The sequence below is a fragment of the Phragmites australis genome, chromosome 22 (genome assembly GCF_958298935.1).
Source record: "Phragmites australis chromosome 22, lpPhrAust1.1, whole genome shotgun sequence".
NCBI lineage: Eukaryota > Viridiplantae > Streptophyta > Magnoliopsida > Poales > Poaceae > Phragmites > Phragmites australis.
Window position 1 is genome coordinate 4,929,662 of NC_084942.1, and position 72,089 is coordinate 5,001,750.

Genomic DNA, 72,089 nt, shown 5'->3' on the forward strand with positions numbered 1-72,089 from the left:
GAGGCTGTATGGTTGTACAGTGAGCCAGCCATACATACAGTTACAGAAGAGAGAGAGAAGAGAGAGAGAGGGGGGGGTCCATGTTGGTTGGGCTGGTGTGCTGCTGGGGGATGAGCTGTCGGCAGCATTAGATGCTCCCCGGTCTGACACCCTCCACCTGCAGTGTCTCCTCCTTCAATTCCCTCCGCTCAATCATGCACGCACAGTTTCATGGCTCGTGTACTCCATCCACACTTTCAAATCTCACTCCCCTTTACACGATTCAAATTCACATGATCAAAAAGCCAGCGAATTCTACTTTGGCACGAAAATACCAATTCATTTCACAGCACAAAGGTTTTCATGGCAAAATCTTAGAGTAAAAAAAGGGGAGTAGAGGTAGCAGCAACAACTACCACAAGAAAATGCCGTGCCAAAAATCTAATATGCAAGTTACTCCAATGTGAAAAACATGCCAAACTACGAATCACGCTGCTCGCTTTCAAATCGCTACCGTTTAAATCTCGGAATTAGCACGCTAATATACAAAGAAGATTTCATAATTTCTTGGAAAGGTAGGGTGCCTGGCGCAAAGTCAAAAGGGTGGCTGTTCAGTTCTTGACATTTCTTTCATCATTCCGAGGCCCCACGGGTAACATACTTCCCTCCAAAACAAATGAAAAAGGACCCTGCGAAAAGAAAAAAAGAATAAAAAGAGAGGGAAAGGTGCCTCCAAAGCCCTAATAAGACATTCATATTTTATTTCCGAAACTGCTCCTCTCTTTTTCCTTTGTGTGGGTAGAGGATTACCTGGAGATAGGCTAAGCTGGAGTAAGTAACACTTGCCCTAAAAATTATATATAATCGCCATAGCATTTTGAGAAACCACTAGAAATTCAAATAAGCTAGGCAATCAAACGTGACCAACCTGTGTGTCAGGATGGTGGACATGGGAATTGAGATGGTATTAGTTAAATACTCGTGTGTTTTAATGGAAGTTAAAAATTTATAGACAGTAACATAATTAAAAATAAAAAGTACAAATTATTTGACAAAATGGCCGCTGCACCACCCTCATAGAAAAAAATCAAGTTTTTTTTTCTAAGCTGATGTTTAGAAAACTGACTCTCAGTCAAAGTAGCTTAGAGGAAATAAGGCAGCTTTTTGATAAACAAGGCAGCTCATTTGTCTACTCTTCGGGAGCACTTACATAGCTAAATGATGGACGGTTTTGCTTGACCTTGTTCCGAACTTAAGTTTGAAACCATTACCTAGGCTCTTATACACATTGGGCTGTCGAACAAAAAATTCAAAAGTAATAAACATATCAGATATCAGTATCAACCTCTCAGTTAAGCTCAGCTCATCTTTTTTTTTTCCAATTCTTTCCTTTTTTTTTTCTAGGAGAGCTCAACTTATCTGAGCAATGTAAAACTCGTGAAAATGATCCCCCACACCAAAGAGAGATGCAAAAAAATTATTTAACATCCTTGGCAGTTGCGAATTTTACTTAGTACGGATATCTGGCATGACACTTTGTGAGTTAATCTCTACTACCATCGTGAAGTTGTAGTAGTAGGGAAAGACACTTGCCAAGAATTTGTAGCATATATAAATAACCCATCATCTAGACATCCGATAAAATTTAAGTGTCCATCTCGCGAAACCGGAACGAAAAGGAAATCCACATATTCTTACGCACATTTGATCTAGCTCCATGTATGCAAATACTGATGAAACGGGAGTCAGTGAACCTGGGAGATCCAGCGAGTAGGGCAGCATCAGGTGTAGACAACGGCGCTGCTACTGCAACCTCGGCAACATCGAACGTGTATGTTGGCGCAGCTGCCGAACGGCATCAGGCTACAACAAGTTATGCCGCAGCTCCAAAACTAACAAAATTCACCTGTTGTACAGGCCACGATTTCAAATCAATCGGCAAGGTAACATATGATATAAAAAAAATTAGGAGATGTGTCTCGATGCGTACCTCGATTCCCCATCGCTGCCAACCAAACCTGCAGGTCATTCGGAAACTAACAAGATTCACTTGGATTTTGAAACCTTTCTCAAAATTTTTAAAATTAAGTATAGTATGTCGTAAGGGATATATATATACATATACATATACATATACATATATATATATATATATATATATATATATATATAGTTTTAAAGATGTCTCAGTGCTCAAATTACACTTTTAGTTTAAAAATGAGAGATAAATAAAACTCTACGAACATCGGGTTTCCTAAGTTGTTCTGTGTACCTAGATGTTTCGGGTGCAACCTAGAAGTTCCGGGTAACTAGAATCTCCAGATAGGGTTCCCAACAAGGTATACAAAATCGTTCATGGCACGAAAATAGAGACCTAGCGGTAATTGAAAAATCACAGTTATCGCGATAACCTCTCAAAATTCGGCGAGAATTCACTAAAAATTCACTCGATCAAATTTAAAATTTGACGAGAATTCTTACTGAACCGAGAATCAACTAAACAGGAACCGGCCGGTTTGCACTAGTAACTGACCAAATTTAGCGATTTATCGAGCATATTTATTGAATTTTTCGTATTGTTGTTAACCGTTCGGTTTTAGCGATTTATCGAGCGGTTTTCTCCAATTTTGTGAAGTTCAACAAAAAAAAAACAAAAAAGCCTCAATCTTGTAGTATCAATAACTAATTCATCTGAGCTTCAAATCAAGTGAAGCAAATTTTATTGATTTTTTTTAACATGATCTACATGATAAAAGTATTTATACTCATAAAATATTGACTATTTTCTGTGAGAAAATATATTTGCTAAACCAAGTTAAATGCATAGTTTACTCTTTGCTAATCCAAAAATCATGAAACCAATTTTGTTAATATTCTTATATGATTCTATGTCTTTTAAAAATACATGAACTCATGAAATAGTTATTGTTATAAGCAGGATTGGATAAATATGTTGCAAATAGATTAATTCATAACTATGCTTTATGTAGAAAAATTAGTGAAACTACTTTTATTAGTTTACTTATACTATGATTTATATAGAAAAAATAATGATAGACATGAAAAAGTTACTTATCGTACTATTTCTTAACATATTCACTTTATGCTTGTAAATTTTGTAAAAATTATGGAGAAATTAATAAAACTTTAAATGAAGTAAAATCAATTTTAAAGATCCTCTTAAGATACGTCATATACAATAAAAATATGTGTTTGTATGTTAAGCTTTTTCTTAACATAAACTAATAAATGAGTTGCGTGCTTCAATTTTTTTTTAACTTTGTGCCCATACAATATGATGCAAACGATATTATTTTTGAAATTTTTTTCACAAAAGGTCTTAGAATTATCTCTAGTTTTTTAGGATTTATTTTTTTATTTTTTTATTTTTTAATTCAAATTCGATTACCAAACATTTTGTATTACCAGTATGGCTCAGTAAGGTCGGTAACCACGAATTTCGCTAAGTAATCGTCGATAAGTTGAACCCTACTCCGAGCAGGGTGCTCAATTTGGTTTTTCAAATCAACCCAGAAGTTCCAGGTTGATCCGGAAGTTCCTGGTAGCCGAAACCTCCAAATTTTTTCCAACCTAAGTCATCAGTTGCTAAATCTCGTACCAACCCGAAAGTTCCGAGTTAAACTAGAAAGGTGCATAATGGCTAATTTTTAGGGTTAGGCATAAATACGCCCTAACCCCCTTTCTTCACTTGCTACTGACCTACCACGAGATAAAAATTTCCAAAACCATTCAATAGCTCTCCTCACTCTCTTTGGTTTTAATTCTCGAAAGAATTTGAGAGTTGGGTTAGAGAGATTGAGTGCTATTGACCTACATTTCTATTTTTTTAGCACTTAAATTTGTTGTCAAGCCGATCGTTCAGCATTGTTACTTTTGTAGCTTGGAGTTTATAGACTTTTAGACGTCACTTGTGAGCACCTAAGTGTGTGGTGTGCCGCAAGAACGTTTGTGAAGGTTTATCCTCGTCTCTATAAAGGAAGAGGATACTTGAGTAAGACTAACCTCGATTTTAAGTGGTCGCTTGGTGAGAAAAAAGATTAAAAGAGACTCGACTTGTTGAAGCTCCTCAATGGAGGTGTAGAAATCTCATTAGAGGGGTCTGAACTTCAGAAGATAAATTATTGTCTCTTTGTTTACTTGTGTTTATTCTTGTTCTAGTTGATTCTTGAACGATTTACCCCAATTTACATATTTATGTGATTGTGACTGTAGATGACTCGTGAAAAGGTTCTACTACATCTCCAATAATATATGGTAACATTTAGAATCAACCAGATTTGTTTAGACGTACTTATATTTCATTTTTATTCTCTGCATTCGAAAAGTCTGAATTAAATTTGAAATTTTCGAAATCCAAAAGTTTCAAATTTTATTAATTCGGTGTGAAATTTTAATTCTTAAGGAACATCCATTCACCTACTCTAAGTGACGTCTCGAACATTTAACATGATAGGAACTACGTGGCGGTGATAGACAATTTGTACGTGCCAAGTGTTTGGTTCTTAAGCGAAGAATACGATTGCAAGGTTGTTCCGAATAAAACATCAAGAACCTGTAGGAAAACCATAGCTATAACTAAAGTCCGATTATAACTGTTGCTATATGTACTATTTTATAAATCGGACTAGTGTTGCTAAGTGACATGTTACCACTTCATTGAGAAGAAAATGAATTATTCTTCTTAGTTCTTGCCCACTCACCTGAGGATCATGTTAATATGTTATTTTAATTCACAGATGACAATTTATTCGTGAAGAGATTCTCGTTTCTTTCAGTGTTTTAACGGTTTCCCTTCACAGTTCCCTTTACGAAGAGATTTTTAAGGTCATTCTCTCAAAGACGAGATTCTCTCTCCTTTCCTTTCATGAATTCCTTCGAAGAGAAACTGTTGAAGATGAGAGAAAATAAAAGGAATGAGAACAGAGAGAAGAATCAGACAAAGAATAAAATGAAAAGAATATAGTTGAAAATAATATGTATGTGACCTTTCTGAAATAATATGATGAGCAATATAACTCTATGTATCCCTACATTATGCATATCCCACATTTTTCTTCCCAAAAGCAGGCTTCACCTCACCAATCAAAATGCAGCAAAAGTGGAATGTGAAAATGAGAGGAGGCGCCACCCAATATATCTTCTCTAGGGTTTTATAGAATTGCAGAAAAGCCACCATGAACATGAACAATAACCAAAGAGAGCCAGCAGCAACCCCACACGGCCACCCTTCCCTGTCTGTCCCTCTCTCTGCCCCCTCCGGCTGCGCTCCTCACCCATCCCTCCCAACCCCACCCCCGCCCCACCCCGCCACCTTCCCCCACCGTGCGTGCCCGGCACGTGTTCCCTCCCCCGCCCAACCTCCGGCCGCCGCCAGGCCTCGCGGCGCAAGTCCGGGAGGCGAAAGGAGCGGCCTTTCTTTCCATTGAAAGGAAGGTTCTTTGCCGATAAGTGGTCGACGCGGAGTCGGAGCATGGACCATGGCGGCGGCGGCGGAGGGGGAGGCGCGCCGTCGAGCAGCAACAGCGGCGGCGCGAGTGCTGGTGGGGCAAGCGGTGGCCGTGGGGGCGCGGGGGGTGACCACCACCCGCACCACCCGTTTTACTACGCCGGCCCGGCGGCGTCCAACTCCGGAGTGCCCCAGCAGCAGTCGCCGTTCGTGGGCGCGCTCGCCATCAACCCCGTCGCCGCCGACCAGGCCCAGCCGTCGTCGGCCGCGGGCGACAAGAAGGCGGCCCCCGCGGCGGGGACTGTGGCGAAGAGGCCGTCCAAGGACCGGCACACGAAGGTGGACGGCCGGGGCCGGAGGATTCGGATGCCGGCGCTGTGCGCGGCACGGGTGTTCCAGCTCACGCGGGAGCTCGGGCACAAGTCAGATGGCGAGACCATCGAGTGGCTGCTGCAGCAGGCGGAGCCGGCCATCCTAGCGGCCACCGGCACCGGCACCATCCCGGCCAACTACTCCTCCCTCAACATCTCCATCCGATCGGGCGCCGCCGCCGCGGTCGCCAACCCCAGCCGCGCCGCGCCGTTCCCGGCCCTCGCTCTCCACCCGCACCACCAACAGCCGACCCCCACTCAGCACGACATGTCCGCCATGCTGGGGTACCACCACCACCTCCTCCCGCCGCAGCAGGAGCAGCCGCAGGATCCTAACGCCGGCGCCTACATGAGGAAGCGGTACAGGGAGGACCTCTTCAAGGAGGACGACGACCGCCAAGATCCGAACGCGCCCAAGGCCCGCGAGCAGCAAGCGACGCCGCCACCGTCTGCCGCAATGTGGGCCGTGGCGCCGAACAGCGCGGCACCCGCCGGCGGGTTCTGGATGCTACCCGTGTCCGCGAGCTCAGCCGCCGCGGCCCGGCCGGCCGAGCAGCCGATGTGGTCCTTCAGCGGAGGCGGCGGGAGCGGCACCGTGCAGGCGCCTCTGCAGTTCATGTCCAGGGCCGGCTACCCCAGCAGCGCCGGCGGTGGTGGAGGCGGGGGCATGTCGGACACCAATCTGGGCATGCTCGCCGCGCTCAATGCGTACAACCGCGGCGGCAGCGAGGACCAGCAGCAGCAGCACCACCAGCAGCCCGAGGTGGACCAGCAGCATGGCGGCGACGGCGGCAACGACGACGAGGACGGCGACGACAGCGGGGAAGAGAACCATGGCAACAACAGCTCACAGTAAGCTCGCCAGAACATGACGAACTCTGGATCCGCCGCCATGATCGCATCGTTCTGGTAGCATCAAATAGGTGTTAGAACTTAGAATTTTGCTGTCTTCTTCGGGGGGAGGATCAGTTTGAGCTGTCACTGGATTGGGTTAGGAGGATGGGATGGAGGAAAGGATGGAATCAACCATGGAGGATCGCTATTGTTTGTGCAAGGAGCAACCAAAGCAACTGAAGCAAAGCCGAACCAAGCCAGTGCATTTGCAAGAACAACACTTCTTGCTAGTTTGATTAGCCTTGTTATTTTTTGGATTTTTGTTTCTGTTTTTATTTGGATTGATCAATGAATGATTGCGTTGTTGAGACGGGTGTGATGATGATTAGTGGGTCCAAATTAGTAGGGCCGAGGAAAGGAGTTTGAGAGGGATCTGTATATACAGCTGATCATCTTGATTTTTGCTGCAATGTTAATTCTAGTTTTTCTCGCGAAAATAATGATAATTGGCTGTTTTTTTTTCATTGTTACCATTTACTAGCTTTTTAGGACACAATGTGTTGTTTTATTCTGGTATTTTCTGCGCTCGTGTCTTTGCTGTTCTGTTGCTGGGTTTGTAGTAGCCATGATCTTGTGGTCATCTCATTGGGATCTAACTCTTGTTCTCTGCTAGTACTCTACCTGTACTGTGAAGTTACTAAAAATAAGGACGTGTTTGGTAGAGTAGGTTTTTTTTTACTGAAATAAGTAGATATTTGTCAAACAGTAGCTTTTAGTTTATTGAGTAAAATTACTCAATAAACTCGTGAGAGTGATTCTCTGAAACGAGTTAGAAGTTAGGGAGCTGAAAAAAGTAGTTTCTTTTTATTCACTTTCTACATAGTATTCTATAAAATTATTTTCAGCTATAGAATCACTTCTTCAGAGAATCACTCCCGTAGAGAATTTAAATTAGGGAAAGTTCTACCAAACAGATCCTAAGTACGGAACAGCTAAATATCATTCGTATGATTTTCATCCCCAAAATCATGCAACATGCAAATTCCTAGCCATGCTAAATTCGCGATCTTCGTCGACACTTCTTTGTTGAGCCGTCCAACGAGCACGGCTCGTGTTAATCATTCTTCTCTGTTCAGCCATCCAACGAGCATGGTTCGAGTTTTGTATTCATTGTGCCCCCTAGGTATAGAGGAATGGTCGGGGTGGTTGATCAGTCAGGCTGTGGGTAGGATGGTGAGAGCGCCGTTGGCTGTGGTGGCAGATGACGGCCGATGGACAGGACAAGCGACGCAGGTGATCATTGGATACAGGTTGGTGAGGGAGTGGACAACTAGTGCGGATTTGGCGGCAAGAGTCGTCAGAGACAGAGGAAGGTCGTTGGAGCTGATGAAGATGATTTGTATGGAGGTCGGGCATAGGCGGTCACTTGTGAGCCGCGGTGGCGCCGAGGATTGTGATGGGGAGGCGACAGGGAGATGATGCGCTGGGTGGGAGTGATGCTTGTGGGCGGCGGTGGGGATCGATGGGGTCATGGGTTAGGGTCGGAACGAGGGTATCTAGATCATTAGAATCTTAATCTGAATGATATTTAGCAAGAAAATCTTGTGAATGACAATTAGACAGACCCAAATAAATAGATAGTGCTTGTCATAGCAAACAACAGCTACATTTGTGTCCTTCTAAGGCAGTACATGAAGCAATGCCGAAACTATTTTCTCTTGAAGATAGATCAAAATGAGTTTGGAAAGTACATTTTCAATAGAATCCTCCCCTTCCAAACAAGAGTCCCCGGCTGGATTTCATTTTGCTACATGTGTTGAGTGTTACACACGTTCATAGATTTCAATTTGCCCTATACCCATCCACTCATTATATAGTGATTTTAGAGTGTACCTTCACAAGAGACAGGTTTTCTAGGACTGGCTATTTCTAGTAGAATGGAAAGAACACACGAGGCCAAAAGAGTGTGAACCCACATGACGAAGACCTCAGTTGGTCAAGTGTAGCTAGGTTGTAGCTAGTTAAATATTGGGGTCATCTTTGCTGTGCTTTAGATCAAATTTAATTAGGTATTTTGCTAACTATATTGAATAGTTTTTGCTCGATTTTCTATCAATTAATCAAACAATTTAGTATATCGGTTTTTTATTTAATATAATCATCAACTCTCCTATCAGTTCGTTTATGAAAAAACGAAGAGCTCAGCAGATCTGTGAGGATAATTCGATCGTGCTACCAAAAAAAATTCAGGCAGGGCGAGAAACGGGTTGGGATTATCCCTTTAATAATCGCCCGAGGCCCAGATATTTGTCCGGTCGATGCCTGTTTTGCGTACGTCCACAACCAACTACCTGCTCATCAGCGCAAGAGAAATGTTCAAGAGAAATGGGAAATGTCTCTTTCGTAGATGATTTTTTTCGCTGCCTTTTCAGATGAACTTGTGAAGGTGTGTACAAATGTACACATTGTCCTTTTTTTGCATGGAAAAAGGAACGCATTATCCATTCTACTACTATATTTTAGCATGTATGTAGACATCAGCAAAAGGAACCGAGAAAGTGACGGCAGCGTCCATCGGTAGTTTCTCACCCTACTTCTGCTATCACCGTGGGAGCAAATGTGGTAATCACTCTAGGCTCGCTTGGACCTGAGCAATTTCATATGAACTAACCACCAATGCAAGCGCTTCGCTACGAGTGATGTAAATGACAAAGCACCAAACTTTAGATCAAATGTATTCTCCAATCAAATCTGATCAATATTAGCGAGGATTATGATTAGACTATTCTAAACAAAATGATCGAGTGCTACTGGTTGGATGGTTGTCGGCCTTGTTTCCAATGTTCTAGAATAAAATTGAATGATTTAAAGTGCAAGGCTTAAAAATGTATTTTTTTAAACATGAAGTTTGAATATTGTTATTAAATTAGAGTGTCAATCTCAATGCAAAAAGTATGATTCAATTTTTTTATTAAATGTAAGAAACATAGTCTTATTTTTCTTAAAATTCTGGATATGTTGGATCATATTAAAGTCAATGTACTTCATAAAATATATTAGAGATTATTTACATCCGTTCCTTGTTTTGTGTAACATTGTTTATATATGGATTCTAAATAGTTTTGCCTTATTTAAATATGGGAACATAAAATTGTTGTGATTTGGTTCCTACGTTTAGCAAATAATAATTTTCTGGATGCTCTTATTTGCATGTCAATCCTTTGTAGTTGTTATAAAGTAGGCATGATCAAGTTTGCTAAGAATAATGTGGACCTTATTCATAATATATGACTTAATGTAATTAGTAAGCGTATAATATAATCATGACGGTAATAAATGTACTGAAAATTCTACTTGATCATTAAAAAAGACCTAAATATATTTACCTTTTTTAGGAAACAAATGTTTGACCCAAAAGGCTCAAAATAGACCACATCTACAAGCACCATGTTTGTTAGTGTATTATATAATCGTACATGGATAAGTGGGCCTGCAAGTGATAAGTCCAAATATATACCTAGTGTATGAGAACTCTAGATGCACTTTCTCCTTCCTCATACTTATGGCCTATCTTAAAGCATATTTTTGTCCCTCATTTGTTCTCCACCGATTCCTCATTCATTATTTTCCCTAAATGTTGGCGAATAGGTTGGTAGTGATCATGGGTGCCATAGGCATAGAAAAGACGAAGCTATCAATCGATGTGGCTAAGGTTATTGGCGATGAGGTGTTGAATGTTGATAAGATGCAAGCTTATGCTGGCTTTGATATCGCCACCAACAAGGTGAGTTTTCTTTCTCGATGTGGTATTCCTCATCACCTTCTTGTGGTTATTCCTTTTACTGTTGATGATTTTCCTATATCCCTTTTTTTATCTCTTGCAACCATGGCCGTAAATTGTATTGTAAGGCGTGGTCGCATGCCTATTGTTGTAGGTGGATCAAACTCGCTCATACATGGACTTCTTGTTGACTATTTTGATTCCTCCCTTGTTAAACCCTTTGTGATAGCCGATTATTGCATGTCCTTAAGTTTTCAAAGTTGCATCATTTGGATTCATCCTAATGAGGTGATTCTCAATGAATATCTCAATTGCCATGTAATTGAAATTGGCTTGGTCGAGGAGGTTAAGGAATACTTTGATGCACACAATAACTATGTTGGGGGACACTGGTCTAGCAAAGGCAATCGACGTATTAGAGCTAGGTGAGTTTTTAATGGGACATAAGAGTTGTTATGATGCCATAGCTGAGATTAAGATCAATACACAAGTCCTTTGTGAGGAACGGTGATGTCCTAAGAGGGGGGGTGAATCAGGACACTTAAAAACTAATGGCTTTAAAAACTTTACAAGATAAACCTATATCAATTTCTATCTAAATGTACTCTAGGTTTATCTAGTTGTCTACTCTACTGTTCAAAAAGATTTCCAACCTACTCTAGAAAGGTAAATTGCAACTATGTAAACGCGGAAATGTAAATAAGTTAGAGAGAGCAAACTCGGCACAAGAGATTTTTATCCCATGTTATCAGTGGCACAGAAGCTACCCCTAATCCACGTTGGAGCTCCACAAAGGATATGCTCCCGGTCACCAAGACTCTTTCGGTTATCTTGAGTCACCAAGCCACAAAGGTAAGGCTCACACCAAGCCTCTCTTCTGGTCACTTGCCGTCATCTTCACTTTGGAGTTTGAGCCACTAAGGCAAGATTCTCCGCGTCCTCATACAAACTTCTTGACACTGCTCCACACAAGTCAGAGGGTTAGCAAGCTTAAGCCACCAAGACCCAAGGTGCCAATAAGTCACCAAGACTTCAAGGTGCCGGTGTACCTCTTGGTACAAGGTTTGGATCACTCCTTGATCCACCTCTAGGTTGTAGCAACTAGCAACACTTCTCTCTAGGCCTATAAGCACTAATCACTCTCTAATCTTGTGCTTAATCATCTTGGATGATCACTTTTAGTACTTTAATGGTTTTATGTCTTCTCAAGTGTATATGGGCTTCTCTAGAATCCAGCATCTTCAAATGACTGAGTGGAGAGCTATTTATAGCCTTAACCCCGCAGACTAGCCGTTGCCCCAACGGCTCAAATTTTCTATAAACGCTAGATAATCCGGTGTAAAAAAATTGTACTCACTGGACCATCTGGCGTGTACATCATCCACGAACTAGCCGTTGAAAACCCACTCAGACTCAATGTGAATGCCAGAAGGTCTGGCGTGATGTCCTGATATGAATGCTGGAACATCCGACATGCATCCGATGACAACCGAGTCATTTGCAACCTTTCTGCAAAAAATTATCTGGCGTGTTCATTTTGTGAATACCGGAACATCCGACGTATATTATTCTTCACTGTAATTTTTTTTTGAACATCGGAGTATTTTCTTTGTGAACGCCGGAGTATTTTTGTGAACACTGGAGTATTTTCTTTATGAACGCCAGAATATCTGGCGTGCATATTTTCAGCCGACTAGCAATCATATTTTGGGCATGCCTTTCCACTCCGAACTCCAATTTTGATGAACTTGGAATCTATAGAAAGCTTGTGAAGAGCTCTACAAGATTATACAGAAATCTATCCCATTTGATCACATCAAAATTCATAGAACAAGTCTAATTCATTCATCTATTTGTCTTGGCTTCGGTGACTTCTCTTTTGTTGCATCCATGAGACCTACTAAAGCATATACTTGATAAACATGTTAGTCCTATTGACTATGTTGTCATTAATCACTAAAATCACATACATACTCTAAGAGAGCCACATTCGCTACAATCTCCTTCTTTTTGATAATTGATGACAATACAACCAAAGCAAGTGGTAAATAATAAATGATATTAATTTTAAAATGCACAAAGCATTACAACTTTGCTTGGATGCATGTTCTTACCACTTAGTTCTCCTTTTGTTGTGGCTTCCACTTTCTCCACTGTCACTATCTCCCTTGATCTACCCATGCAAGAGTTGTCCTTTTGTCACTCTTGGCATCCCTATGCATCTTGCTTCCTTACTTGTTCTCCCCTAGATATACCATATTGCAACTTGCATCTCACTTTGATTATCAAAATTCTCCCCTTTTGTCAACAATCTTCAAAAAGACTATAAACAGATGTTGAACTCAAGAGAAAACATTAGAGGACATGGGAGAGAGCTTCATGAACTATGATACAATAAAATGATACTAACTGTAGGGATTCAATTCAAAGATATGGTACCACCGTACCAATTCAGTTGAGATGAGCTATGTGGATACCATTTGAAATGAAAACACATAGATCACAATTCATAAAAATCACATAATATAGTATAAATTCTCCCTATATGTGTGCATACATATGATAAGGATAAAACATATGCATAACTTAGACAATATGAAGAGATATAAAGTTTAAGTCATATTATGTATGGAGGTAGCTTAAATATACGAATGAATTGACAATAATATCAATTGATGAATAAGCATATCATACCTCTGGGGATTTGTAGATTACTCTATAAGACTACAAAAGATATTACTTGCAACATATGTTAGTCTCGAAATCACAACCTATCGGATATACTCCCCCTAAATGAGTGCATACAAGTGTTGAATACTTGTGAGAGATACACACTTATCATTGATAACAATGAGGAATTTATCCTATAGATTGGACTAATGACACATAAAGAATATCAATTGAAAAAATATATCATGTAAAGAGCCTACAACTAATAAACCATGTAGGTAGATCATAGATTAGAGAGAAACACAAGTAACCTACAATACGAAAAACCTACATTAGGCATTGCAATAAATTAAAATTATGCATATATGATCATAGACATTGTAAAGGTATACATCAATTGAAAGGATTTTGCATCTAGTACCATTACTTCTTTTACATTTGGATGGTGATTTGGGCATATGATGTTCATGATCAACACGCTTAATCTTGTATACTTGATTTCTTTGCTTGAATCTTCACTTTATCTTGTGAGCAAACTCTTCAAATCCCCGAGTCCACCCGTGGATTTCAAGTCTTCTTTGGAATCAAAATCGATTGGGGTCTCTTCATATTGGTGATGACTTCCTTGGATACTCAAATGGTTTGGTTCCATCTTTGATCCTTTCTCCTAACCATGTGTGTAACCACCTTGCCATCTTTGTTTCTTGAGCTTGTAGTGATTGGTCTTGATCTTGATCTTGTAGTTAGATTTGGTGTAGAGGTTAGAGGTCTTGTTGGAGAGATTCATCGCCTTCTTATTCTCATTGGTCTCCTTCTTGCATTCGAATGACTTGTGCCATTCTTGACGGCATTTGAAGCACTTCACGGTGGACCCCTCCGCAAGCTTGTTCACCATGCTATCACGGTTATCTTGAGGAGGTTGAACATGTCTTTTTCCCTTTAATCTTGCTAAGTCATTCTTGAGCTTCTCCACTTCTTGCTTGAGCTTATCATTCTCTTATGCAATGAGGTTGTTAGGTGGTTCTACGGTAGCATTCTCAACATAAATCTCATTGTAAAGGGATGAGCTAGATAAATCAATCAAATCATCACAAGAAATTACCTTAAGATTAAAATTAAATAAAGAGGTATATTGCTTCAAAGGGACCTTAGTTTGAGATTCAATGCACCAAAATTTAGCCTTAAGTTCTTCATGCTCCTTGTTTAGAAAATTGAATTTTTTCAATAATTATTTATAATTAGAAATAAAGGTAGCATGAATGTCATTAAGTGCATTGAATTTCTTAAACTCTTTTGATTGTTTTTAAGGCCCTTTGTTGCTCATAGATCAATTCAAGAAGTTCTTCATGAGAGGGGGAATCCTCATCAGATTCATCATCACTTATATTGATATCCACGCCTTTGGTCATAAGGTACTTGTGAGATAGTTTGCGTGATGACTTGTGTGATGATGAACTTGAGGAAGAGCTTTTCTTGAAGGAGTGGATGGTGAGGTTTTCATCACTTGAGTTTGACTCTTCATCTTCACTCATCCATCTTCCTATGCTTGCAAATGCTTTGACTCTTCCCCTTATCTCCCTCTTATTCTTGGTCTTCTTTTCCTTTTTGATATGATCAATTATGTTGACTAAGTCTTCAATGAAGATTAGATAATAAATCTTTGTATTTGATCCGCTTCATATCCTTCTCTATTTTTGAGAAGAGTTTGATGATCTTGGGATCAATTTCTTTATCATTTGATGTGCTTTGGTTATCCTCTTCATTGCTCTCTTTATCTTGATCACCATCATCTTCACTTGAGCTTGACTCTTGCTCTTGTCTTATCATCCTTGCCTTCATATGTTGGTATTAATCTTTCTTGCTTGTGAGGGCAAGGTTCTTGGTGTCGAATGAGAAAGAAACTTTCATGTTCATGGTCATCTCATGGGCGGTGATCTTGTCAATTACTTGGCTTGGAGTCATCTTCCTAATATCGTTGATGTTATATATGATAGAGAATATCAATTTGTACTTTGGATAAAGAGTTTGAAGTATTTTTCTTACCACTTGATCGTCTTCAATTGGCGTCAAACCTAGCCTATTGATCTCATTAACAAGAATATTCAAACGAGAATACATATCATTAGCACTTTCATAGGGTAGTTGTTTGATGTCATTGAGTTTAGTAACTAGCACATGATATTTTTTATTGCGCACATCCTTTGTGCATTCATGTATTTCAATGACACTATTCCAAATATTACGTGCATTGGTGAAAGAATAAACTCTATTGAATGCATTGGAGCATAGAGATGATAAAAGAATACGCTTCGCTATTGCATCGAATTGTCTCTCTTTGTTGGTGATGCACGGTATCATCCTCACCTCAGTGACTCTCCAAATATCTAAACTTTTGGATTAACAAAAATAGGTCATTAGAATTTTCCAACAAGGACAATTTGAGCCATTGATAAGTGGAGTGCTATGGGTACTCATCCCAACTCTGGATGACACAACTCTAAGCGGTTAAACCTATCAAGAGCACGAGGCTCTGATAACAATTGTGAGGAACAATAACGTCCTAAGAGGGAGTGTGAATTATGACACTTAAAAAATAATGCTCTAAAATTTTACAAGATAAACTTATATCAATTTCTACCTAAATGTGCTCTAGGTTTATCTAGTGTGTCTACTATACCGTTCAAAAAGGTTTGCAACCTACTCTAGGAAGATAAATTGCAAATATGTAAATGCGAAAATATAAATAAGGTAGAGAGAAAAAACTCGACACAAGGGATTTTTATCCCGTGGTATCGGTTGCACACAAGCCATCCCTAGTCCAAGTTGGAGCTCCATAAAGATATGCTCCCGGTCGCCAAGACTCTTCCGGTTATGACTCTTGAGCCAGTAAGCCACAAAGGCAAGGCTCAAGCCAAGCCTCTCTTTCAGCCACTTGTTGCCATCTTCACTTCGAAGCTTGAGTCACTAAGGCAAAAGTCTCTGCGTTCCTACACAAACTTCTTAACGCTGCTCCACACCAAGTCGGAGGGTCAACAAGCTTGAGCCACCAAGATCCAAGGTACCAGTGAGTCACAAAGACTCTAAGGTACTAGTGTACCTCTTGGTACAAGGTTTGAATCAGTCCTTGATCCACTCTCTAGGTTGTAGCACCTAGCAATACTTCTCTCTAGGCCTATAAACACTAATCACTCTCTAATCTTGTACTTAATCACCTTGGATGATCACTTTTAGCTTTGATGGCTTGGATGTCTTCTCAAGTGTATATGAGTTTCTCTGTACTCCAGAACCTTCAAATTACTGAGTGGAGGGGTATTTATATCCTCAACCCTACGGACTAGCCATTGCCCCCAATGACTCAAATTTTCTGTAAACACCGAATGATCTGATGTAAATAGATTGTACTCATCGGACCATCCAACGTGTACATGATATACAACTAGCCATTGGAAACCCATTCAGACTCATTGTGAACGCCGGAAGATCCAACATGATGCCCTCATATGAACATCGGACCATCCGACGTGTACATGATATACAACTAGCCATTGGAAACCCATTCAGACTCATTGTGAACGCCGGAAGGTCCAACATGATGCCCTCATATGAACATCGGAACATCCGGCGTGCATCCGATGCCAATCGAGCCATTTATGACCTCTTTGCAAAAAGTAGTCCGACGTGTTCATTTTGTGAACGCGGAACATCCGGTGCGTATTAGACTTCGTTGTAATTTTTTTATGAATTTCGGAGTATTTTCTTTGTGAACGCCAAAGCATTTTTATGAACATCAGAGTATTTTCTTTGTGAACGCCGGAATATCTGGCGTGTATATTTTCAGCCGACTAGCAATTAGGATTTTAGGCATAACTTTCTGCTCTGAACTCCGATTTTGATGAAGTTGGACTCTATGGAAAGATTGCGAAGAACTCTACAAGATTGTACAGAAATCCATCCTATTTTATCACGTCAAAATTCATAGAGCAAGTCCAATTCATTCATCTCTTCATCCCCGCTTCAATGACTTCTTTTTTTAATCATCCATGAGACCTACTAAAACATATACTTGACAAATATGTTAGTCACATTGACTATGTTATCATTAATCACAAAAATCACATACATACCCTAAGAGGGCCATGTTCGCTACACCTTTGCAAAATTACAGACTGCAAAGATTCACCATATGGTTTATGCTTGGAAGTGGCCCTTTTGTTCTCTTGATGCCACATAGACCCTGCAGGCACATCTTAGAGGAACATACCATACCATTGAAGTTGTGGCATGGGAACACAATGTGAGTGGCTCTAGATTAATCGCTATAAAAGAGTTTTTTGAATCACAACTAAACTGGTTTCTCATATGTAAAGTTTAAATTGTTCATGAAATATTAATTAGGAAATGTATTAATCCTAGTTGTGTTATTTATTATGATTAGTATGTTACAATATTTCTTTTCAGATTTCATATTTGGAGGACATTTGATGTTATGAATGGTATTTACTTAGCATGAAATACTTATATGTTGTTTTATGTATGTCGTACTTGAGCCATAATATCCTTACATCCATTAGATGGCATGGAGGCACATTTAGATAGTTAAAAGGTGGGATGCCAATAACGGATGACATATTTTTTACGTTGTTCAATTCATTAGTCATAACTTGTTTGCTAGAACCACCTAATGGGTACAATCATATTTTTGTTTATAATATATCTAGCATGGATCTTCCACTTTAAATGTCCAATGATCCTACGATTGTGGATGTGCTTTTTGTTTATACACACACGCGCACGTAATATAATTTATGATTCTTATTATACCTTTTTTTGGGCCATATCATTGGACTAAAGTGCTAGATTGATTATAAACAAAAATATGATTGTACCCATTAGGTAGTCACTATCCCCACATGGCATGTGGATCAGTTGATGGCTATTTTTCAATTTGTAGTGTTGTTTCCTTCTGTTTTTCGGAGAACTTCTTCCATAATGGGATAAAATACACACGTCATGATCATTATATTGGTTGAAAAACATTACAACTGAGTAGTCTATCTAATACGTTTAATAAGTTGACAGATCATACAACTACACTAGCTAAATCACATTCACAGTCGTAGCTAGTAAGGTGCTCAGAACTGTCTTACCGCCGGTCTGAAGCCAACTTATTGTTATACTAAACCTAACACTAAGCTAGCCTGAATAGAACGCCTCAGCTGGTCTCTTGGGCTGTGAATTCTCAAGAAGTATCAACACAACAAGTTGAACACTACCTGTAATTGCCCATACACATAGCGTTGTTTGCCGCGTAGCATGCACTTGCACCTCAAAGCCTAGAAGCAACACAAGGATGAGCGAAGTACACCATGTAGCTCGTGTGTTGAATTCTACTCGGCTGAGGGTGAAGGCACCGCCATGGCTCGTTAGGTGTAAAAGATGAGCAAGTATAGACTAGAAACGGAAGCAACGACTACAACCATAGCCTTGGTGCTAGTCGCACTATCTAACAAGATCAGAATGCAAGTTATGAGGAGAAGTGATACAACAAGGCATGCCATGAAGTATCGTCAATATAAAACCATTCCAAAAACTGGTGCCTTTCCTAGAGCGTCTATCGTGTTTGGGAGGAGGAAGATATACATACACCAATAAGGTAAAACAAGAACTTGAACAGATTTGCTTTCCATTGGAACAAAAATTTTGGGACTAGGCAAAGATCTTGTTTTGTTACTGGTGTTGCCTATAATAGCACCTGCTACAAATTTGCCCTATATGCTGTTTTCCTAGCAACATTATCTACTAGATTCTTACAACATCTAGATCTAATCAAAAGGAAATCAATGTGGGTGAGAAAGGGGGTAGGAAAATATTTTCTTAGTTAAATGTACGTGGTTATACATACATATTTTAAGATCTAGCTAAAATTAAAAATAGGGTGCTATTGTGTTATGTACAACTTGTAGAAAGTATCTGATGATGGAATTAATTTTTTTTTAAACCATCAATTAGGTTCGACATTATGTAGCCCAAATAATTCTATTGTGCTACTTTATTATTTTGACATTATATAGTCCAAATGTTACTATTCTGGACCTCTAAGAGAATCTAGTGGTGCAAGGGTGGGTCTATATGTTGATGAAACATGCTTAGCGTGGTACATGTTTTTAGGTAACTCGTTGCCCTCTGAAGCAAGTCCCTTAAGAATATTAATAACTCATTGAAGCCTTTATCAGACCAACCATTGCTAGACTTCATTTGCAGCAATGTCAGCACAACATGCAGCTTGTTGTGCTCTTTCTTATAGCCCAGGAACACCAGTGTTTTATAGGCCTCCATCAAGCGCTGGAACTTTTCGTGTTGCCTATCTCTAGTGAAGTCCCCTCTGTATTGCGCAACATTTCAGCTAGGTCATCATCATCGTTGCCAACAAAAGTATCTTCGAATATCGACATATCGATGTCTTCGTTAGTTATCATATCATTACATCTATCTTCCTCGATTGTGGGCTACTCTTCATGCACAATCTCCTTATGTTCATCATGCTCAGTCTAGCGGATATAGTGAGGCTTGAAACCCTTACGAAACAAATGTGCACGAATCTGCTATATGCCCGAGAACTGATTCTCATTCTTACAATCAACGCAAGGCCAACAGTTTACTAAAATATATTTATAAAATCTAGTAAATATACAATATTATGAAAGTATTCATCATGTTTCCAAACTTAATATTTTAAAAGTTAGTAATGGTCAAAGTTTTAATAGTTTGATCAAATCTTATATAAAACGTAAGTATTCGTGACTTTGACCAACAATAACTTTTAAAATATTAGTTTCAATACATGAAATTTATATGCATGGATTTTTCTTTAAAAATATTTTTATAATCTTATAAATTTATTAACCTTTTATAAATATATTCTAGTCAGAAGTATGGCCAAATGTACAAATGGAAGACCGTGCCATAACCAAAACGTAAGTATTTTTAACCAGATGGGATATAATATCTTTTTAAGGATAAAGACACAAAACTTTTAGACCGTGTGAAACTGCGACCGGAAAGTGATTCGATTCCGGGAGGCCCGGCTCGCAGGAGGTGGATTTCACGCCACTTGCCACCGGCTGGCTCTCTTCTTCTTCTTCTTCGATTGATTGACTTGAGGTCCACATGAACACGGCACGCCAAAGTTTTCAGATGGCAAGATTCCTCCTCGTCTACTCACTCGATTGACCACGGCCGGCAGCCATGCATCAAATGCATGTGCTGGCTTCAGAGCTTATCAGCGTAGCATATCTGTTGGCCACGTGGACTAATTAGCTCGGCATTCAAGCTTCAAGTCGGGGTTTGCAGTTGAAGAAGATTTATGAATTCTGATACGATTTATGAGGAAATTTTACGGATTCATGCAAACTTGATGTTTCGAATCTTGCCCCAAGCCCAATCTAAGTGTTACCTGACACCAATCCTTGGCAGGATCCAGCCCATGCCCAATCAAAGCCCACTATGGGCCCAACTCAGGCGCATGCCACCCATCCCGATCTCGAGCTTGGCCCAACTCAAGAAATCCGTGCAATGGTTGGATGGGTATGGCATATTGGCATGTTCAATCCATGAATTTTTTTTAATATAAATATATAGGTTCATTTTGAAAAAATTGTAGTTGACTTATGTCGTCCGAAGTAAATATTTTTATGTTTTAGTTGAAGTTTTTTGAGAGCGAGATGATAGCGATTTTTTTAAAATAATATTATGTTATTAGATATTGTAAAATATTATTTAAAATGAGAAATTTTAAAAAAAAGGTGTCAGTCGGTACTCCAATTACCGACTAGCCACCTATAAGCAACCAGAGTGCCGACATCCCATTTGGCATACACGTGGAGGCCTATTGGCAGTCCAATTGCGGATAGATCCTATGTCCCGCAGGCGATATTCAAAGAAAATTTATAACTTTTTCATACGATCGAGTATGGAGATGATCTTCATATGAAAATTGTATCTATCTATAGGGGTTGCATGGTTTCTAAGCTTAAAGGAATGGTTGGGGAGCAGGCTGGCCGTTGGTGGTGAAGGGTTGCCAATTGGGCAATGCTGGGGTGGGTTCGTCACGACAACAATTCGACGAAGCTAGATTAGCAAGGCTGCGGGCGATGATCTAGTGGCGAGAATGCATCAAAGATGCAGGAGAGCAGTGCGGGGGCAAGTACAATAAGAACGAAGGAGGCACGAGGCTTACTGGCGTCGAAGACGACACAAGCAAAAAAAAGGAGGCAGTGGAGAAGAAGAAAGAGGTGGTGGTGGGCTGGGTCATGAGGTTTGCGAATGTTGTTTTGGGCTCGTCCATGGCGACCTATAACAGACCCCATGAGAACGCCTCTATATGTAGTAAGTGGCTAATAGGCTGGCCCCTTCCAATTTTCGGTTTGCACTTTAGCAAAAAAAAAAAAATCGTTGTTATATAATAGGAAAAATTGTAAAAACCCACATGCAAGTTAGGGGTGTTTTTAAATACCCAACTACATTTTATCTTCTTACGGTCTAACACCTGCATGTTCTATGCGTTTTCGGATTCCCTCGTGCTTGTTGATTGACCAATATTGATGCGTGTTTGCCCGATCTTCCGAAAGGTAATATGATAAGTCGATTGGTGGAGATTCGACGTTGATGATCCAAAGGCTCTAAACAGAACAGATCGAGAACTCTCGCAACCACTACACCACTACTCCGTATTTATCAACCATGTCAAGACGCGGTTGACCTCGCCAAGAAGGCTTTTCCTGCAAGCAAATCGAGAACACAAGTAAGAACATGTAGATGCAATCTGAATATTGCTAATTACCAATGAAGTGCTCGAGTTGGGGTTCAACAAGCTGATAAATGGCGAAACTGTCTAAAACAGAATAATCTAAGCTAAACCCGAGCCTAAACTATGACGGCTACTGTGTATATATAGGAGGGACATGAGGAGGTCGACCTAGGGTTGTGCAGCCGTGGAAAGAGGCGTGTACAACCTGGACTCCGACCCCGACACAATTACAAGACCCAACAGGGTTCGATACGGTGACACAGCATCTTATTTCTTTGACTCTAACTAAACTATAAGGAATATTTGGTCGAGCTCATATCCATTGAAAATGGCTCGTCATAAACTTTCCAGAATGTCCAAGTTTGCCTAAAACAGACTTTGTATGAGAGAGTTATACCCGTTTTACTGACATGATATCTTAAGACTCGACCACGACTACGACCTCGAGCTCAGCCTCGAGTCCTAGTAGACTTGGCCTTCGAGGGGTGACGTCCGGGTAAGGTTGTGGTGCTTCTTCCATGTTCTTAAGCAATAAAACATCACAAGAATTTAGTAGAAATCCATCCAAGGAAGCATAAACAGCGAGCGAGAAATGAGTTCACTTGGTGGTCTAATTGTCGTGCACGTGCTCTTGTAATTGGAACTTCTATGATTTGAGGATTATTAGCAGTATTAATCATATCTGAATAAGCTATGGGCTCATCATCCTCACCCTTTTGAATTGGAGTCATCCTCGACTCAAACTCATCTTCTTCTCCCAAATATGGCTTCATTGATTTTTTTCAATTATCTTAAATGGTCAATCTGCTCTAGACATCAACTTTGACTTTCTTAGTTCAGGAAACCTATTTTTCCTCAAATGCAATAAAACTAAATCACTCGGTTCAAATTTTATCTCCTTCATACCTTTACTTTCATCAATCCTATACTTTTCAGTCATGCTCTCTATATTCTCTTTAGTGGTTTCATGCAACTTAAGAATAAATTTATCACGTTTCTTAGCATCTAAATTAAGTTTTTCAAAAGTAAACAAATGTAGTAAATCAATAGGAGCACGGGGATTAAATCCATATATTACCTGGAACGGACTTACCTTGGTGGTGAAGTGTACCGACCTATTGTAAGCAAATTTAATATGTGGTAAACACTCTTTCCATATCCTCAAATTATTCTTTAGAATTGCCCGTAACATGGTCGATAATATACGGTTGATAACCTCTATTTGACCATCGGTTTGGGGATGATACGTAGTAGAAAATAGCTGCTTCGTTCCCAATTTATTCCAAAATGATCTCCAAAAGTGACTCAAAAACTTTGCATCATGATCCGAGATAACAGTATTAGAAACTCCATGTAGTCGAACGATTTCACTGAAAAACAAATCAGCTATGTTTGTAGCATTATTGCTCTTGTGACAAGGTATAAAATGTGCCATTTTGGAAAATCTATCCACAACTACAAATATTCTATCTCTCCCCCTCTTTGTCCTAGACAATCCTAAAACAAAATCCATAGAAATATCCTCTCAAGATGCACTAGGAATAGGAAGAGGCATGTAAAGATCATATGGATTTATATGAGACTTAGCTTTATTGCAAGTGGTGCAACGTGACACATAGCGCTCGATATCACATCTCATCTTTGGCCAAAAGAAATGAGTAGCCAGCACATTTTTAATCTTCTTTGCTCTAAAATGTGCCATCAATCCTCCTCCATACGCCTCCTGCAACAACAAAAGACGAACAAAGCTAGTTGGAATACATAGCTTGTTAGCACAATAGAGCAATTTGTCATTCAGCACATATTTAATCCATGTTTTTCCTTCTTTACAATGTTAAAGCACTTCTTTAAAGTCTAAATGAGCAGCATATAAGTTCTTAATAGTCTCTAAACTAAAAATCTTATGATCAAGTTGAGATAACATGGTATAACGCCTAGAAAGCGCATCAAAAATCACATTGTCCTTTCCTTTCTTATGTTTTATGATATATGGAAACAACTTAATATGTTCTACCCATTTAGCATGTCATTTATTCAATTTAGTTTGACTTCTAATATGTTTCAGCGATTCATAACAAATTCTTTAGGCTATAGATAATGTTGCCACGTTTCAAGAACATGAACTAAAGCATACAATTCTTTCTCATGAGTGGAATAATTCAGACTTGGCCCACTTAGTTTCTCGCTAAAATAAGCAACATGTTTACATTCTTGAATTAGCACACCTCTAATTTCAATCACATTAACATCACATTCCAGTTCAAAGGTCTTACCAAAATCAGGTAGTTCGAGCAAAGGAGCATGGGTAAGTTTCTCCTTCAACAACTTGAATGTTTAATCTTGTGCAAGTCCCTATTTGAAAACTACTTGTAGGAACGAGAATGGCGACTAGAGGGGGGTGAATAGGCGTATCAACAAATTTCTTTCGAAATAGATGGCCTTTTTCTATTTCTCACCCAACGCACCTCAAAACGCTCAAGCGGAAGTAAAAGAATTAAAGAGACAAAGCAAGAAGACTACTTCCATGGCAACATGACTCCACATATGGAATATGAACCATAGGTTCCATTCAGGACCATTCCATGTGTCTTTGTGCACAAAAACTCACAACTTCCAAAGAAACTAGATAAGATGGACATCGGACAAGGTTATCCTCCAAGATTATAGTCTAGTGGCAAGGGGACTCAAGACCCGCCCAAATACATGAGTATGTGAGTGTTTAAACCACTAGCATCAAGAAAAACCAACCCTGCAAAGGTGAGATATTACAGCTCAAAGAAAAAGATCACCGGGCAAGAAACCTCTCCAAGTTGATGATCTAGAGGCAAGGGTACTCAAGACCCATGAGCATACACTCGTATGTGAGTTTTTAAGCCTCTAGCAACAAGAAGAATGATCTCACAAGGTGCTGAAATTTCAGTCCAAAAACCAAAACGAAAATCAAAACCGAATATCAAAAAATTTGCAAACTTGCAAGGGAACCAATAGAGGGAAACTAGAAGGAGGGGAATTCAAGCATATGCAAAAACATATACTAAATTACTCAAAGAGGTCAGCCCTATTTCAGACGGATTACAAAGATTTATCTCTCAAAACTCTCACATATTATATAGGCTAAGCACTCATCCTTCTCTCCTCTAAAAACTAGCTCTAAGGCTCTCAAATGAGTGGCACAAGGGGGCTCAAGTGGCTGGTTCAAAGCTCTCTCTAGCCCCACCCCTCTATTTATAGCCCTAGGAAACTTGGCCCTTAAGTTTCCTAGCTTTTCCCCAAAATACCCCTCTCTTGTAATGCACTCCTACCTACCACCGAAGGCATTTTAGTCCATTTTCTTCTCCATTCATCGGACGGCCGCGGTGACTTCACGACTTAGCTTCGCCTCGACGCAAGCTTCGCGATGGTGCCACATACTCATACAGTCCTCCCACGGTTTTGAGGCCAAACCATGAAACCACATGCACGCTTCTCAAAGCGTGACTCGTCACCTTGCTTACACCTTAAGCAAGCGCTTCGATGTCGACGCGTGTACTCCGTCATGCGATCCTGACCGCCGGTAAGTCTCTCCCGCTCCCGATCCCTCAGGCCGTCTTGTCACTTGCACCGGCATCCCCTTCGCTTGACTTTGTCAACACGCCGTCTCCATCCGCCTTCAATGCTTTGCTTGACCTCCACGTGTTCAGCTAGGATCACCCTTGACTCCGCCCGGCCTCCTTGATCGTCTGCCACCAAGCACTCCGTTTGGCCCCGATCATTCCGCCGTCGACCGCCAAGTTGCATCCATCACCCGCACACCATGAGACAAGCAAACACGTATCTCCAACTTCAATTCCAATTAGTCCATAATCATTATGCTCAAATGAAATCTCAAATCAATTCAAATCACATCAAAGCTCATGCAAAACCGAAGATCATCAAACCAAATAAATGACAATGTCAATCGCTCATCACAAGAAAACCAAGACACATTTGATCTTGGTTTCTCACTACTCATTTCTTTGTCAACTCGTTTAATAGAGCAATAATGGTGCTGAAATCTCATACAAATCATCGATAGAAACCCGCAAGACCATGAAAGTTTCTCACTTGAGTAACATTCTTAGGGGTTGGTCAGCTCTTTTTAGCTTCGATTTTTGCTTCATCCACCTCTATTCCCTGTGGAGTAATAACATAGCCAAGAAAAGAGACTCGATCCGTGCAAAAGGTGCATTTTTCGAGGCTACCAAACAAACGTGCATCTCTCAAAGTGTTAAAAATAGCACGTAAGTGATCAAAGTGTAGTTCATATGACTTGTTGTAAATCAAGATGTTATCAAAATAAACCACCATAAATCTCCCAATGAAAACACATAAAACTTCGTTTATCAATCGTATGAAAGTACTAGGTGCATTAGTTAATCAAAAGGCATTACTAACCAATCATACAAGCCAAACTTAGTTTTAAAAGCAGTTTTTCATTCATCTACAAGTTTCATCCTAATTTGATGGCATCCACTTCGCAAGTCGATTTTAGTGAAAATTATAGAACCACTCAACTCATCAAGCATATCATCTAACCTAAGGATAGGGTGATAATATTTTATAGTAATATTATTGATGGTTCTACAATCAACACACATACGCCAACTACCGTCTTTCTTAGAAACCAAAAGAACAGGAACAACACCAGGGCTAAGACTTTCTCGTACATACCTACGGTCCAAAAGGTCTTAGACTTATCGCTAAATTTCCTTAGTCAATTCTAGGTTGGTCCTATATGTAGCACGATTTGGCAAAGTTACTCCCGGAATCAAATTAATTTGATGTTCAATCCCTCGAATAGTTGGTAATCCCGAGGGTACCTCTGCTGGAAATACATCCACAAACTGCTGCAAAAGATTAGCAACAACAGGAGGCAAAAAACTAGATATATTCTCGAGTGAAACTAAAGTATCTTTGCATATCAAGGCATAGCATGGCAGCTCATTATCACAAATTTCAGCAAGGTCAGATTTAGTAGCGAGCATAACACACCCTTTTAATCTAATTCTATCGGACTTAGAAGTTGTTATTGCTTTCTACTTTTTGGGTGGAAAAACTTTTCCGCTACTTGCTGATTTTCAGATTCATTCTCAAACTCTTTTCTCTTATTTTCAGCTATCTCTTGTTCATATTTTACAATTTTAGCAAGGGTTAAAGGTACGAAAGTTATTTTCTTTCCTTTATGCATAAGAGTGTACTTATTACTTCTACCATGATATGTTGCATTAGTATCAAACTCCCATGATCGTCCTAACAAAAGAGAGCATGCTTGCATGGGAACTACATCGAAATCAGCACAATCATAGTATGAACCAATAGAAAATGCATCCTAGCTGTTTGTATTATCTTCAACTTACCACTGTTATTGAAAAATTGAATATGATATGAGTGGGGATGGTTTCTTGTCGGCAAGGTAAGCTTCTTGATCATATCTGAACTTACCAAGTTGTTGTAGCTTCCTCCATTAATAATGACTCGAACACGATAATCATCGACTATGAGGAACATCTGAAACAAATTGTGGCGTTGTAGCTGTTCCGCTTGCTCCATTTGAGTGCTTAACACTTGCTGCACAATGAGTGTTCTATAATTCTCCGTGGCAGTGGCATCGAACACTTCCTCATGGTCGATATTCGTCTCACGACCATCCTCATCACCTGCACGATTAACTGCAAGAGCATATTCATCCTCAATATCACTAGCACTTATATATCCACTGTCTTCTATTATAATGTACGCTCGCTGGCTTAGGTAATCCTTCATGACGTGGCTCATTCCTTTGCATCGGTGGCATACAATCCCGGTCGATCGACCTGTAGAAGTAACCGAAGAAGAGCTCTTGGTTGGACCCTACACACTTACGGATTTGCTTAACTTGGGAGCATGCGACGGTGTCGAAGGTATTGCTAAACGCGCCCTACTCGAAAAGGGGGCAGCAGACCGTATAGCTGAACATGGGGCTATTTTGACTTGTCCCGGTACTGATTTTGAAGTGGTCGTGCTTCCAAAATTGCTCCTTGGCCGTTGTTGTCGTCTCTGCAATTCTTTTTCTGCTAGACATGCAAGTTGGAACAATCTAGGAACACTATTGTATTATTTGTAATCAACCATGTCTTGAATTTCACGCCTTAACCCTCCATAAAAACGTGTCATTGCAGCATCTTCATCCTCAATAATATCACAATGCAACATACTAATTTGTAGCTCCTGATAATATTCTTCTACGGATCTATCATCTTGGTTTAAGCGCTGTAATTTCTTACGCAAATCACGTTTAAAAATGGGTGGAACAAATCTGTTACGCATAGTAACCTTTAAAGCATTCCAAGTAGTAGGAGCTAATCCGTCGATGCATACCCTATTCCACCAGATGATTACAAAATTTTTAAATTCACTAGTGACTTGCCTAATTCTATGCACTTCAGGAACTAAATGAGCATTAAACTTCTGTTCTACCGTCATCTCTCAATCTAAATATATTTTAGTATCATAAGCACCCTCAAAAGATGGTATAGTAAACTTAACCTTAGCAAATGGATCATCATTAATATGTGGGTTATGTTGCTGAAAATTATAACCTCTCATACCTTGACGGTTGAAGTTCAATTGGTTCATTTATCGTTCATCAAAGGTGTCGCGTTCTTGTCTCTAAATTTTATCATCCGCGATGGACTCCTCCTGTTCATATGCTACACCATGAGGATCCACTCGACCATTGTTCGGTGGTGGATTAATCAATCGATCAAAGTGTGTATTGAGCATTGCAATGCTTTTATTGAGTCGTTGCAATGCGGTATTGGTTCCCTTAAGCTTCTTGTCAATGTCGTCATTAATAGTTTGTCGATGATCATCCAACAACATTGTGAGTTCTTCTCTCAAAACACACTCTTTCGCATCCGATGCTTCTCCTACCATGGTTAGTTGAAGATAGAAAATAACGAAAGATAAATTATCCCTATCGGCTACTAGGTGGTGGAGGTGGAGTCACACACTCTCAAGCATCTTACCACGCTCTTGCAAGTGTTCTTACCAATCACCGCAGTGGTACAACCAGTGGTTGGTTCGTGATACCTTATCGGGTATGAGTGAGGTAGTTGCAAGGGGAGAAATCATTCTGATCGAGAGAAGATGTAGCTTAGATAGGCAATATTTAGTAGCAAAGAATGTCAATAATTGAAATTAGATTAGCAAAAATGAATAAAAAGTCCACAATACTTGTCACAATTGCTAGCCTGAACACGTTCCTAGAACTAGCTCAAGCAAACTGAAAACTATAACAGACACAAGCATAATGGAACAAAATTCACAATGCAAACTGATTCTCCATTTTTTTTGAATTATCTCTCTTTTTTTTGCACTCTTCGCTTTTTTTTTGCACTCTTTGCTTTTTCTTTTTGCGAATATGACATAAACTCAAAAACTCTTCTACTGTCTTTTCTAAGACCAGTGAGATATGTGGGTCACAAACTTTTTTCGGAGAGCAGGGGTATAAAGGTAATAAAAAATACTCTCTCTCTGAAATTTGGCTACCTCTGTTTGGACTATCGAGTGATACTCGAACTTTGTCGGATAATGCTCGATATGATGAGTACATAGGGTGTCCGAGAGCAACTAGAATAGATAGACTCCGACTAGGTTGTGGAGGCAAAAATGAGTGGATAGTTGAATCTGACTAGGTGGTCAATCCCTGAAAGGATGGCTGAAATGACTAGTCAGAACCCCGAGTGGGTGATCGGAGCGACTAGTGATCGAACCTGAGTAGATGGTCGACTCGACTAGTGGTCGAACACGAGTTGATGGTCGACTCGGCCAGTGGTCGAACTCGAATAGATGGTTAAACCGGACTAGTGGTCGAACACAACTTGATGGTCGACTCGACTAGTGGTCGAACTCGAGTAGATGGTTAAAGCGACTAGTGGTCGAACATGACTTGATGGTCGACTCGACTAGTGGTCGAACTCGAGTAGATACACAATCTCGGCTATAGCAAACAAGGGCTGACCGAGATATACGACGACTAAACAGCAAGACTCGACACTAGAAACTAGATCACGATAACTCGACCAACAACAAAGACACCGACGATGAACTCAAACTCAATAACGCGAATATTGAAAGCAAAATTGCGAAGACACAAAGTAGTTTGGATAGCAGAAAAACTAAGATCTAAATATTTTTATGGGGTAATTTTCTGGACTCTAGATAATGGAAAACGACGAAACAAAGTGATAACTGAGATTACCTAACGGGTAACTGAGGCTCTGATACCACTTGATGTGCGTTTACCTGATCTTCCGAAAGGTAATATGATAAGTTGATTGGTGGAGCTTCGACATTGATGATCCAAAGGCTCCAAACAGAATAGATCGAGAACCCTCGCAACCACTACACCACTACTCCGTGGTTATCAACCGTGCCAAGACGCGGTTGACCTCGCAAAGAAGGATTTTTCTGCAAGCGAATCAAGAGCACAAGCAAGAACAGGTAGATGCAATCTGAATGTTGCTAATTACTAATGAAGTACTCAAGTTAGGGTTCAACAAATCGATAAATGACGAATCTGTCTAAAACAGAATAATCTAAGCTAAATCCGAGCCTAAACTACGATGGCTACTGTGTATATATAGGAGGGACGTAAGGAGATCGACTTAGGGTTATACAGTCGTGGAAAGAGGTGTGCACAACCTGGACTCTGACCCCGACACGATTACAAGACCCAACAGGGTTCGATACGGTGACGCAACACTTTATTTCTTTGACTTTGACTAAACTATAAGGAATATTTGGTCGAGCTCATATGCATTGGAAAGGACCCGTCGTAAGCTTTTCAGAATGTCTAAGTTTGATTAAAACGGACTTCGTATGAGAGAGTTATGCTCGTTTTACTAATGTGCTGTCCTGGGACTCGACTACGACTACGACCTCGAGCTCAGCCTCGAGTTCAAGTAGACTTGGGCTTCGAGAGGTGATGTACGGGTAAATTTATGATGCTTCTTCCACGTTCCTAAGAAATAAAATATCACAATAATTTAGTAGGAATCCATCCAAGAAAGCATGAACAACGAGAAACTAGTTTACCCGGTAGTCTAATTGTCGTGCACGTGCTCTTATAATTGGACTTTGTATGATTTAAGAATTATTGACGATATTGATCGTATTCGAAGGAACCATGAACTCATCAAATATAGTTATCATTTGGTATCCAGCGTCACTCGACTCATCCTACATACCATGATGAGGTGCGAGAGATGCTCATACATGAATAATTGTGCCAAAACTCGCCTGAGTAGGAGAATCACGTAGTACAACGATGATACCCAAACTCGAGGAAAATGGGTTCGGTTTGGATGGTGAACTTCACAAACTATGAGAAAACTTGACAAACTTATTAGAGACAAATCAAATCACTTGCGAGGCTATGCGATAACTCTATCGATTGGTCAACAAGTATAAGGGGTATTTGAAAACACATAAAACTTGTAGGTATTAGACTGTAAGAAAGTGAGATATATGTGGGTATTTGAAAATCCCTTAGCTTGTGGGTGAGTTTTTGTAATTTTTTCTATATAATAACTACTTATTGACTATTAAAAAGTGATACAAGATTGTAGAATAAAGGAAAGGAAGAGATAAAATTAGATATTCCCATTCTTATTTTCCAATACGTATAAGGTCCTCTGTATATATAGCCATACGAGGGAGAAAGTGAATTACACAAAAGGGTTCAGCTTTGATTGTACAAGTGTTGTGGTCATCCATGTAAATAAAGATTTCGTAACAATCGCTGCTTTTTTAATTATTTTTTTCCTCTCCCAAATTACACAAAGCCACATTTCTTCTCTTCGTCTCCGTCGTCTCGGACTCTTCTCCCAAATCGAGCAAGCCAGCCACAGCTCCTCGTCTCCTCCTCCCCGCCTGGATCCTTCTCCGCCTCCGCGACTCCCTTCTCCACGGACCAGCAACCGGCGGCCGCAGCGGCGGCCGTATGAATGAGCGGCGGAGGTAGCGGTGGTAGCCTGGTAGGGTTGCGTTGCGGGAGCCGATCGCCGGGTGGGTGGAAGTAAAGCGGGCGGAGGTGGCGCCTGGTATGGCGGGTGCTCCGCCAGCGGCGCCTGGGCCGGGGGGCGGCGCCGCGGCGGGGCTGAAGACCTACTTCAAGACGCCCGAGGGGAGGTACAAGCTGCAGTACGAGAAGACGCACTCCGCCTTGCTGCACTACAGCCACGGCGGGAAGACCGTCTCGCAGGTACGGATGCCGCCGCCGCCGCTTCTAGGGGATCTAGGTGGCTCTGGTGGGTGGCCGATAGTATGGTAAATTGGGTCATTCTAGTGGATACTTTCGGATAATTTGTAGTGCTAATGGGATTTCGATTGGATTCAGGATGTGCGTAGAGCAAATTTTAGGTAAACACCGTGTCCTTCGATATCTGTGCTGAATGCTCCAGAGTAGGATTTGCGTTGGCGTTAGCTTGCTTATTAGGCAGTTTAGCTTAGCTGTTAGTTTTGTAGGATGCTCAGTAAAATTTGAATTTTGCTTGGTTTTAGTGTTAGTTCAAGTTAACTATTTAGTGACGAAGTATGGATAACTTAGGGTGGTTTTTTTTCTCAATTCTGTCATAAATTGAGGATTTTTATGATTTGGATGATAAGCGTGTGTGTTGATCTGGTCCATTGTGTGACTTATCTTTTTAGTTCTGAAAACAAATTTGTAATGATAGTTGGTTTTCATTGCCACAGTTGACAGTGGCGTGCCTGAAGGCGAAGCCTACTGAACAGGGCTCCACGCCGTCAACACCAAGCTCCAGCAGTGGGATGCGATCTGCAGCAGCAAGGCTGCTGGGCACTGGGAATGGTAGCAGGGCACTTAGCTTTGCTGGGGGCAATGGAGTAAGCCGGGCTGTTTCTGGAAGCAGCCGTATAGGAGGTGGCCTTGGTACATCTATAGGCCTTGGTGGATCTCAAGGGGTGGCAAATTATGATGGCAAGGGTTCATACATCATCTTCAATGCTGCTGATACACTATTCATCAGTGACCTCAATTCCCATGATAAGGTCTTCGTTTTTTTATTGTATGCAAGCTAAACATAATTTTTTGGTTTCTTGCATTTTTCTGATCAGCTGGTTACTTGCACTAGGATCCAATAAAGTCCATCCATTTCAGCAACTCAAACCCATTATGCCACGCATTTGACCCAGAAGCCAAAGAGGGGCATGACCTGATCATTGGGATGGGATCAGGGGATGGTTAGTGGAGTCGTTAGCTTGTATCGTTTTATGCTTCAAAGGGGCAAAGGGCTATGTATAAAGATGAAACCTCTTTATTTTGGTTTGTGTGTCTGTCGTGCAGTCTATTCAATGTCACTGAGGCAACAGTTACAAGATCCTGGGAGGAAGCCTGTTGCAGCCCAACATTACAATAAGGGTGATAAAGATGTAACACCCAATGGCAGGCATGTTTTAAATCCAAATGACATATATGATATTTTGAGTTTATTTGCTCTAGTCTGATTTGTATTGACATAGTCCATAAATATTTAAGATTGCTTATTTGTCTATATCACTATCTTGCAATTTAGCATATAAAATCTCTAATCGAGGTTGTTATGGAAAGAGTCAAGTTAGCTTAGGCAAGTCTAGTTTTTTAGAGTTTGATCAGTTTCCAATTCAGCTAGAGATAAATTAAGTAAGTTAGGATTTGGAGTTGTATTGGATTGTAATTTCCCCTCTCTATATAAAGGGGCAGCCGCACATCATTGGAAGGAAGCAAGAAAAATTCGGTGAAGGGCTTTTGCCCAGATGGTTAGATCAGAACCTCTTCTCGGCTGGAGAAGCCTGGTGATTAGAGGGCGATCTGCCCTTGGCATCGATCAGAGCCTCAAGTCTACGGGAGAAGCCTGGGATTAGAGGGAGATCTTCCCTATCCTACCCTTGTATCCACTGTTCCTCTCGTTACCATAATAGAGGTAGCACAAATACTGAGGTACATGTCGGATCATATAGAAACAAGAACCCATCACTTTCCTTAATGTAGTCACATGGCTTTAAGTTGCAGACAGAAGGCAAAATTTAGCAGCTAGCAAAGTTACTTGCCCTCAACAGGTTTCTCCAAGCATTCTATTTTTTCAAACACTATTAGAGTTTTCTACTCCAAACATTCACATAAATATGTGCTCCAGCAATGCTTGGAATCTAATGCTTGCTTTTGTGAGTTTGTCATCTAAAAGTCGTCATATTTTAGAGATGGAAGAGCGATCTAATTCTTTGTGTGCTCGTCATATGGTTTCAAATGGTGCCTGGCTTTGATCCTTAAATGTCTATACAAGTGAAATAAAAGAGAAGTGAAGTAGCAGACTTTTTACTGGCTTCTCTGGAACTGTGTTTCTTTTTATGAGCTTTATTTTCGAGGCTGCCAGTGAAATAGCTGTATTAATTTTAGCATTGCTGCAATGTAAGCAAAGCTCTTTTTTTGTGATCCATGTAGATGCCTATCTTACTCTGTTTATTTAACTTAGTTCTTCAATTAACAACATTAATATCTTGCAGCCGGTGCACATCTGTTGCATGGGTGCCTGAGCGTGAAGGCATTTTTGCTGTTAGCCATTCTGATGGAAATCTGTATGTGTATGATAAAGTGAGCAGCTGATTGTCATAAAATTTGATAATAATTACTCTGACTTTGTTTTGGTTGTTTTCTGAAGTGATGGTCTATATTTCTTTGTATTCAGAACAAGGATGGGAGCACAGATTGTATGTTTCCAGCTTTGAAGGATCAATCCCAGTTCACGGTTTCTCATGCAAAGTCAAGTAAGGTATTTTAAGTGCTTCTGTTTCTGCTTGCCTAGACTGCATTACTTTGGTGAGCTAGATGCTTTAATATGAGGTAACATTGTACACTTGTTCTTTTGACTATCGGCATGAATTTGTGGGCTGGCCAATGTTTTAGCTATTCTTCTGTGCATCATTGTAACTTGAAAATGACCTTCGACCAATGAACACTCTTACACTTCCTCTTACTTAAAGCATGCAAATAGCAATGTAAGTTGCTAAATAGTGGTAGCTACCACATAATATTTTCCTATCATTTAGAAGTCACTGACATGAATCCCAAGTGTTTAAAAGATCACAGATGCTTAAGTGTCTGATCAGGAATGCTAAATAGTCTTTAAGAACCACTAGTTTTTTATTGATTGATTAATTTGATTTACATGCATTTCAGAGTTTTCTTTGGTATCATGTTATTGGCTCCAATACTATGCACTTATACTACCTTCCACCTGCATAGATTTTTGTTTGGAGTAGTGTTTTTTTTTATCACTAGATGTTGAGGTTCTTTTGCTACAAGGACTTCACTGGCATATACCAGCCACCACTGAGGCTCTGATAGTCATCCTATAGAAGCCGAGTACACCATGTATGATGAATCCTGGAAGTAGTTTTATTAGTATATTTTCTAATATATTAAAAATAGTCCTTGCTCATAACATTTGATTATATGAGTTTAGATCATCTAGAATATGAAATATGATGGTACTTGATAATTGGGTACTATAATTAATTTGGGTTATATGTCACCAACAACATTACAGAGCAACCCAATTGCCAGATGGCATATATCTCAAGGTTCGATCAATGCCATTTCCTTTTCACCAGATGGCGTGTACTTGGCGACTGTTGGGAGAGATGGTACTTGCTTTACCCTAAATGAATTGATAGTTTTATTTACTCATCATATGATTCAACAGTTATCTTTTTTTATCTTATTGAACTAACATTAGCCAACAATATGTAGGTTATTTGAGAGTTTTTGATTTTTTAAAGGAACAACTAATATTTGGGGGGAGAAGTTATTATGGTGCTCTGCTTTGTTGCACGTGGAGGTAGGCATAAATGACATGTACATTTTGAATGGTTTGACATTCTATCCCTATGTATGCATTTGCCATGTTATTTCAGTTCTTTCATTTATCTATCCATACTCTTTGGTTCCCTTTGGTTTTAGTAGCCCCATTTATTCTTGGAACTCTTTATTCTGAGGTCTTCCTGAATCATGTTGCTTAGCAAATAATCAGCCTGTATTGACTATAGCATGCAAAAATGGTGTTAGTGTTCTATACTTCTATATCTGCTTCTTTGGTTTGTTGTGGTACTGGCCAGTATGGCTGTTCTGCTTGGCAACCCCTTCGCTGAGTGCGCCTCAGCCTCAACTTTCTTATGTTGCTACTGAAACATCAAACAATTTACTGGTTGACTCCAATCTGCCATAGTCCTTTTGTGCGTGTAGGGAGAATTTTTGTCTTTTTGTATAGCCTCACATTCAGTGTCTGGATCTCTATTTAACTGTGTTTAGTTGTAATTACATAAAGGTTATCCTATGAGTTGTGGCATTATCTTTTTATATCATGGTCTTCTTTCTTTAACTTGGTACCATGTAAAAGTAACCTAGTTTTAAAGGTAAAATAGCATATAGGTCTATCTGGTTTATCTATAAGTTAATGCATTTCTGTGCTATACTTTTAGTTCTCTGATCTCTGGTTTTTCATATGCAAATTATTTCTCACTTTATATGGACTTGTCAAATATGAGTGTACGGTGCACAATGAGCATTTCAGCTTCTGGCCTAATATAATGTGATCTGTATTTACAGCTCGGATGGCAAATATCTATTAACAGGTGGTGAAGATGATCTTGTGCAGGTATGGAGCATGGATGATAGAAAGATAGTTGCATGGGGCGAAGGGCATAATTCCTGGGTAATAGCTTAACCTACCTTGAATTTTGTTAATATTCCTCGTCAAAAACTTGTAAGTTGACGGCAAGTCTATTTTTCTGTTGGCAGGTTAGTGGAGTTGCTTTTGATTCATATTGGTCCCCACCGAATTCTGATGGAACAGGAGAAAATGTCTATCGCTTTGGTTCTGTTGGTCAGGTATGGGAAGTTTGTCTAACTGGAACTATAGTTTGAACTTCTACAGTACATACTATATGTTGAAATCATGCATTAATTGTAACTAAGCAGTACCGGTGCTGTGCGTGCTTGATTTCTCAACTTCTAACTGTAAATAAATGTACAGACTACAGAGCATAGTGATATGTCCTCCTGATAATTAAAATACCTCTTTCCATTTCTTCCTTTCTTGCTGGATTCTTGGTAGACCTAATTTTAAACAGCTGTGGCCATGTTCCTGCACTCTACTGTTATACTTGTTTAAAGGCATTGAACTATTCAACATGCTTTTATTTTTCAAGAGCACACGTAAGAGCTGCTTATATGTTAGTAAACTTAAGTATTGAAGGTTACTTTTCCTGTCATATTTTTGTTTTGAACATGAAGAGTTGTTATAGACATTAGATAAATTTTGCCGTTTTGCTTGCTCAACATGATTTATTGCTGCCATATATTTTCACTGTTACATACTCTTAGGACACCCAACTGCTTCTGTGGGACCTTGCACTGGATGAGATTGTTGTCCCGCTACGTCATCCTTCAAGTGGCTCGCCGACATTTAGCAGTGGAAGCCCTTCTGCACATTGGGACAACGCATGCCTTCCAATAGGTGTTCTTCAACCTTCTCCAAGGATGCGAGATGTGCCGAAGCTCTCACCCCTTGTTTCCCACCGAGTACATGCCGATCCCCTCTCTGGTCTGGTGTTCACCAATGAATCGATTCTCACCATCTGCCGCGAGGGCCTCATAAAAATCTGGGTCAGATCAGACCAGAGTGAAAATAATCAACAATCAAATTCTTCAGAATTTGTTTTAGGCACTGCTGTTTCAAGGGATAGGGCGACCACATCTTTGAATAAAGCAAGTGGCTCCAGCTTCAAGAAACCGTCGTCTGTTCTTATCACATGACAGGTTGACTGAATGTTTTCCTTCTGGGCCTTTTACTCTGCGTACCCTGGTCATCGGTGGTCATGTATCTTACCGACACCGTGATTAATGGAGTTAAATTCTCAAAAGGAGGCTGCCGGTGATGGAAACGTGCATTGGTTCGCAGATGTTCCTGGGGTTACAGCAATGGCAGTGTTGCCATTTGTGTGGCGTGAAAGAATAATGGAATATGCTCCTGTACAGATACATATGCTCCAAGATAAAATTTTAAAATTCACTGTTTGTGTTTCATATTATTCAATTAGCCACCAACAGGTGATGGGTGGATAATGGATGCCATTTAGTTTCCTCAAAAAAAAAAAAAAAGGGATGCCATTAGCTGGTGAACTAGTGGTACCTTTCTTAAGCATTGTTAGTTTCTAGAAGGCCTGAAAATTATAAACCATGTTATTTTAAAGAATACATCATACTCTTTACTGGTATCTTGTCTTCCCATTTGCATTTGATTCAAAGCAATCATTGTATTTTGAGCATGTTTTTCTGTTCAAAATCTACATTTGATTTAGTCATGTGACATACAAAGCAACTAAATTTACGTATGCATAGAATGTATGGTTTAAATTATGCAAGCATATGAAGTTGTTTTTCCAGTATGGATTATAAGCTAGCTGACTCTTTAGGAAACGAATGAATTGTTCCAGATTTGAGATTAGAACCAGTGATCATCATCGGTCACGATCAGTAGACGGCATAACGGGATGCACGCTCAATTGAAATACTCATGCAATTGTATTAGATCTAGATATTCGTTAGCTTTGTAGTGGGCTAGTGGCAAGATATTAGTGGTACCTTGACCCATACACCTACTGATTCAAACCAAGAAAACAAGAATTCATTCTAAAATAAGAGTTTTCCAGCTAATTAGCATAAACGACGAATATGTATTTTCTGTTATCGAGCTGAAATAAGAAAGCTTCGACAAAGTAACATTTGGATGGAGAAACCAAACTATATTAATTTTATGTTATCTTTATTGCGAATTCAGTAAGGACTAGAATTTGAGGAAGACACTAGATCATATTCGCACCATGGAGAACTTTATTATGAGGTCAATATAAATTTAAATATAGAGGAAAAATATTCGATGGGAAAATCTAAACCACACCTACACCTTGCCAAGTGAGGTAGTCGAGTAATACGCCTAACTCATGAAATATTAAATAGTGAAAGGAGAAGAGCTAAACGGAGAAAGGAGAAACTCAACAAAAAGGGTGGTAAAAAGCAAAAAATCGACTGCCATAAGCAAAGGCAAGGGAATTTGTTCCGACTGGATCCTCGACCTATACTTTTAAGCCTAGATAGAATATTTTTAAAAATATCTAGAAAATAATCTATGAGAGTTGATGTATATTTAATTGGACTTAGATTAAATAAATCAAGTGCGAACACGCTCAGTTCGCTAGTTCACCACGTCTCTTGTGTCAAATATACACTAGTTCTACAAACTTACATTCATGTACATTTGTTCATCTATTTTTTTCCAATTCAAGACACTTGCTCTCTTTTTATTTTTCACCTCCAAGTAGGTCTCTTCCTTCCTTTACTGCCCCCTACTTTTCTTTCTTTTTTGATCGGGTCCCCAGCCTTTTCTTTTCTCTTGATTAAATTTCTTTTTCCTCACCCTTTTTCTCCCAAAGATTAGCCAGGCACAAAAATCCTTCACTTCCCACAGGAAAAAAAGGGATCCTTCCCTTTTTAAAAAAGGATCCCTTCCCTTCAAAAACAAAAGAAAAAAAGGAATCCTTCCCTTAAAAATGGATTCTTCCCTTCAAAAAATAAATACATAGGCCCAACCAAAGAAAACAATAAATAGGCACAAAAATCCTTCACTTTCCACAAGAAAAAAGGGATCCTTCCCTTAAAAAAAGAAAAACGAAAAAGGGAATCCTTCCCTTAAAAAAAAAGGGATCCTTCCCTTAAAAAAAAACAAAAATTAGGCCCAATCAAACTGCTCAGGCCCACACCAGCCCAACCGCACACCTCGATCCACCAAACCCAACCGCCGCCGCCCAAATCTCCCAAACCCAACCGCCGCCCTTCGCCTCGAACTCATCCCCACCACGGCGACGATCGCCGTCGCCTCGACGCATCTGAGATTCTGAGTATGGGAGTGTGGATCTGAAACCCCTCTCGACCCCCCACCTTGGCAGTCACCTGCCACCACGGTAGCGACCCGTGCACCGCGCTGCCTTCTCTGGTAACCCTAACCTAACCGGCGCCATGCGACGCGGAGGCGGAGGTAGGGGAAGAGGAGGAGGACGAGGAGGCTACGGCCACAGGGACACGCGACCGGGCGGCGGTGCCTCCCGGGACGACCGGGACAGGCGCGACCGCCGCCCCGACTACCGCCCCCGCCGCAGCCTGTCCCCGGACTGACGCCCACGACGCCCAAGGACTGAGGACGACCACCGAGACGTGCCCAGCAGCGGTCGCATGGACTACGGCGGCGATCGCGACAAGACCCGTGGCGGTCGCATGGACTACGGAGGCGACCGCGACCGACCCCGCGGTAGTCGTATGGACTATGGCGGTGACCGCGATCCCGCCCCGGCCCGCGGCGGACGCATGGACTACGGTGACCGCGACGCCGCCCCACCCCGCGGCGGTCGCATGGACTACGGCGGCCACCATGACCCGCTCGGCCGAGGGCACATGGACTACGACGACCTACGCGACGTGCCCGGCCACGGGCGCAGGGACTATGGAGACGACCGCGATGGGTCGCGCCGCCGTCCCAGGGACTACGGAAGGGTGCCCTATCGCGACGAGCGTGACCGTGGGTATCGCAACGCGAGCGGGAGCTACGACGCTCCGCCAGAGTACATGCTCCCTGACCACCCGTCAGACCTGGGCCGCCCATCCCTGCGAGCTGGGAAGAAGGAAAGTGACTACTTTGGAGGCCCCAGCGACCAGAGCGTTAACAGAGACAGGGAGTACTTTGGACGCCCTGGTCGCCGGAGCATTGACAAGGAAAGAGAGTTGTTTGGGGACGATGGTGTGACACTCAGAATCAGTGCTACGGATTTGGGAAGGACCAGCGCACTGTACCCGGACTGCAGGTCGCCACCGCCGCCGCCATGGGCGGTGCTGTCACCGCCACCTCTATACCCCTCTGTTCTGCCTACAGAGACTGGATTCTTGACGGGGGCATCTGCCTTGAAGGCCGGTGATGGTTTGGGCGCTGGAAGCACCCGGTTGCTGCTTGATGATGGTGAGTTTAAGTACCTCGAGCACTTGCGTGACCTGTATGTTGAGAGTAGAGAAATTGAGAGGGATTGCCTTGGTAGTAGGGATGTGCTTGTCGAGAAAGATGGAGGAACCGGTAGGCTTTTCTCTGATGAGGGTGTACCAGGGTTCAAAAAACCGACCGGAGGTTGGTAACTGACCTCCGGCGGTAACCGAAAAACCGTGATAACCGCGGTTACCGGTCAAAAATTCAAAAAAATTCGGAGAAAATTCATTCGGCAAAATTTGAATTTTTGCGAAAAAATCGTGTTTTTGCCCTCTCGGTAACCGCTCGGTTTTGGTCGGTTACCGAGCGGTTTGGGTCGGTTACCGAGCGATTTTCTCGCATTTTTGATTTGGTCGGTTACCGAGCGGTTTGGGTCGGTAACCGCTCGGCTTTCTCGATTTATCGAGCGGTTTTATTGAATTTCAGCGTAGTTCAACAAAAAACCTAAAAAAGGGCTCAATCTTGTAAAATTAATAACTAATTCATCTGAGCTTCAAATCAAGTGAAACAAATTTTGTTGGCTTCCTTGTAACATGATCTACATGATAAAAGTATTTATACTCATAAAAAAGTTCAAAATTTTCTGTGAGAAATTTTATTTGTTAAACCAAGTTAAATGCATAGTTTACTCTTTGCTAATCCAAAAATCATGAAACTAATTTTGTTAGTCTTATTACATGATCTTATATCTTTTAAAAATACATGAACTCATGAATTAGTTATTGTAACATGCATGATTGTGTAAATGTGTTGCGACTAGATTAATTCATAACTGACCCATCACACCTCAAAAATTAGTGAAACTACTTTCATTAGCTTATTTATACTATTATTTACGTAGAAAAAATAATAGTAGACATAAAAAAGTTAATTATAGTGCTGTTTGTTAACATATTCACTTTATGCTTGTGAACTTTGTAAAAATCATAGAGAATTTAATAAAACTCTAAATAAAGTGAAATCAATTTTAAAGATTCTCTTAAAATATATTTTATACAAGAAAAATATGTGTTTGCATGTTACACTTTTCCTTAACGTGAGTTAATAACTGAGCCGCACGGTTCAATTTTTTTTTATTTTTTTCAAACTTTCTCCCTATAGAATATGATACAAACGACATTATTTTTGAAATTTTTTTTCACAAAAGGTCTTAGAATTGTGTCTAGTTTTTTTTAAGATTTTTTTTGAATTTTTTTATTTTTTCGAATTTTTTGAATTCAAATTTCGGTTACCGAACGGTTTCTGAAACCGGACCGGACCGAGAAGGTCGGTAACCGCGATTTTTGAGCGGTTACCGACGGTTTTTTGAACCCTGGGGTGTACCTGACCTGTTGGGAGGGATAGAGAAACAGAGAGGCTTGACTCCAGTAGGGGTATGCTAGGGTCTGGGCTGGTGCCATGCACACAGCTGAAACAGATTGGTGATTCTTTCTCATCCTTTCTCGCTAAGGACCAGGTGCATGGAATTCACAGTGAACCTGGCTATGAGCCAAGCAATGGATACATCATGGATGGCCTTGGCAGACTATCTCATGATTCATTAGGGCATGGGAGTGGCCATGCTAGGTTATCGGGAAGTTCATTAGAGCATGGCAGTGGTCATGGTGATGAGGCATTAATGGATATCACAAAGCAGTCACGCTCAAAGCATGCACCAAGTGCTGAATCCATGGAGTATGATGCACATGATGAATATGTTACAAGGGATCCAATAAATGACACATGTGTTGCATCAGAGAACTTACGTGGGAATGTCTCACATAATTCAAGGCACATGTCAGGCTCAGCATCTTTGAGAGGCCTCAAGGATGAAAGGATTAACCACCATCTGAGGCTATCCCATACGATGAAAGAGGATGAGGATAGCTTTCAAGCCATGCGTCATGACACGAAGCACAATGTGCAGCATTCTTATGAAGGCGATGCATCCGTACAGTACCCACCAGCAAGGGGTGGTAATGATCGCTACTCCCACTCCCATGGAACTGAGCCTATTGGAATTGTGAGGCGACCAGCTCATCAGCACAAGTTTGCTTCATTTGAGGACTTAAGTGATCAAGAAGTTTCACCCATGGTTTCTAGAAAAAGATACAGGAGTCCTGCATATCATGATCATGAGATGGATATGTATCAAGGTGGTGATGGGTTTACTGGATGGAAGTATTATGGTGATGATATGGATGCATATGACCTATCCCCTACAAGAATGTCAAGAAGTTATGATGTTGATGATGAAGATGAATATGATGCAAGATATGAAATGCCAACTAGTTGCAATATTTTCTCAAGGCTTGCTTTGCCACATGAAACCAATGAGGAATGGACTGATGCGGATCAGGAAAACCATCCTCATGCTAACATCTTGGCCTATGGGCATCCAAAACACAAACCTATCTCTCAGAGGCTGTCCAGGCCCTTTGCCCAGTCAGAATTTGGGGGACCTTCCATGTATGGAAGAGGAAGAGGAGGAATGACTAAGAGTGCAAAAAAGAGACTAAGAATTGCTCCTCATCAATTCCATGGTGGATATACATCAGAGAAATGAATTTGTTAGGCCAAATAAATTTTCAAAGTTGCCAGAAGATGATCCTTATGGTTCTGAAGTGAAGCATGAAGATGCTCCAGAGTCTGAGGATCTTCCTATGCAGAAAGATCCACCAGAAGGTTCTGAAGAGTTCAGTAAGCAAGTTCATGAAGCCTTCCGTAAGTATGCAAAGGTATTAAATGAGAGCCCAGCCATGCAGACGAAATACCGTGAGGTGTCAAAAGGATTTTTGTCTTGCTGTGTCTGTGGCAGGTTTGTCTTTCTTTGCCTGCACTAACACTCTACGAGCTAAATAGCTTCTCCTATAATTTCGTTAGAAGTTGCCTACTTACTGATTTGGTGACTGAAAATGGAGGAATCGAACAACAAATGATATTTTGTGTAGGCACGTTTAACATTCCACACTGTACAGTAGATATGGTGTATTGACCTGTTAGTCTAGGTTAGCATAGCTGAATTATTATTAGTAGCTCGCTCTAGGCAATTGACGGAAGGTTTTAGAGGAGCTTTAGAGCTCCCTCCCCCCCTATAGTAACCTATTTGTTTTACTTAGGACGTGTTATTTTGTATACATGCTATTATTAGGATGAAACAGGCTGATAGGATTGAGTGTACATGATGAAGATTATGAGGAAACATCATGTGGATGTACTGGACTACGATGATCATTGTTGGTTCAATGTTCACTCCAGAGGCACATCTCTACAGCATGTTGGCGCTATTAACATGATTCAGACATTGAAACATTGGTGTGCAAAGGCTTGAGCATTCCAGCATTGGTCTATGGTGTGAACTGACATTCTTTCCTGTCAGCAAGATCTGATGGTGATGCAGCTTCTTTGGAGTAATGTATTGCAGTGTTGCAGATGTTTTTGGACAATATGGCTAGAAAGTAAAAGTAACATCATTGTTCTGTTGATGAGACATTAGCTTCAGAATATCATTGCCAGGTTTGGGAGTCAGAACTTCTGGTTGCTAATGATTGGGTATCAGCCAAGATTGTCCTATGAGGTCAGGTGCACACATTGCCAAACTACTGTTTCGCCATGGACAAACCTGGACCGACACATGGCAGGCAACATGTGCTAGTTTGGAGACCATTAATATGTGCTAGTTTGGCAATGTGTTTGGAGTAATAACCTTTATGGCTTCTTTACGAAGCCCTTAAGCATGGTTACTTTGTTAGATTCATATCTAGCGTACCGCTAAATTAGAAGTTCGCTAGAACATTTTGAAGACCATTAACATATGCAAGTTTGCTAAATCAAGATGACCAAGGCTAGCGCATATGTAGGTTCGTGAACTTCAAGGTGCAGACCAGCCTGGGCTATGCAGGGGTTGTAGGCATGCAACATTATATGCTTCTTGCTAGAGGCTGTAGGTTAAACCAACAGGGTTGTGTTTAAACTTTAAAGTAGGGTTTTCTGCTATTGTTTATCTAAGTATCTCACCTTCTGCTCTTTCGGTCCTGGTAAGTTGACCATGAATACTTTTGCATTTGAAATTCATGAAATCGTGTTTTGTTTTACTACAATCAATACTAGTATACTACTGATCAGCTACATATAGATTATTCTTTCTTTCATGTCTGTGGCCTTAGTATTATTGTAAATACCAGTGTTCACTGCCTTTTTAATCTCCTTACTAAATCGAAATTTCTGTGTTGACCATATTTTCTTTATTCAACTCAAGTATTTTTGGTACTAAGTGTTCCACAATAAGTGACATTGTACGTCCCCCTCCTCTTCCCCACACCAAAAAAAAAAAACAAGTGACTTAGTACTTTTTTTAGGTGAGGTGTATATAAGCATATTAGCTACTCTTTATGATCTACATTTAAATACTTGTTTCTTTGTTCGGATGGACTAGATATTTTATTAAATAAAAGATTATATCAATGATAATTGTATCTTTCTAGGTTTAATATAAGGTGGATTGTATTTCTACCATTTTTTTCTACGAAAAGCTACTACTTCTGGTTAAAATCGATTATTTTCTTGCCCATACCGATGTCTCTGTTGTTTTCTTTCTTAGAATGTCATATTTCATGTTAATTTTGATTTTGATCAAATTTAAGCTTCAGGCATCGGTCCAAATGTTTCTGTGTGAAGCAGCAGTTGTGCATGTCATTATTTTCTTGAGTTAATGCAGTACAGATTCGGTTCGATTATAATCCTGAAACATTGCTTGATGTTTCTGGTTTACCTAATCTTTTATTGGGGGAACAATTTTTTTACAAAACTCTTCCAATGATTTAGATGGCGATTAGCTCTTTCTCCACTTGATTTTGGTCAGGAATGTTGCTGGCTACGCCCATTTGAATTGTTTCAGTTCTGTCTTGACCATAATGCATTCAGAAGGATTATTGAAACACAATTTATTTTATCTGCATAATTTGATTGACCGAACATTTCCATGGAATCTCTTACCTGAAGGAATGCTTCTTTTATTTATTTTTGTTTACTTCCTATAACAGTGTCGCCAGAAAGTTTCCAGACCTCGATGCCTTACTATCACATGCTCATGATATGTGCAAAGTGGGTTTGAAGACAAAACATTTAGGGCTTCACAAAGCACTCTGTTCTGATGGGGTGGAATTGGCATGTTGCTCCAGACACATCTAAAGCCCATCACTCCATTCCAGCCGAGGAAGTAAATGCCATGAAGGGAGATCTCATGTTGTGGCCACCAGTTGTTGTGATACATAACAACTCAATTGCGAACAAGGCAAAGGATACTGAAGCAAAGATTGTGTCCATAGAAGAAGTTGAAGGTGTATTGGCCGGTTAGTTTGCATTAAGCCTCAAAAGGACTTATATGTGCACTTGTTGTATTTTGTTGGTCCCTGTAAATATGCGCTTAGGATTGTGTCTACATCTGTGTACTTGTTGTGATTTTGTTATATTTTCTTAAGCTGGCATGATGAGATCAACTAATACAATACACTAGTGCAGGCATATTCTTTTGTTCCTTTGTGATTCTGATAGTATTTTTGGAGCAAAAGGAATGCTTTTGTGTATTAATCATGCAACTTTTTGATTGAATAATGTTTCGCTATTAAAAGTTCCTTTGTGCTATTTTTTGGTGGTGTTTCACTTTTAAAGTTGTTTGCATTGTCTTCTTTATCCAGATTTTGGGGTACCACGTGAAAAGGCGAAGGTTAGCCACGGAAGACCAGCCAACCAGAGCGTCTTCTTGGTGAAGTTCCAGCCAACAATATCTGGATTTCAGGAAGCAATGAGGATTCACGGACATTTCTCCACCAGAAACCACGGTAAGGAAGAATTCCAGCAGATGAGAGGTGGTAAAGGTTAGAAAGCTGCTCATGTTGACAATCTGGAAGAATTGCTGTATCCGCGTATTGCAGTAGCAGAAGACCTGGGATACTTGGATGAGGAAACAAAGAGGAGATGCGTAATCAGGAGCAAGATGGACACCGAGGCCAAGGCAGATGCTACACTCAACTTAGAACCGTGAAGTCACAAATAAATTAGATTATGTTATTAGTTTTACTAGGATTTACTAGGATCTGAATCGTTAAGTCATCCTCCTTTTGCTTAATGTTACGGCCGCATGTCCATGTGGCTGTGACGCCTAGAATGGGCAAGTTTTTCTTTTTGCCTTTAAGTCGAGATGAAACTCCAATTGCATTTTGTTTTTGCAACTGGGACCCCACATGTCGTTGACCTGACGTGAGTGGCAGAAACAAAATTTCGTTGCACCCAGTGGCGAAAACAAAAAGATTTCACTGCTTAATGGCAAAAACAGAACTGCATCCGCCAAGAATGTATCGTACTATTATATAATGTATCAAACGGATCTTTTCTTTATATATTATGAACCCTTGTGCTCTAATTCTTCTTGCTGAACTACAGAAGACGATGAGCTTGCAGGCGGTTTGGCTATCTCACGAGCTGCATGCTGCCTCGCTGATTGCCCCAGAAGGCCAGAAGCCCCAGAAGGCCAAATGCTGGCCATCACCAACGGTAAGAGGCACGGGGATTGAGGCCGTCCGTACTAGTTCTTCTTTCTCCTTTTCAAACTCGAGACATAGTAGCACGACTGTCTATGCAACAATTTTACTGACATTTTACAGGCACTTAAGATAAAATAGTATAATTCACCCCGTAAATTTCCTGAGTTTCATATTTATAAAAAAACTCGATCAACTTAGGATGAACTTGATATCATTATAAATAAGAAGAAATAAACATTTAAATTTATGTTGAAGATAACTCAAATCTAAATGATCTAGATATACACCTTCTCAATTAATCCCTAAGTTATAGAAGAAGCCATGGTATCTTACTTCAACTACCACAAGCTTAAAAAGAATTTAATTGTCCAGATGAACAGGTCCTACATGTGCCTTGCCTCGTAAAGCATCCAGGTGTGTTGTGTGAAATAAGCAACTGCAATTGCCATTAGATATTAGGTAGAAATCTAATCACACTTGGTTTGAATAAAAAAACAGGTACGAGGGAGACTAGTGTAGTGTGTACTGCAGTGCCCATTCCACTCCTGCCTGCCCATATGATAATGATATATTCCAATAAGGAAAAGAGTGCTAGACACCACAGGTTGGTCCACGGCCCATCCGAGGACCGTTGAAAGTTGGATCACCCTAGTCCAAAAGAGTCCAAAAAGATAATAAATTCCTATGGAGCTCCGTAACATCCAAGATCTTTTGCTCAGGAGAGTTTTAGATGCGCATGTGTGTTCAAACTTGAATGCCACAAGTACACCGGAAGAGATCTATAGAACCAATCGGATCACCGCGGGACCGGGGTTGTTAGGGGCCCGGGCCCACTTGGCAGCACTCTGAAGCATCCTTCAATTTTTAGGCAAAGAAGATGAAAGGAAGAGAGAAAAAAAAGGAAGAGTCATACACTCATAGATCAGAATGTAGATCTTAAATATTGATAAAATCATTATGTGTGTCTTGTTCTAGATAGATACATCATCTACTAGTTTTGTATGGTTTTCATTAGAAAGTTATATTACACATATATAACTTATATTATACTAGTATATATGTAAAATTTGTTAATTTTTGTATAGGACTATGCTTTGGTGTCATTGTGGATGTCTCAAACCGGAGCACAACAAAAATACAAGGAGCTTATATCCGGAGGTGAAACTAGGATTTGATCATGTCTCAGGATAATCTTTAATAGCCTAAAATTAATATCAAAATATCACTCTGAATTAAACTTTTACTACTGAGATTTATATAACTTGCGAAATTCTTTCGCCCACCTTGCAATGGGCATGTTTCAAGAAAGCACCAGAATTGGTTACACGCAGCAACAACACAAACAATCAAAGCTGCGTGACAATGAAATTCCCGGGTTGATATCGGCGGTTATAGACAATCTGTCGCGTTTTCTTACCACCTCGCGTTCCAATCTGCTTCTTCCTCAGCACTTCTCCTCCCTCCTCCCCCTCCATCAATTCTTAGCCTTCTCGCCACGCCGCCAGCCAACCTCCCCCTTCCCTCCCCTCCCCTTTTCCCCCACCGAGCTCACATGATCACGCGCGAGCTCCGCCGCTGCTGACCTCGCAGATGTCTCTCGCGGCGTCAATGCGCTTTGGCGGCGGCAAGGCCGCGCGGAGGCCGGGCCGCGGCGGCGTGCGGAGGCGCGGCGCGGTCGTCGTGCTCCTCGCGCTGGCATACGCCGCGGGGCTGCTCGTGTTCCTGTTCGGCGGGAGGGTTTCGGGAGGAGGCGGCGGCGGTGGCGCGGGCGTGGAGGTGGCCTCGCTCCGGCGGCGCAGCGCGAACGCGCCGCAGCAGCCGGGGTCGGTGTACCGCAGCCACCTCGTGTTCGAGCGGCTGTGGCCGGCCATGCGCGACGACGCCACGTCCACCTCCTCCCTCTCCTCCTCGGCCTCGTGGCGTCGCAGCATGGTGAGCGCTCCCAGTTCTTGCGAGCACCGTGGTTCTTGGTTCTTGGTTTCTTGCTTGGGGAAAGATCGGTCATGGTGGCTTCTTCGGGGGGAGATTTCGGGTTTTCGCGTGGTTCTTGGCTGCTTCGTTGCTGGATCTTTTTTCTGGTTCTTTGGGGTTTTCCTGGATTAGGCGAGGCATTCGGCGGATTTCAGTATCCTTTTCGTGCTTCCGTTTTGATTAATAATAGGTGGGATGGGCATTGTGTTCTTGTTTCGTGAGATGGTGTTCATGCTGTCAGTTTTAGTCCAGAAAAAATATGGTTCTTGATTTCTTGTTTTCACCCTTGTTTCTTTCCCCTTCGGTTTTGGGCGATGGATTCTAGTGAGCATTTGTTTAGTGTACGGCGGCTTTCCTTCTTCTATGCTCATGATTAGATGCACTCCTAAGTAACAAGCTGTTGCATATCTGTATGCTTTGCCAAACAAGGAACATAATGTTTCAAGTTAAGCCTCTTAAGATTCCAAAGGAAGAAGAACAAGCTTCAGATTATAATCTTGTGCTTAATGAGAGCTTGAATATTGATTTAATCAGTTATCTCTTATTCAAATTAACTGTTAAATTAAATCGGTCTTGAGAGTGCTCCAAAAATGGACCACTATTGGTAAGGAAAGGGCACTGTGAACTTCCCTTCAACGTTTCTACCTGTAGATTAGCTTACTACATTGCCTTTTGTCTACTGCGAAAACCAACCTGTACTCATCTTTAGATACCTTTGGTCTTATCAATTGTCATGTTGTATAATAATTCTCTTTTGGTACTGTGCAGTTAATGACATCACATTATCAAAACTCTGGGGAGCCATGGATGCCTTGTATCAACAGTAGGCTGATTCGATCAGGTTCCACTTTGAAAACTTTGTTATGATTTCATAAACCAAATGTACCCACTTGAAGTCTACTTTTTAATATTCTCGTGCCACATACTCTTGAGAACTGGACGAGCAGAGAACTAAGTCGATACTGATAGTCTGCACCACACTTTGGCTCTTTGCAGAGTTTCCACCTTCAAATGGCTATCTCATAATCGAAGCAAATGGTGGTCTGAATCAGCAACGACTTTCTGTAAGTTCCGTTCCAGGATTATTATTTTAGAAAAAAATGTGGTCATGGTTCTGAGTAGATATATCATTGCCAATGTCTTATTTGAATGGTTTGAAGATCCATGTGTCCATGTTAGTGTCACATTGTACTCAGTTGAGATCTTCAAGAACTTTGTTACGAAAATCAGGGAATTGGCAACATGTTAGAGTTTGTCCGGGAAAAAGGTTAATTTCATTTGCGATGCAGAACCATAAAGTTTCTGACCTAAATGTTCCAAATCAGTGGTTTTGGATATTCTTTATGTAGCCCCTGCTGTCTAGGACCTGCCGAAGCAATCTGGAGTATTATCTTGGCTATCGCTTATATGCTATTATGTGTTTTGTTGTAAATATACTTCTTCTCACCCTGACTTCAGATTGATGCTGTGATCCCTACCCATTATCTATGATGCTAATCTATTATATTTCTGAAGTTTTTGACCTGAATGTACCAAATCAGTAGTTTTTAGATATTTTTATGTAAAGCCCCTGCTGTCTAGGACATGCTTAGATACTATTATAGGTTTTGTTGTAGATATATTTATTCTCACCCAGACTTCAAATGATGCTGTGATCCCTACCATTAGCTGCGATGCTAATCTATTGCACTTCTGATGTTCTTGGAATCTTCACACTATGTTGAGTAATTATTAACTCACGATTTTCAATGCAGATCTGCGATGCAGTTGCTGTGGCCAGCTTGCTTAATGCAACTCTTGTGATCCCAACATTTCATTTGAATAGCGTCTGGCGTGACCCTAGGTGACTTTTTGTCTGATCCGCGATCCATTGTTTCCTTACATAAAGAGTGCCTTTTTAATCTGTGTCTGCCTGTCTTTTTTATTGGGAAATACTTGTTAGAGTCCGAATCAGTTTGTCGAAGTTCTAAAGTGAATGTTTGTTAACAGAGACAACATTAAACTACAAACATTCTGATTTGAGAATGATCATTGTTATTGGTTCTGTACTTCTCAGTAAGCAGTTTCATGAGGATTTAAGTGTGTTATCTGACCTGGTGTATTGCTTTCAGTAAATTTGGTGGTATATTTGATGAAGATCATTTCATTGAGACCCTCAGAGAACATGTAAGAGTTGTGAAGACACTTCCTGAAGATGTATTGCTGCGCTTTAATCATAATATCAGCAGCATACCAAATATGAGAACTAAAGCCTACTCATCTCCACACCACTATGTGCAAAAGGTGCTTCCCAAACTGCTGGAGTTAGGGTATGGTAAACATCCCCCACCCCCACTTCCAAACCCACCTGAAAAGGAGAGCTTGATTTAATTGGGAAAAGGCCAAGACATGGGTTATATTTTATTTCTGTTCTGTGCAGGGTTGTGCGCATTGCCCCATTCTCAAATAGATTAGCTCAGTCAGTTCCATCAAACATCCAGGCCTTGAGGTGTTTGGTAAACTACCATGCATTGAGATTTGCTGAGCCAATAAGAGATCTTGCAGATGATTTGGTTGGCCGAATGATCAAAAAGAGTTCTTTGACTGGCGGGAAGTATGTCTCAGTGCATCTTCGCTTTGAAGAGGTTTTAATTCTCTCTTATGAGTTAAGGATATGATGTTTTCTTCTTCTTCCACCCTGCTAAGACTGTGCAACTTTTTAGGATATGGTAGCCTTTTCTTGCTGTACATATGATGGTGGCTGGAAGGAGAAAACTGAAATGGACAATGTTCGTGAAAGGAGCTGGAGAGGGAAGTTTCGTCGACATGGTCGAGTGATAAATCCTGAGGCAAACAGAAGGGATGGAAAATGTCCTCTTACTCCTCTAGAGGTTAGGACCTTCTTTTTCTTATTTATCTCTTTGTGTTTGTCTACTGTAAAAAAGTTTGAGTCTATGCTTGTTTAGGCTATATGGAGATTATCACATGCGAGTCAAACATTTTTATGTTGGACAGATTGTTTCACGTGTGCTCTGAAGCATGTAGTCAGTATTTTAAGTTATCGCTTCAAATTGTTATAGGTGGTTTGTCATATTTTTTCCTGCTTTTCTGGATTGAGTCACCGAGTCAGTTTAGTTGGTTAAGCTTCAGTTTATCACTATAAAGTGTTAATTTTAGTTAGCTCCATCAATTAAGTTGCCTTTTTTAAAAGCATTTAAATAGGTAACAAGCTTTACTGGAGATAATATGCTCACTGAATGAGTTTATGCAGGTTGGTATGATGCTACGGGGCATGGGATTCGACAATACCACCTCCCTCTATGTTGCTTCTGGTAAAATATACAATTCCGAAAAATACATGGCTCCTCTTCGCCAGATGTTCCCTCTTTTAGCGACGAAGGATACTCTTTCTTTGCCTGAAGAACTTGCTCAGTTCGAGGTATTGCTTTCACCAGCCACTCCAAAGTTCTTTTAAACACTGCACAAATATGCATACATGGTGCTGTTCACCATTTCCACATAGAAATTATGAACCATTTAATGTTTGGAAGTATCTGTTTAAGTTAAGAACAGAAGTTATATTAGAAGTAATGTTCTATATGATGGATTATCTGACTCACCAACCTATTCTCTATAGGGGCACTCATCTCAGTTAGCAGCGTTAGATTACACTGTCTGCATTCAGAGCGAAGTGTTTGTGACAACTCAAGGGGGAAACTTCCCTCACTTTCTGATGGGGCACAGGCGTTACCTGTTTGGAGGGAATGCAAAGACAATAAAACCAGACAAACGGAAGCTGGTCTTATCTTTTGATGATCCGAATATCAGGTCAGTTTTGAGTAGTCATCATACATTTAATCAGCAACTGTATGCCACCATATATTTAATCAGTAAAATATATGTGTAAGTGGCAGTTCATTACTGGCTGCCACTTAAAGTCAAATCACACCAAACAAGTTTTCAACTTTACTAAACCATACGGATGATATTTCTTTACTAAACCAACTGCTTAAAGCAACATGTTTTGACCAAAAAGTTGGTTAAACCAACTTCAACCATTTTGGTTGTAGTTCCCCTTGTTACCAAACCAATTGCTTTAAACAACATGCCTTCCCACCAAACCTATCTTTGAACTGTTTTCTGAATTTGACACCTGATGCCTTTCGTAGCTTTTACATACATTTCTCAACATATTAGTCTAGTGAACAAATTGTAGCGCACCTGAATGAACAAATTGCAATCTTTATTCTGCCATAAATTTCTTTAGGACTGAGTTAAACCTGTTCTTTGTTTGAAATCGCAGATGGGATCGGTTCAAGAACCATATGCAGGAAATACTGCAGCACAGTGACACGAGGAGCATTGCATTCAGGAAACCAAACGATTCCATATACACCTTCCCAATGCCTGATTGCATGTGTCAGCAAGATGGAATGATATAGGCCTAGCATAACATAGAAATCGTTTTTTTCTTTTTGGAGATACATATCACACAATTGGTGTAGGTACAATCTGTAGTCTGTAGGTAGTCACCATATAGCAATCTTCATCGGAAATTTGTTAATTTCTTTGCCTCTAGGGTCTGTAGATGAGAGTTGGGAGTTGGTTTTGCTGTGGGTGTTGGCATATTCCACACACACACAAGGATTTTGACAAGTGAAAACCAATAGCCTACTCCGTCAGTGTATCTGTAAAGAGGACGGCTAACTACAAAGAAAAGAAGTTCCTGATACAGTATACCATGAATTTACACATTCATTCATTTCATCTTGCTCTAGGCAATTCCTCTTTCTCAAGATGGCCCTCGAGGACAAATGAACATAAATGGATGCATTTGAGTAATTGCTGCCTCATCTTCCTGGTTGGTTCGTGCAATTAATTTTACAGGAGTTTGTACTATACTACTGTTTCACGTGGAACTTTTAGAATTTGGTCCTTTTCAAGAACTAAACTTTTTGTACATGAGGACCCTTGGGAAATAATGTCTAAAAATAGATTCTTATTATAGCACCATAACTATTGGTGTCATGGCTATTAGCGTTTGTAGCTGTCGTGTATGATTTTGCAAGTTTTACGTGGAAGATATACATGGCTGCTAGCATGACACCATGGTTGCCAAGGCTGCGTTTGGTTAGGCGTACAAGCCTCATCCTAGATGGGATCATCTAGAATGAGCCCTTGTCCCCACGTTTAGTTCATTGAATTGAACCAAACCATCTCGCACGGAGTGGTACAAATTTTAGAATATTCTATCCAGATGCTGAATGGTTTCGTGCGGGAAAATCGGTCGAATGACACCGTACATGTTTTGCTAATTCCGCTAACAACTTGCCATTAGTGATTATCAATGGTTCTGTCAATTCTGCTAATCACTTATGATTAGTGATAATTTCGCTAAGCCCATATATTCTAATAATTTCCCACCAGATCTTAAAGTTCTACGGAGATTTGCCTTTTTCTCAATACTGTTAAATATATTAGTGTTTCGATGAAGACCTGTTAGGGTTAAACATCCATATAGAACATTAAGCTCCACTTATTCACAACTTGGATAATAGACTGCCTTGAATTGCATGTTTTGTACAAATAAATTTTACTTAGAGTCATAACTGATACTTGGTTGCCAGTGGGCTACCCCTCAGGTGGAGCATATAAGTCGTACTCCATAATCTCTTTATGAGTTTATTAGAGATCACCCAAGTATAAGAAACTGCGACCAACAATTAGACTTATATATGTCTGTCTTTCAAGAATACCCTATAGGATAGCATCTTCGCTAATTGAAGCTAAAAAGAACACGTTAAGGCAATAGCCAACTTGCTTTACATATTTCAAGAGTATTGCATCTTCACTCGATTGGCTTGTTCTTCCCAGATCCTAATTCACGAGATCTCTAATCACATAGGTTGGGTTACCACTATGGTATAACTTACATGGGTCTCATACATATATACTTCGATGTATTATCTATTACATTCCGTGATAGTCCATTTGTAGATTGATCTACCAGGTTTTTAGCCATTTGGATATAATCCAACGCTATCACTCTGAAGTTTCTTAGTTTTCTGATAGATTTCAATCTTCTCTTTACATGTCTTAAGAATTTCATGTTAGCCTTAGAACTGTTCACTTTGATAATAACCGTTTAATTATCACAGTTCATAAGGATAGCCAATTTTGATTGTGGAGTGGCCGAACTTCGTGAACAAATCCTTGTGTCTCATTTGTTAATTTCTTGTGATTTGTTATAGTCCCTAGTTTCTATTGATTTTTAGGGTTTCAACCCGATCTATCTCTTTGTAAGGTTTGAGCTACATGTACTTGGATATATTGATTGAAAAACAACCTCTGGTGCTTGGTAATTTGTAAATTTTATATTCGTTGTCTTTGCATAGACATCAATTTAAGTTTTCTCCAGAAAGTCCGGAGTATCCGCAGAACTCTGCGGAACCTTCGCATATTTGCGGAGGTTCCGGACAAATCTGCGGAGATTCTGTAATTTTTTAATCCGCTGCGTTTAGATTGTTAAATTTTTAGATTTCACCTATTCACCCCCCTCTAGGAGATATTTAATTGGTATCAGAGCCTAACCTCCTACAATGTTTCACCGCTTGGAGGATTTGAAAATGTCGACGTCCGGGGAGAAAGGTGTGGGAAGCCCGAAGAGTTTGAAGGATGATGTTTCAATATCGGGTAATGGTAAAGGCAAGGGAGCTACAATTGAATTCAATTATGATACATTAAATGCTTCCAATTCTTATATTTCTGTACCTTCTGGACGTGCACCATATTTCGATTGTACACATTATGTTGCTTGGAGGCACAAAATGAAATTGCATCTAATATCACTTCATCCAAGTATTTGGAAGATTGTTTGAACAGGTTTTGTGCTGCCGGATGAAAACAATGAGCTCACCCCCGATCAAGAGCAAAATCTACACCGTAATGCACAAGCCGCAAGTGTGCTACTTGGCGCCTTAAGCTCCGAGGAGTTCAACAAGGTTGATGAGCTTGAGGAGGCCAAAATGATATGGGACACACTTGAAGTCACACATGAAGGCACCACAAGTGTGAGGGAATCAAAGAGTTGCTTGAAGGAAAATTGAGAAGATTTGTTATGGAGGATGATGAAACCCTCCAAGCTATGTATGACTGGATGATGGTGCTAGTGAACAAAATTAGAGAGCTTGAAAGTGAAGAACTTGATGATCACAAAGTGGTGAGAGGATTGTTTAGAGCTTTTGCACCACGGAACCCCATCTTGGTCACACTCATCCGAGAGAGAAGGGATTACAAGAGGCTCACACCAAGTGATGTACTTAGGAGGATTCTTGCTCATGAGCTTACGTAGGAGGAAGCAAATAAAGTAAAAAATCTTGTCAAGCAGAGCTCCACCTCCAAGAACATAGAAGTAACATTCAAGGCTAGCAAGTTGTAGAGCCAAGGTTAAGTGAAGAAGAAAGCTCAAATGATGAAGAGATAGCTTTCTTTGTAAGAAAATTGAAGTAATTCATGAAGAAGGGTGGCTATAGTAAGTACAAGAGAGACATGCCTAAGAGAAAAACATCCAAGAGGGCTTGCTATAAGTGTGGTGAAGTTGGCCACTTCATCACCGATTGTCCGAACAAGAAGAAGAGCAAGGACAAGGATGAGAAGAAGAACAAGACCCACACGAAGAAGTACTCGGGTCAAACTCACATCAACAAGGAGTGTGACTCCAACTCTGACTCCGACTCTAATGATGAAGGAGTCATCACCATCGCCGTCCACTCCTCTACACCGATAAAGTCACTTTTTGGTGACTTAAGTGATGATGACACTCCTATATGTCTAATGGCAAAAAAGCGCAAAGTAAAATCACAACCCAAGCTCCTAGATAGCAATAGTGATAGTGGTTGTGAAAGCATGCTTAAAAATTTGAGTAAAAATGCTATGTCTAAAATGAAAGAGCTAATGGAAACAATAGAGAGTCACGAGGAGATCCTTGAGAAGCAAGAGGACTTGCTTATCCTTGAAAAGGAGAGAAACCTTGAACTCGAGGAGCTTCTTGCTAAAGAGAGGGAGAAAGTTGAGAAATTGACCAAAGATCTTGTTTTGGCCAAAATCTCAATTGCTAGTTTTGAGAGTAGCAATTCTATACTTCAAGAGAAACTCTTAAGTTCGGATAAAACTCATAAAACTCTTGAAGTGCAAATTGATACCTAAAAAATAGCACTCCTACTTCTAATGATGCAATCTTACTCTCTAATGCTTCTACTAGCAATGTTTGCTCTCGTTGTTACAATATTGATATAAATGCTTGTGCTACTAATGTTAAATCTTTGCAAGTATTACAAAAAGAAAATGAGAGGCTAAATGCTTTGGTTAAGTATGGATGCATCAAGACATACAAATTCAAGGATGCACTATACAAGATCATTGAGATCAAGGATAACAAGCAAAAGAGAGATCTTGAATTTGATGCATATACAAGCAAACCAAGTGAGTATTTGGTGACGAATGGCAAGGAGTGCCTTAAGTTCATCAAAGGAGGCTTGCAAAGTGATCCAATCACACAAGTCAAGCAACCAAAGAGCCATGCTCCACAATCTACCTTTTACACTTCTTATGTGCTTAAGAGGAACCACCTTGGTAAAGTGGTTGCTCTATATGTTGGTGCCCGCACAAAAGATAGAGTTGTGAAAAGGAATGTGTGGGTATCAAAAGTTCTTGTGACTAACATGAAAGGAATCAAACAAATTTGGGTACCTAAAACAAAAGCTTAAAATTGCTTTGTAGGCATACTCCTCCAGTGGATCAAGTTGGGTGCTAGATAGTGGATGCACAAATCATATGACTGGAGAGTAGAGTATGTTCTCATTATTTGAAGAAGATGGAGGACCACATGAAAATATCTTCTTTGGTGATGATGGAAAATGAGAGGTAATTGGTTTAGGTAAAATTGCTATCTTCATTGATCATTCTATCTCAAATATTTTGTTAGTCAAATCTCTTAGCTACAATTTGTTGTCCCAACTTTGTATGATGGGCTACAATTGTCTTTTTACTAATGAGGGTGTGACCGTCTCTAGAAGGAAAGATATCTCAATAGCTTTTACCAGTCGGTTAAAGGGCATGCTTTACCTTGCTAATTTCTCAACGGATGAAGTGAGACATAAAACTTTTCTGATTGCTAAGTCTAGCATGGGTTGGCTATGGCATTGCCGACTAGCCTATGCTGGCATGAGAAATTTATCTAAACTTTTAAAGGGGGAGCACATCCTAGGACTAACAAATATTTCTTTTGAGAGAGAGAGAGAGAGAGAGAGAGAGAGAGAGAGAGAGAGAGAGAGAATTTGTAGTGCGTGTCAAGCGGGAAAGCAAGTTGGAGCTCTTCACCGTCAAAAGAATCCCCGGTTAATGGTAAAGGCAATGGTGAGAATACTCTTTTCTGGACGGATCGGTGGATTCATGGTTAATCTTTACTTGATCTTGCCCCTGTTTTGGTAGCAGCAGTTCCTAAAAGAATTTTGAATCGGTGAACTGTTGCACAAGCCTTGTTAAATCGGACTTGGATCAGGGATATTCAGGGAGCTCTTTCGGTTCAAGTCATAATGGATTACCTACACATTTGGGATATTTTAGAGGAGATGGTTCTGATCCCCGATAGGGATGATATTCACTACTGGAAACATACCTCTTCCGGGCTTTTCTCTTCCAAATCGGCATACAGGGCCTTCTTCACTGGTGCCATTGCTTTTGAACCTTGGAAGAGGCTATGGAGATCATGGGCACCTTTACGGTGCAAATTATTTTTATGGTTGGCTATTCGCAATCGTTGTTGGACTTCGGATCGTTTGGCGCGTCGAGGGTTGCCTCATCCGGTCCGGTGCTCCTTTTGTGATCAAGATGACGAAACTGCACAGCATATCTTGACTGATTGTATTCTTGCGAGAGAAGTTTGGTTTGAGCTTTTCTCTCATGTGAACCTACAGCATCTAGCACCATCCAGTGAGCATACTATCTTCTCTGAATGGTGGTGTTGGGCTCACCATCGAGTAGCGAAAAGATGCAGAAAAGGCTTTGGTTCCCTTGTCATTCTTGGGACTTGGTGGCTATGGAAACACCGCAATGATTGTGTTTTCAATGGAAAAGCCCCTCGGTCGCAAGAAGTCATTCGTGGAATTAGAGAAGAAATCCCTTTATGGTGTTCTGCAGGCGCAAAAGGTTTAGCTGAGCTTTGGCTTAATTAGTGTGTGGATGTCCTTGGGTGAGTTTGTAGGTGTGTGTGTGTCCTTTGTGTGGATGTGAGGGTATGTGTGTGTGTGCCTCCATTTGGAGGTTTTTCTGTTTGGACCCGTCTTCCCTATCTAATACAAAGATTCGCAGCTCTCCTGCGTATTCGAGAAAAAAAAAAGAATGTGATGACGACCATAAGGCAGCTGGAACTTCTTCACATGGATTTTTTCGGATCAATTGCCTACATAAGTATTGGCGGTAACAAATATAGTTTGGTTATTATTGATGATTATTCTCGTTTCACTTGGGTATTCTTTTTGCATGATAAGAGTGAAACATAAGCCATATTCAAGAAATTTGTGAGAAGAGCTCAAAATGAGTTTGATATGAAGATCAAAAGGGTAAGAAGCAACAACGTAAGTGAATTTGAGAATACACAAGTTGAAGAATTTCTTGATGAAGAAGGGATCAATCACGAATTCTCGGCACCATACTCCCCTCAACAAAATGGAGTTGTCGAGAGGAAGAATATGACTCTCATAGAGTCGGCAAGGACAATACTTGATGTGTACAAGATCTTGGATCAATTTTGGGTGGAGGCAATCAACACTGCATGCTATGCCATCAACCGATTATATTGTCACAAAATTTTGAAGAAGACCGCCTATGAGCTTCTAACTGGTAACAAACCAAATGTGTCTTACTTTAGAGTTTTTAGTAGTAAATACTTTATTCTAATTAAGAAAGCCAAAAGTTCTAAATTTGCTCCTAAATTTGATGAAGGTTTTATGCTTGGTTATGGATCAAATGCTTACGCCTACCGTGTCTTCAATAAAACCAACGGTTGTGTTGAAATCGCGCTAACGTAACATTTGATGAGTATAACGGCTTTCAAGTGGATCAAGTTGATCTAAATATTGTAAGTAATGAAGAACCTCCTTGTAAGCAATCAAGAAGCTAGCCATTGGTGAAGTAAGGCCCAAGGAAGCTCAGAATCAAAAGGAGGCTGAAGAAAATTGTGAAACAGCATCAGCTGCGGCAAAGTGCAGAGAATCAGGACCAATATGTGGAGACTCCGGACAAATATGCAGAGGATCTACAGAAAAGTGCGGAGGGTCCGCACATTGCCAGAAAAGAAGACAGAGGCATGTACTTATACAAGATGAAGCTCAAACTCAAGCTGAAGATCAAGTGATTGAAGAAGATGAAGGACCAATTCAAGATCAATCTCAAGTACCATACCTAAGAGTCTACCAAAGCATTCAAAGAGATCACCCGGTTGATAGCATTCTTGGTGATATACAAAAGGGAGTAACCACTCGTTCAAGAATTGCAAATTTTTATGAATATTACTCTTTCGTCTCTTCTTGGAACACTTGAAGGTACAAGATGCTCTTGGAGATCTGGATTGGGTGATGGCCATGTAAGAAGAGTTAAATAACTTCAAGAGGAATGAATTCTGGTCCTTGGTGGAAAGACCAAATCAAAATGTGATCGGCACCAAATGGGTCTTCCACAACAAACAAGATGAGAATGGGCTCGTGATAAGAAATAAAGCAAGGTTGGTTGCTCAAGGCTTCACGCAAATAGAAGGTTTGGATTTTGGTGAGACATACACCCGTAGCTAGGCTTGAATTAATTCGTATATTACTTGCCTATGCTACTGACCATGATTTCAATCTACATCAAATGGCATGAAGAGTGCCTTTCTAAATGGACCAATATCTAAATTGGTGTATGTGGAGCAACCACCCGGATTTAAAGATCCCAATTATCCTCAACATGTTTATAAACTCCATAAGGTTTTCTATGGGCTTAAGCAATCACCTAGAGCATGGTATGAATGCCCTTGTTAAAAATGGCTTTGAAATAGTCAAAGTCGACTCTACTCTCTCCACTAAAAATATTGATAATGATTTATTTATTAGTCAAATATATGTCAATGACATTATATTTGGTTCTACTAATCAATCCTTTTGTGAAGAGTTTAGTAGGATCATTACCAAAAGGTTCAAAATGTCAATGATGGGGGAGTTGAAGTTCTTTCTTGGATTTCAAATCAAACAACTAAAGGAAGAAACATTCATCTGTCAAATAAAATACATTGAAGACATGCTCAAAATTTTTGACATGGGGAATGTCAAGCATATCAAGACTCCTATACAAGTAAATGGACATCTCGACCTAAATGAAGAAGGCAAGGCTGTGGATCAAAAGGTATATCGCTCCATGATTGGTTCTTTACTTTACCTTTATTTATCTAGGCCCAATATTATACTTAGTGTGTGCATGTGTGTAAGATTTTAAGCCGCTCCTAAAGAGTGCCATTTAGTGTCCATTAAGAGAATTTTTAGATATTTGGTTCATACCCCTTACCTTGGCTTATGGTATCATAAAGGTTAAACCTTTGAACTTATCGGCTATTCGGATTTCGATTATGCCGGTTGCAAAGTGGATAGGAAGAGTACCTCCAGGACTTGCCAATTCTTGGGTAGGTCCTTGGTGTTTTGGTCCTCAAAGAAACAAAAGTCTGTAGCCCTATCCACCACCGGAGCCGAGTATGTTGCCGTGGGCGCTTGTTGTGCTCAACTACTTTGAATGAGACAAACCTTGGGAGACTATGGCTATATCATGACCAAAGTTCCACTCTTGTGTGACAATGAGAGTGCCATCAAGAACAAAACACATAGACATCCGACACCACTTCTTGAAAGACCACTCAACCAAAGGGGATATCGATATTCGCCATGTGAAAACCGAAAAATAACTAGCCGATATTCTCACCAAGCTACTGGATGAGTAAAGGTTTTGCGAGTTGAGAAGTGAGCTAAATATCCTAGATTCTCGTAACGTGGCTTGACTTATTGCCTACAATTGATTGTTGTAGATTTCTAACTTTTAGATAGGTGTTTTCTAAAAGATAGGCTTAGAGTTGTGTGTTTATTAAAACTTTTGGATCTTTGATCTTTGATCATGTCATGTCACTTGTGGTTATAGTTTTGATTGGCTGATTACTGGCTAATCACAAGTGACATGATCTCTCATATCCATCGCAACACACATCTCTCTCTTTTCCTCCTCAAAATTTATCTTTTCTCTACTGTTGGTCAAAGTGTGGAGCATCCGCATATTTATGTGGAGGATTTGCATATTTGCAGAGACTCCACATAATTCTGTGAAGGGTTTGCTCTGTGAAAGTTGTTCACCTTTTAACCCTCCTTTCGGGTTAAAACCTCTCTCTCCCAGCAGTTATTCTTTTTCACCACCGTGTTCCTCTCTCTCTTTGAGCCCTCATCACTCTTTGTCTAAAGTTTCTCCACTCAAATCCCAATCTTCGGTGTTTTGGAGAGCAAATCTTCGGGGAATCGGCATCTGCATCAAGACCAACTCTTCTAGTACGGATTGTCCATGAAGTTCTTGAAGATTCACCTCAAGTTCATCTTCTCTCTCTCATTCAAGGTATAAATCAAGTTTTTATCTGATCTCTCTATTTTAATGTCCTATGGTGATATTCTTTTGAATCCCTTGGTGAAATCCTTCGAAATTGCGATTTAGGGTTTGATCTGCAAACTGCGGAGGTTCCGCATATTTGCGGATACTTCGCACATTTGCGGAGGGTCCGCAAATTTCTGCGGAGACTCCGCAGTCTGCAGAACTTTGTCTAAATTGTGACTTCTTTCTTCAATCTTGTTCCATCTTCTTTTATAGCTTATACGCCCCTATTATCTTTCAACTCTGATGGAACATCCAGATCCAAGGGACCCAGCAGTAGAAACTCGCACCAAACGCCAACTTAACCCTCAAGCTCAAGCTTCTCAAACCACCATGGCTAGTGGTGGTCGTGTCAAATTTGCCGCAAAGAAGCAAATATCCAGGCGAGGTGGGAGGATCGACAGTCAGGGCATTCGCTTTGAGGTACCTCATGGTGGTGGTGATAGTGCTGATACTGCCACCGCTGTTGCAGCTGCTACCGCTCAAAGAGCTAGGGGTCATAAGACCCAAGCTGAGAGGGATGAAGAACGGTTGGGGAAGAAGATAGATCCAAGGACATGCCCCCGCACTCCTCCTTACATTGAACTCAACTTTGGAAGGGATCAAGTACAATACAATGAGTATCCAAAGATGCAGTCTCCTCAGGTTAATCTTCCCTATGATCCTCATCTTCCCAAGAGCTACAAGAATCAAAGTCTAGTTGTCAAGAAAGAAAGAATGACCCTTTCTTGTGGCCTAAAGATGAGTCTTTGGATGGAAGGTTTTGGTGCCAGTTTCACTTTGACTTTTATCTATCCGTCATCTACAGAACCAAGATCAAGCCAATTGCGCCAATGCAATACATTGATTGGAAATATATGGAAGAGGCCGATGATCCCATCTTTGATGAAGTGATTGATGCTTGCACTGAGAAAGGGTTGAAGGAAGTCATGGGGTTCTAGTACAATTAGAATGAAGAAATCATTGCCCAATTCCATGCATCGTCTTCTTCCACACCCGGAAGAATGAAATCCATTGGACTACTCTTCGGATTCACTATTGTATTGACTATATGACATTCTCTTGCCTTCTTGCTCTTGGAACAAAGGATCATGAATATGGGACCATACACGTGGAGAAGAAGATCAAGGAGTATGACATGGCTGAAATGTATGAAGACCCAAGGATGGAAGATGGTACCACTCATGGCTTGAAGCCGTTCTACTCCTATCTCAATTTTCTTTTTTGTCAAACCCTTTATCCAAAGAAAGGAGATGTGACAAAGATTCATGGCATATCAAGGAACATTCTCCTTAGGATGGGTACCGGTGGAAGACCTTTCAGTGTTGGTGACTTCATATGGGTTGAGCTATGTGATGCCATGAATGATGCAAGGAAGAGCCTCCCATATGCTCCGTATATCATGTACATCATTGAGAAGGTTACCAAGATCTCATTCCCAAAGGATTGTATTCATGAGCCCTACCGTGTGATGAAGAAGAAGACTCCCTCTAGGCCATCTCGTGATACAAGTTCATCCCGTGCAGCTCCACCTCCCGCTCGTGAATCCTCTTCGCAATCCCATGGTGGTGGCTCTCGTGGCTGTGGCAAGTATATCAAGAGTGTTCTTCATTCTATCTTCAATATGTGCAAATACAATGCCACATGCGTGAATGAGATGAGAAGAGAAGTAAAGGAAATCAAAGGGAATTTAGCGCTACCCACTTCCCCTCATCAAAAATTGCCTGATTTTGGTGATCCGTTTGCCGAGTGGGAAGCCATGGATAAAGAGGAAGAAGAAGAGGCACCTCCGGCCCCTCGTTCTCACCGTTCTCACTCTACTCATGGTGAGATAGAAGAAGAAAGTGAAGGAGAGGGCGATTATGAAGAAGAAGGTGATGATGATGAGGACGAGGGCGAGGACAAAGAAGAAGATGATGATGAGTAGTTGCTGCTCTTCATAGTCTTTCTTTTTCTCCCTTTTTGGCGCTTGATGCCAAAGGGGGAGTGAAAAGCTTATCTATCCATTTGTGTTCTCATCTCGTCTTGTAATAACTCTTTCTATCGTGTGTGTGGTGGTGGACATGAGACTTTGTGTGTTTGTGGTATACTAGAATTGCTACTTAATGTTGGAACTAAGTTTTTTTTATTATGCTAGTGTGAGATTAAATGTTCTTGCGCTGAGTTTTGTTTTTAGAGTAAAATATGTCAAAGTCTGGAGGGTCCGCATTAATGACCAGAGAATCTGCATAATTCTGCGGATACTCTGCATATTTATAGATTTTCAGGATATTGCTGTGAATATCATGTCATGTGCATCACATCTATTCATGATCTTATACACATACTTTTGTCACACCCCACGGATGCTATGATATATGGGGAGTCTCTACACTCTAAAAATTATGCAATTGGCATTTTAGGCCACCTTTTGAAGTTCATTCAAATGCATATCTTTAGGGGAAGCTCTCTATATCATAAGTATTCAAAATCTTTTATTATATACATATTTTGTAAGCTTTAATTGGGTTATCATCAATCACCAAAAGGGGGAGATTGAAAGTGCATCTAGGCCCCTAAGTGGGTTTTGGTGATAATGACAAATAATTAAAGAACTAATGAGGGTTATGAAGTATGGATATGTGTGATTTCATCAAGTGAAAATTAGACGCATGGTGACCCCTAAAGGAAAAAGGAAAGCGGAACATGGATCTTATAGTTTTAAATTCTTTTATCATTTTGAATTTGAGTTTAGGATGCCGTACTATTAAGGGGATATGAAATTACTTGTTTGCGTAGAAACAGTGCTCAAGAGAACTAACAAACCCATGAGAGAAATCGAACACAAGTCTTGCACCCTTGTTATCCCTAATTCTTTTGAACTGAGAAAATGCGGAGGGTTCGCATAACTGTGCAGAGGGTCCGCATATCTATGCAGAGGATCCACATAACTGTGCGGAGGGTTCACACTTTAGCTGCTTTGGGTTAACTGCGGAGGGTCCGCACTTTTGCGGAGGGCCTGCACTTTTGCGGAGGGTCCGCACTTTCTAGGAGTAACAACTAGTTTTTGTGGTGGAGTATTTATACTCCACACCTTTTCAATCCAACAACAACCATGCATTCATTTTCTACCTAACCTAAGACAAGAATCTCTAGTTCATTCAAAGCTCCCCTCTCCAATCCCCTTTGTGATTCTTGGTGAAATCTTTGGTAGGATTAAGTAAGAGAAAGGAGTAATGCTAGTGAGATACAAATCCATCCTTTGAGCACTCATTTTCTTCGTCAAACTGGTGATTTTGTGTTTGTTACTCTTGGTGGTTCGTCCACCTAGATGGCTAGGCATCACCCGTCCAGCTCCCAATCTTGTGGTGAGCCCTGGGAAGTTTGTATTACCCCTGCAATTGAGTAAGTAACCCTACCTTGATCTTTGTGGTCGCTTGGGTGAGGAAAGGGTTGAAAGAGACCCGGCTCTTTGTGAGCTCCTCAACGGAGACTTAGGCACTTCTTAGTGGAGTGGCCGAACTTCGGTGAATTGTGAGCTCCTCAATGGAGACTTAGGCACTTCTTAGTGGAGTGGCCGAACTTCGGTGAACAAATCCTTGTGTCTCATTTGTCAATTTATTGTGATTTGTTCTAGTCCCTAGTTTCCATTGATTTTTAGGATTTTAACCTGATCTATCTCTTTGTAAGGTTTGAGCTGCAGGTACTTGGATATACAGGTTGAAAAACAACCTCTGGTGCTTGGTGATTTGTGGATTTTATACTCATTGTCTTTGCATAGGTATCAATTTAAGTTTTCTCCAGAAAGTCTGGAGTATCCGCAGAAATCTGCGGAACCACCACATATTTGCGGAGGTTCCAGACAAATCTAGGGAGAGTTCACAATTTTTTAATCCACTATGTTCAGATTGTTAAATTTTCAGATTTCGCCTATTCACCCCCCCTCTAGGCGACATTTCAAGTCAGTCTAGTGATAATTGAACAAGTATCAAAGAAATCTTCGTCTTCTTTATAGGTATAATCCTTAGCCACAAGTCGAGTCTTATACTTTTCGATAGTACCATTAGGCCTACGCTTCTTTTTGAACACCCACTTGTAACCTACAGGTTTACAATCATAAGGTCGATTTGTGACTTCCCAAGTCCCGTTGGTGAGAATGGAATCCATCTCGCAACGAACTGCCTCCTTCCAGTAGTCTGCATCTAAAGATGCATATGCTCGTGAAATAAACTTGGGAGTGTCATCCACAAGGTATACAGTGAAATCATCACTAAAGGATTTTATTGTTATTTGTCTCTTACTCCTACTTAGAGCTTTACTGTCATCCTCCTCAGGAACTAGCTCATGTGGTTGTTTAGAATACTCAAGTGGTATGGAGGTTTAGTAATTATCTCAAAGGTTTGGCTAGAAGTGTTATGTATATTCTTCATAAGAAAAATATTCTCAAAGAAAGTAGCATCTTTAGACTCCATAATTGTATCGACAAGCATATCAGATACCTTAGATTTAACTACAAAAAACCTATAGGCAATGCTACGATGAGCATATCCCAGAAAGACACAATCCACTGTTTTAGTTTCAACTTACGCTTTTTAGTTATTGGTCAATTAACTTTCGTCAAGCATCCCCAAGTGTGCAAATAAGAAAGTGATGGTTTTCACCCTTCCCATTCTTTATATCGGGGTTTTCTCCTTATTCTTAGTAGAAACCCTATTTAGAACATGACACAAAGTCAACAAGGCCTCCCCCACCTTGCCTTAGATAAACTCGCAATATCTAACATGGTATTAACCAAGTCAGTCAAGGTGCGGTTCTTCCTCTCAACTACCTTATTTGATTAGGGTGAATAGGGATATGTTCTCTCATGAATAATTCTATGTTCCTTACAGAATAAGTCAAAATCACTCGAGAAGTACTCTCCACCACGATCCGACCTAAGTCTTCCAATTTTTCTTTCCAATTGATTTTCATCTTCTACCTTATATATTTTAAAGTAGTCTAGAGCCTCATCTTTCGATTTCAATAAATACACATAACAAAATCTAGATGCATCATCAGTTAAAGTCATGAAAAATCTTTTTTCACCCTTCATCAATACACCATTCATCTCACATAGATCTGAATGTATAAGTTCTAATGGTACCAAATTTCTTTCCTCAGCTACCTTGTGAGGCTTACAAGGTTGCTTAGATTGCATATAACTTTAGCACTTAGAACCTTTGATAATGGAAAAATTCAGAATTAAATTCAAGCTGGAAAGCCGAGTCATACAACCAAAATTTATGTGACATAACCGTGAGTGCCAAAAATTAGCCTCATCTATATTAATAGTGCTACAGATATGGTTCACATATTTATTGTAGAAATCAGAAAGGGAAAAACAGAACAAGCTTTCACACTCATAGCCTTTACCAATAAAAACTCCATATTTTGACACAACTACTTTATTAGACTCAAGTACCACCTTAAATCCGTCTCTACAGAGAAGAGAACCACTAACTAGATTCTTGTTTATTGAAGAGACATGCTACATGCTACTCAGCTGCATGATCTTTCCCTAAGTAAACTTCAGATCTATCGCGCCAACACCATGAACAGAAGCATGAGACCCATTCCCTATTAAGATAGAAGAATCCCCGAGTGGTCTGATAAGAAGAGAATATTGAACTGTCAGCACACATGTGTACATTAACCCTAGTATCAATCTACCAACTGGTAGACTGATTCATTGAAAGAACAATAGGTAGATTACCATACCCACTAGTTCCATCTGCATTGTTGTCAATGGTTACGTTGACAGACTTGGTGTTTTTCGCTTGATTAACCCTTTTCCCTTTGTGGTCTCGGCAATCTTTAACCCAATGGCCAACCTCGCCGCACACGAAACATGGTTCAACATCTTTGTTCATCTTCTTCTTCTTGAAGTTAGTGATTTGTTTGGTCTTGTTATTTTTCCCTTTGAACTTGCCATTAGAGGATTGTTGCACCACATTTGCGCTAGACTGTCCATCGTCTCCTTTGTTATGCACATCCTTAGCCTGAGCTTTCTCCTCAACATCAAGAGACACAATCAGACTCTCAACAGAGATTTCTTGTCTCTTGTGTTTTAAAGCAGTGGCAAAATTCCTAAACGAGGGAAGCAATTTGGCAATGACGCCCCAGCTGTAGGATCAAGGATGCCGACTAAGGGGGGTGAATAGGTGGTATTAAAATTAATTGCTAAGCGATCAAGAAAACTTATGGGAACAAACTATAGATCACTAGAGCAATATGAAAACAACCAAGAGCTATGCCAAGGTTTGCAATCCTAGGTTGACATGCGATAATTTATATTCTAGGAAGATAAATTGTATAAAGTAAATTGCTCAAAGCACGGCACACAAAATTTATCCCGTGGTATCGGTGATTTACCGATCACCCATAATCCACGTTGAGGTGAGTTCAAGCTTCTAACCGCTTTTCTATCAAGTATCCTGTTCTCATACGAGAAGTGGCTCACACCGAGCAACTTGATCTTAAGTTGAATAGAATAAGAACTACTCAATACCTCGATTCCACTAGAGTATCACTTTGCCTCTCCGACAAGGCGTGCTTAAAGCCTCTCACAATCACCACTGTGACTCCTTCATAATCTTCTTGAAAGGCTCAACAGTGCAACAACCTCCAAGCCATCTAGGGGGTGGCAAGCTCCAAGACTAACAAGTCAATGACGCTTGCTTGAAGGATCACTAGTGCCTCAATGCTCAAACTCTTCAAAATTATGCACTATATTCTCTCCCACTCTCAAAAAATATAACCATTAATCCAAGAGAGGGAGAGGAGGAAGGCAAGAGCTCAAATGTGTTGCATTGAAGTGGTAGAGAGCTCCCTTGAACTAGCCAAGTGACTATATATAGGTCACACTCCAAAATGTGGTTGTTTATATTGATTTGACATCTCTGTGACATTGGTGGTCAGACCGCAGGTCAACTGGCGGTCAGACCGCCAGTTGTTCAACGGCTATAAAGTCATGATGATGACTTCTGACACAGGATGGCAGTCAGACCCCCAACCCTCTCGGTCAGACCGCGAGTAGGAAACAAAGTGCCAAAACTCTCTGTTCCCAGACGGTCATACCAGCCATGCCCGACGGTCAGACTGCCAGCTAGAGCAGAGGGTCTGAACCCCTCTGTTCCTTGGTAGTAAGACCGGGCCGCACCACGGTTAGACTGGGACTGAGGTCCGAACACATCTTAAATATGGTTATACAGCGGTCAAATTGGCAAAGCCCTTTGGTCAGACCATGACACTTGAAAATTGAACAGAATAGCCTTTGCTATATAGCAGTCAGACCGGCCGTTCCGACAGTCAGACCGCCACAACTCAAAAACACCCCAAATGTCGTCTTTCTTTGGTTTCTGTCAAACTAAATTTTCTACTCTATATGAAATGCAAGTTTGAGCAATTGTGATACTATAGATGCCTCAAGTAAACGCATATCAACCTCTCTTAGTAGTATGATACTTATCTTATCAATCTGTTCAATTTTCTTCTCTAATCTCCTTTAACCGACAAAAGAAAATACCCTACAACTATACCTTTGCCTTGAGCTAGCCATTTTTTTGTTTTCCATGCATACTTCTTCTAGCTTCGCAACACCTTTATGACTAACCTTTTCAAAACTCAAATAAACATGTTAGTCCACAAATTTCTTATTATCATTAATTACCAAAACATGAGTTAGGGGTCTAGATACTTCAATCTCTCTCTTTTTGATAATTGATGATAATAACACTAAGAAGTGATGTGAATTAAGTTTTAAGCCCACTTTTAGCATATGACATAAAGAAGACTCGGTGGTAAGTTTCCATAGCAAGAATTTCAAGAATATGAAATTAAAGGATATAAATGCTATCAAAAACTCATGTTAAGGTAAGCTCCCCCCTACATATGTGCCCATAAGATTAAAGAGAAGATAAATGACACAAGTTATAGATTTTAATAAAAAAAATTGGTGGAGTTTACCTTGATTTCTTGGATCCGAGGAAAATGATATAATGAATGAGATTTCCAATACAATATATCATTCAAAATATTTTCCTCAAGACATCTAACAAAGTTAGAACATATAGATAGAGAAGAATATGGAGATAAGCAAATAAATATAATTCATCATATTACAATACTTAAACATAGTCCATCACATTGTTCTCATGCAACCAAAATAAATAAAGATGCAACATAGTTCATCACATTACATGCATGATAGAGTATTATGCATAGAAAAGATGAAAAGATAGATTATCTCTCGCACAAGATGAAATGATAGATTATCTCACGCTCTCCCGCTTTCTCACTTCTTCCAACTTCTCCCTCTTTTGCATCAAGTACTAAAAAGATCTAGTCATCCTGAGGAAGAGGTGGAGGAGGCCTCGGATAGATACTGTAGAAGTGATCAAAGAAGGTGTTAAACTATTACTGAAGACTTTGTTGTCCAAGAGACAAATTATTAAACATTTCATTCAAATCTTGGTTCTGAACTTTCAAAGCTGCAATGTCTTCACAAGTGAGAGCTATGGCCTGCTGAGTAGGCTGATAGTAGGTTTGTTGAAAGTTCACCTGAAAAACATCCAAGCTCTGTTGAATACCCTGCTGAATAGATGCCATATATGGATCAAAGAAACCAGCTGGAGGTGCCCACTGAAGAGGAACTGGCTCCAGAGCTGGCCGAGCCTGAGGAGGAACATAATGCTGAGGTTCCTCATCCTAACCTCCTTGAGCTGCAGGAATATCCTGACTCCCTTGACCTATATGAAGAATACGGGGATTTACTTTGAAAGGCTTGTATCCTATATGTTTTATATCACTAGATGTTTGGCGAAAATTTGACTTCAAAAGAT

General features: G+C 40.4%; 5 protein-coding genes and 1 pseudogene across 5 annotated transcripts; all 6 read left to right on the forward strand.

Annotated features, from left to right (window-relative positions):
• Positions 1 to 5,179: 5,179 nt before the first annotated feature.
• LOC133905547 (transcription factor PCF3-like) lies at positions 5,180 to 7,175 on the forward strand. The gene has a single exon (XM_062347363.1). It carries the CDS (start codon positions 5,471 to 5,473, stop codon positions 6,671 to 6,673), a length of 1,203 nt encoding a protein of 400 aa, XP_062203347.1. The 5' UTR covers positions 5,180 to 5,470; the 3' UTR covers positions 6,674 to 7,175.
• Positions 7,176 to 10,285: 3,110 nt separating this feature from the next.
• Positions 10,286 to 10,861, forward strand: LOC133904469 (adenylate isopentenyltransferase 8, chloroplastic-like). Its single transcript, XM_062345991.1, has one exon. The coding sequence runs from the start codon at positions 10,286 to 10,288 to the stop codon at positions 10,859 to 10,861; it is 576 nt and encodes a 191-aa protein (XP_062201975.1).
• Positions 10,862 to 31,732: 20,871 nt separating this feature from the next.
• LOC133904757 (probable catabolite repression protein creC) lies at positions 31,733 to 38,035 on the forward strand. The gene is made up of 11 exons (XM_062346285.1): positions 31,733 to 32,172; positions 32,664 to 32,978; positions 33,062 to 33,170; positions 33,274 to 33,376; positions 34,470 to 34,557; positions 34,652 to 34,735; positions 35,513 to 35,609; positions 35,716 to 35,803; positions 36,571 to 36,676; positions 36,763 to 36,852; positions 37,348 to 38,035. The coding sequence occupies exons 1-11, from the start codon at positions 32,014 to 32,016 to the stop codon at positions 37,777 to 37,779; spliced, it is 1,671 nt and encodes a 556-aa protein (XP_062202269.1). The 5' UTR covers positions 31,733 to 32,013; the 3' UTR covers positions 37,780 to 38,035.
• Positions 38,036 to 39,885: 1,850 nt separating this feature from the next.
• LOC133904471 (histone-lysine N-methyltransferase, H3 lysine-4 specific-like) lies at positions 39,886 to 41,199 on the forward strand. Its single transcript, XM_062345992.1, has one exon. It carries the CDS (start codon positions 40,252 to 40,254, stop codon positions 41,197 to 41,199), a length of 948 nt encoding a protein of 315 aa, XP_062201976.1. The 5' UTR covers positions 39,886 to 40,251.
• Positions 41,200 to 42,377: 1,178 nt separating this feature from the next.
• Positions 42,378 to 47,420, forward strand: LOC133904472 (uncharacterized; annotated as a pseudogene).
• A 1,568-nt stretch (positions 47,421 to 48,988) lies between these two features.
• LOC133905078 (O-fucosyltransferase 9-like) lies at positions 48,989 to 54,303 on the forward strand. Its single transcript, XM_062346786.1, has 10 exons — positions 48,989 to 49,503; positions 50,311 to 50,383; positions 50,539 to 50,606; positions 51,297 to 51,385; positions 51,654 to 51,851; positions 51,962 to 52,166; positions 52,245 to 52,412; positions 52,793 to 52,960; positions 53,159 to 53,349; positions 53,825 to 54,303. Exons 1-10 carry the CDS (start codon positions 49,162 to 49,164, stop codon positions 53,961 to 53,963), a joined length of 1,641 nt encoding a protein of 546 aa, XP_062202770.1. The 5' UTR covers positions 48,989 to 49,161; the 3' UTR covers positions 53,964 to 54,303.
• The last annotated feature ends 17,786 nt before the right edge of the window (positions 54,304 to 72,089 follow it).

Excerpts from the sequence above, each read along its gene's own strand:
- LOC133905547 (XM_062347363.1), top strand. The coding sequence starts at position 5,471 with ATGGACCATGGCGGCGGCGGCGGAGGGGGAGGCGCGCCGTCGAGCAGC.
- LOC133904469 (XM_062345991.1), top strand. The coding sequence starts at position 10,286 with ATGTTGGCGAATAGGTTGGTAGTGATCATGGGTGCCATAGGCATAGAA.
- LOC133904757 (XM_062346285.1), top strand. The coding sequence starts at position 32,014 with ATGGCGGGTGCTCCGCCAGCGGCGCCTGGGCCGGGGGGCGGCGCCGCG. Across the intron at positions 32,979-33,061 it reads ACCTCAATTCCCATGATAAG|GATCCAATAAAGTCCATCCA; the intron begins GTCTTCGTTTTT and ends TACTTGCACTAG. Across the intron at positions 34,558-34,651 it reads ATCTGTATGTGTATGATAAA|AACAAGGATGGGAGCACAGA; the intron begins GTGAGCAGCTGA and ends CTTTGTATTCAG.
- LOC133904471 (XM_062345992.1), top strand. The coding sequence starts at position 40,252 with ATGGACTACGGCGGCGATCGCGACAAGACCCGTGGCGGTCGCATGGAC.
- LOC133905078 (XM_062346786.1), top strand. The coding sequence starts at position 49,162 with ATGTCTCTCGCGGCGTCAATGCGCTTTGGCGGCGGCAAGGCCGCGCGG. Across the intron at positions 50,384-50,538 it reads CAGTAGGCTGATTCGATCAG|AGTTTCCACCTTCAAATGGC; the intron begins GTTCCACTTTGA and ends GGCTCTTTGCAG. Across the intron at positions 51,386-51,653 it reads AGCGTCTGGCGTGACCCTAG|TAAATTTGGTGGTATATTTG; the intron begins GTGACTTTTTGT and ends TATTGCTTTCAG.